The sequence below is a fragment of the Pinus tabuliformis genome, chromosome 2_1 (genome assembly GCF_031772625.1).
Source record: "Pinus tabuliformis cultivar Carrire ecotype Pingquan chromosome 2_1, CPIR1, whole genome shotgun sequence".
NCBI lineage: Eukaryota > Viridiplantae > Streptophyta > Pinopsida > Pinales > Pinaceae > Pinus > Pinus tabuliformis.
The window spans coordinates 887,191,130-887,263,218 of NC_142299.1; the positions used below are offsets into that span (position 1 = coordinate 887,191,130).

The following is a 72,089-nucleotide window of genomic DNA, read 5'->3' on the forward strand; positions in this document are numbered from 1 at the left end:
CATTTTACAGAGGAGATACAAGTCGGGACCTGGCAGGTGTGCTTTATGTAAAAATGATATAGAATCGATTCCCCACCTTTTCCTAAAATTCCCATTCACAAAGGAGGTTTGGATGGAATCAGGGAGGTTGATACAGAACAGGACAAATCAATGGTGGAAGGACTCTCTGAAAGGAAATATGTGAAATCTCCCTCTAATCATATCCTGGGGTATCTGGATGGCTCATAACAACAATATTTTCAAAGACCAGACTACCTCAGCAGGCCACATTGCTGTAGAATGCGCTGCTATTTATGAAAGCATCCCTGAGCCAACTCAGGATATAAACCCAAGAATAGTAAGAGAGGAACAGATTAGAGAAGGAACTCCTTGGGCCTATTTTGATGGGGCCTCAGACCAAAATAATAAATGTGGGGTAGGTTTGTTGATACACCTCAACGATCACAGAAGCCTTAAAGCCTCAGTAGGGTTGGGGAATGGCTCCAACAATTACGCAAAACTTCTTGCATTAAAATTACTACTCTGTTGGCTCACCCACCTGGGCATTCATTCAGTTCAGATTTTCAGGGATTCGATGAATATTATCAAATGGTTCAATGGTGAGAGCAGATGTCAGAATCATATTCTATCTCCTTTGTTAGAAGAAGCTAAATATTTAAAACGGTTTTTTAATGATATCACAATATGTCATATTTATAGGGAACACAATAGTGCAGCAGATCAGCTTTCTAAAGCGGGTCTACAACAGGATCTGGACAGTTGGAGGATAGAGGAAACTGAGCTCGATGAGATCCGTGTGTCGGATCAGCCTCCATTTTGAGACTATAGACTGGCAGCAGTCTCACGGCTTCGGCCTATGATGTTTTTATTTACTGTTATTATGTTTTAGTTTTTATTCTCAGCAACTCAAACTTAATTTTATGCTAAAAATGGTCTTTGAAAACAGCTAATGTTTTGGGTGATTATATACTTGTTTAACTGAAAGTTGATCATATTCCTGTTTGGGTTGTTTTCCTCTATGAGGAGGCCCAGGAATTGGTTCAAAGCTTCCTTATTGTATACAGACTCTTTCAGACATCAGCGCCTGCTGATTTTTTGAAATTTTTTGAAATACCGAAAGCTGATCACTATTTTGTTTAGGCTATTTTCCTCAATGAGGAGGCCCGATATAATGGTTTCAGCGCTTTTGATTTGCAAAATGAGATGGTAGAGTAAGAGGACACTCAAACTTACCGTTTCAAAACAACTCTATGCTTTTTATTAAAATCCATACAGTTTATTGAATTCTTAAATGCATATACCTTGTAACTTTTTATTGCCTTAATAAGAAGTTCGATTTTTTCTTTGGAAAAAAATCTTTTAAAACAAGTTAAAAAAATAATAAAAAATAATAATTAAAACAATTAAAAAAAACAAAAAACAACAACAACAACAACAACATTTAAAAGCAATTAAAAAAAAAAATAAAAAAAATAAATAAATAAACATTTAAAATTTAAAAACGAAAATAAAAAATTGAGGCCCCATGAACCCTGGGCGGGGCAAGCGCCATTCCAAGAATTGCCCTTGCCCCGCCCAGACCCGAGCCTCGCGGCCGAGCTCCCCACCAACCGAGGCCCGTGCCATGGGGCCTCAATTTTATTTTTTTTGTAATTCTTTTTAAATGTTTTTTTAATTTATTTAATTTTTTATTGTTTTTTTCTTATTTTTTAATATGTTTTTATTTAATACATTATTTTTTATTGTTTTTTAATTAATTTAAATTTAATTATTTTATTTTAATTTTTTGCTAATGTTTTTTTAATGTATTTATTTTTATTGTTTTGAGGCTTCTACGATTTGTATTATGTGTAGAGTTTTCTTCTGAAATCATCGCATCCATAATTGTTTGAATCGACATTTCGAGCCTTCCACCGTGGCTCATCATCATGATAGATCAATAAGTGTATAAAGACATATCTTAATGGAATGAATAAATAGATGTATAAGATAGTGATGGAACGTAATGATGGTAACCGACCATGTCTTAAGGAAGGTTAATTAATAATTAATAATAAAACTTAATAATTATTACAGTTAATAATTTTATTAGAATTAATTGAATTTTAGATGAAGATTGAAATAAAAATAATTTTAATTATAATTAATTTTAATTTAATTTAATTATAATTTAGAATTTTATTAAGAATATCCTTAATAAAATTTCAAATTAAAATTATTTATTTTAATCTTATTCCAAAATATTTTCAAAAATAATATTTTCAAAATTTTGGATTAATGTTAATATTAATATTATTAATTTAAAAAATAATAATAAAATTCTAAATTATAATTAAATTAATTTTAATTATAATTTCTAAAAAAATTAATTTTAATTATAATTTATAAAAAAAATTAATGATATTCTTAATAAAATTTCTAAATTAAAAATGATTAAAATTATTTATATTAATCTTAATCCAAAATATTTTCAAAATTTTGGATTCATATTAATATTAATATTAATATTATTAATTTAAAAAAAAATTAATAATATTCTTAATAAAATTCTAAATTATAATTAAATAAAATTAAAATTAATTATAATTAAAATTATTTTTATTTCAATCTTAATCTAAAATTCAATTAGTTCTAATAAAATTATTAATTGTAATAATTATTAAGTTTTATTATTAATTATTAATTAACCTTCCCTAAGACATGGTCGATTACCATCCTTCTCGTTCCATCACTATCTCATACTTCTATTTATTCATTCCATTGAGATTCGTCTTATACACTTGTTGATCTATCCTGATGATGGGCCATGGTGAAAAGCTCGAAACGTCAATTCAAACAATTATTTATTTTTTATTTTTATGTTTTTTTTTTGAATTTTTTTTAATGTTTTTTTTTCCAAGAAAATTGTTTTAATGGTTTTTTTTGTAATTTGCTTTTTTTCATTGTTTATTATTATTATTATTATTTTATTGTATTTTTTATTTTTATTTTGTTATCTTTTTAATTTTTATTTTTAGGAATTATTTTTAGTGTTTTTTTTTTTAATTATGCGTTTTGTTAATGTTTGCATATTTTTGTGGGGTAGATTATGTGAATGAGTTGTCGGAAAAAATACATGTTTGAAAAACCCTTAAAAAACAAACATCCTAGACAAAAGACAAGAAGAAGAAGAAGAATAAGACAACTTGAAAAATGGTTAAATAATCAACATTTAAAAAAAAAGTGTGCATACCTAAGACATACGACAATTCAAAGTGTCAAAAATATGCCTTAAAAAAATGTTGATGTTTTTCAAAATCTGCATGAAAATCACCAACATTTACATAAAATTATCCACATTTGATACATTAGAAAATTTAAGTGTCAAAAATAAGCCCTCTAAAAAAAATCAACACTTTTCAACATCAGCATGAAAATCACTAACATTTAAAAAAATGTTCATACTTGATACGTAAAAAAATTTAAAATGTCAAAAATATGCTCCAAAAAGAAAAAAGTTGTATTTTGAATCAACGCGTTTCAAAATCAGATGATTTTTTGCTACCTCAAAAAAATGGGTACTCAGTATAGTTCTCGTTTGATAGTTTACATTGTTTAAGTAGGAACATCACACAAGACCAATGTAACTAGAATGGGTTGATTCAAGGTGTGCAAAATCCCTAATAAAAGGGTTCCTTCTTATGAGTAAACTTGAGCCAAAACAAAGACAATGGAGGTCATAGAGAGACATAATAGAAGGTTTCAAGCTACAGTGAAAGAGACGCTAGAGAAAATTGAAAACTTGGTCAAAGAGAAACATGGTAACACCTTTGATTATAATGATGCTAAGCTCCTAGACTAGATTCCAAACATAGGGCTTTCTCACAATAGGGACACTAAAAATTTCAAGTTGTAAGAACTATATTAGCACAATTGCATGGGTAGTTTGAAGAATAAGGCATTCATTAGCAAGTTATATTAGAAAACTGGACTTCATGTAGTGAAAATACAAAGCACTAGTGAGCAATTTGGGTAATTGAAGATGTGGTGGAGGAGAAAAAACCAAATGATTAGACACTAGCATGAAGGCTTAGACAACCACTTCGTTGATTTACATTTATGTAGACTTAACTTCAAAGGGTGAAGACTAGTAACATCATTACTAGGCACATGTTCTATTTGTCTAGTTTTTGTGTTAATCATTAGAATGAGTGTTTAATTTTCTCATGTTTATTGAGTTGGCTAATACTTAGTAACTTCCTGTCTTGTAGACAACTTTTGTTATCTCTATAGTGTTGTATCAAGGCATTCTAGAATAGACAACCATGTTGGTAGCAAAGACAAATTTGATTAATAATTCTAAATATTATAGGTAGAACTATAAAAATTGTGATCTATAACATGGAAGTATGTTTTTTGTATATTATTATAAATGAATGAGTATCTAAATTACAAAAAAAAAAGGCTCACTATTCTTATGAAAATAAGTTGATCAAGTTTGTTTACCCCAGATGGGGTGGGAAGAGAGGCGTAAGGAGATGGGGGTGGCAACCCACCATCATCTCATGCATTAGATGAGGGTGACGTAGCTACCACCCTCCCTTAAGGTGATGTGAAGTGGCGTCTTAGGCTTTTGACACCCTCATGTAGTTATGTTCTAGTTTAATTTATCTACGTTGCTTCAACAATTGGTCTGTGGGAGATTTGTTTGTTAGAGGTTTGTTAAGAGTTGGCTGATGATGTTTGTTGGTATAGTGATATTATGCATGGTTTATTTTTCTTTGCTTTTACCGGGTTTTTCTATCTCCTTGATTTTCTTAGTTCTGGTTTTTGAAAGTTGGAATTTTGGTTCCTTATGTGAAATCTCTTTAGATAACTTATCCATAAGATTTTTCCTGGGAGGATTAGGCCTTCCTATCTTGGCTCCTCCTATCCTTTGGACACAATGGTTTTAGGATTGGGTTCTAGTCATAGAGAACAAGTCTTTGTGTTGCACCTGCAACTTATTTTCTTAGGGGACATGGGTACATATTCCTCTCAATTCTTAGTTCGGCTCTTATGGTTGGGAAGAATTCTTGTTAATTTTAAATGTAAGGGATCCCTGATGCACTAGGATCATTTTAGCAAATAGCTTCTCTACGCTCCTATTAGCTCAACTGGTTATATTTTGGACTCCTAGTTAGTTGTTTTGGGGAATTGTCCTTAATTTCGCATAGTCCTCTTTATTCTTTCCTTGATGCATAGGTAGCACACATGTTCATGTAGAGGATTAGGTGGGAGGGGTGTGCATAGTGGTATTCCTTCATAGCTGATAGAATAATTTTCTTTTTGCACTTAGAGAATTAGGAGTTGCAGCAAAGAGATTTAAGATCAAAAATCCCAACAATCTAACATAAGTAAAATCACCCTCACATCATCTACAAACTAATTGGATAGAGATTAATTCCTAGGAAACTTAATCAACATCCCTAAGAATTACAACACTAATACAATTGACAAACATTGCCCCATCTTAAGTTTAGATCTTGACAAATACATAACAACCTAATGAATAACTTCTAAGCACATATTGTGCACCTGTACTTCATCAGTCTATGCACCCTCGTTGACAATTTATGATTGCCAATTCAAGGACATTGAATTGACCAAACAACCTCCTCTTGATATTTTACATGCACAATAGAGTTCTCATCATGGTCTCTGTGTCCATGAATTTTGTGGTTAGTTTTGATTATCTTGATACAAGTTTTTTGTTAGTTATCGAAGCATACTCTCTAATTGGTATGCCTTGGTTTTTTTAGTTCAAATGTTGTCTTATAGGATATGCATGCTTATTATTGTTTTTGGGAACTAAAAATATCTTATTTTGCCATTGGTATAATTTCTCATGTGGTGGGCCAAGGTAGATAGTCGAATCATGTAATCTATAACATGTGTCATTAAAGAAAGGCTTCAACTTACTTAAAAAAAGAAATGTTCAAGTTTGTTAAATAGTTTGTGACTTAGTCCACATGGTGTAAAGCAATTGACCATAGAGTGTATTGTTAAGACACTCGTGTGAAGGCCACTAGTTCAAAACCTATGGGTATAGCTAATAAATTTGTTTATAGCTTGTAACTTGTGTTATTAAAATAAACTCATTAAAACATAGTTAATATTTATTTGTGACTTGTATAATCTAAAATAAATTGTTATTAATGATTAGTCTTTTTTAATATATAATATGACTTGTATTAATATTATTAATATACAAGCTAAAAATATAACCAAATAATATTATTAATTAAATTCCAACTTATTCATCAAATGTTTGAGTAAATATTTATGTGATTAATAATGCCTAACCCTACTAAATTTTATTAATGTAATAAAAAATTGTGTTAAATAACAATTCAATCTAAAGAAAAGTTTATCCAAATTAAAACACACTACCCATTTTCATTAAGTAAGATTAACCATATACATTACATTAATTTTGATATGGATTGGATCATTCTATTAATTTGTCATCCATCTTGATGCTTTCAAAGTTGAGAAATTGGAGGAATAAGTTCATAGGACCATTTTTACTAGTGGGTCCCAGTGTGGCAAATTAGGGTCTAAAACCTTTTAGAAATAGTTTAAGGAATCAAATGACCTTTTTTGGGTGTATAATTTTGTTGTTTGAGTGCAACAGCCTTAACTCTGTTCTAGACATAGATACTTTCCCAATATCGCTAGAATCACCTCACTCAGAGTCTATACGAAAAAGTTATGCCACCTGGAAGTTGACCTTTCTGTCTTGATCAACATGATTCGAGAGGATGCCACATTACGCCCCATTATTCATGGAAAAGGGGCTAGGCATGTCATCATGATGAAGAAAACTCTAGAATAGTCGAAATTGTAACACTAGGTAAGAGTTGAAGGAGTCAAACTTAGCCACCATTAGGCTATCAGGTTTTGTTATAATAGGGCCACTAAGAGGAAAGGGGTTCTATTATATGGGAGTGTCATTTGTTTCATAGATGAACAAAGTAACTAAGAGTGGATAGAGAGGGAGCCAGCAGAGAGGCTTTGTGCATTGTATCATCCCACAAACCACAAGTCTCGCTCCTTTGTACTTGCATCCATTTTCATTAGAGAAAGAGAAAGCAGAGCAACCTCACCTTCCAACTAGGTTTTCTCATGAAATGGTTTCCTGTGTCATATCTTGCATTCTTATGCTTGTGAGTAATTATATTTGTGTTTGATCTCTATTTTTCACATTTTCTATATTGCATACATAAAATAATAATTAATGAATCTAGAAATCTAAGGAAAAATTAACCTTCATAGTGTAGATTTTGGATTTACAATGATATTTTAGTAGATCTATTGTGACGAATTTTCCATCGAAGTATCCATGGCAGTTTACAAGTCAAATTTTGTAGATAAAATTATTATATTGTTTGGCTTTCCATCTTGTTAACTTTGACATTTTTGTTTTTTTTTATCAATTTACTTTATTATTTGACTTTATAGTTTTTTTATTTGTAGGTTCAACATAATCTAATGCATTTTGACATCAAAATTGGAAGTTAAAAAGGGGGGGAATAAGAGTTATAATAAGGATAAAAAGGAGAAGAGCTTCTAAAGCTTTTTTCACCTTATTAGTGTTTGACCAAGGTTGTGCAGGGACTATAGTAATCAATTGATTGTTAACTACATATTAATTTGTGGTTTCTTCATAAACAAAAATATGCACAAATATTTAACATAAGACAACAATATAATAAAATAAAAATATATTATCTCAAACGCCATTGAAGAAAAACATTTGAGGTCTTAATGCACACTTTACATTTTTAAATACCATTCTTTTATTACAAAAGTTGAGTTAACCTAAGTTTTCAATTGCAACGTTGATGTATATTACATTGAAAATCTTATATAAGTATCTCGAGTCGACATATATGTCTTGAAAATCTTGTATTATCCTAAATATCTCCTCTCGACATATATGTATATGTATGGATGTGTGTATGTATGTATGTATGGGTTGCAACAACCCCTGGTGTGCCTTGTGTCTAGGATCCAATCTAGCCATTCTACCAAGACCTCTATATTTGAGGAGTTTTGTGCGTGGATGTATCTCCCTCTACTCATGTAATTTCTTCCTGGATAGCACCTAGCATCATTTCCTGGTATCTCCTACCAAAATCCTCCAAATGATGATACATGTGTGTGTGCTCCCTTTGGGATCGTTCTTGATAGTATGTTGCCCCCCTTTCAACTTGTGACCATCCACAAATAATTGAGGTGAGAGATAGGTGATTGACAACCGAGATCAAAAATTGAAGAAAGCATATGGACTCTAGACAACAGGGGAGTTACCACACCAAGTATATCTTAGACTGTTGACCTATTCCAGATAGGGGATGGCTCATAAAGGCTTCCAACCAGCCCCACATAATAGAGGATGGTGCAAGAAACACCCAACATCTTCCTCTAGAGTATTAGATGCCACCATAAACTAGTCTTACAATAAATCCCCTTAGAAAACTAAAATTGAGAAAACCAAAATTGCAACATTGATACAATGGGTGGGAAATTTAAACAAACATGAGACAAAAGGGGGTCATGGTCACAAAAATCCACTGTAAAAACCAAGATAGATGGCAGGACTTCGGTGTCCCCACACGCCTCGAAACCAAATAAGACCCAATGCAACTTTCTTCCCTTTACCACTGAAAACACATATATAATTGATTCTAGATGGGGGATAACTCATGTAGGCATTCAGATAAGCCGACACAACGAAGGATGGAACGAGAAATTCCAAACATTGTTCCCTCCAAATCATTCAAAAACAACATAAAGGGGCCTTAGAATAAATCTTCAAAGAATATAGTAAATTCACCATCAAGGCAACGACCAAGAAAAACAAATTGAACCAGACATGAGATAATTGAGTGTTGTGGAATTAAAAATAGAGACAACCTCGAGGGCCTGATATTTCACCATCAAACACAAAGTGAGTGCCCAAATACTAGGGCCTCAACACACCATGAAACAACTTACACAACAACACAACTTTCCTTCCTTGCATGTTACAGACATTGACAACCCTGCAAATAGAGAAATGTAATTTACCAAAATCAAAACTAAGAAACAAATGGTTATTACCCACATGTTAGTGCTTTTACGTGTTATGGAAAGCAAAAGCAACCATGTTATACTAGAAAACCAATTGGTTTGCCTCTATCTTAACGCACTTGGACCCCAAACTAGCGCAATTGCACCACCACCAAACTAGAATTGCAACTCCTTTCACCTTCATTGTCGAAACTAGTCTCTCTCGGCGGATAAGTTACAAGACACAAGCAAATTTGTGCATGGAGTACACCATGAGGGAGGTCTTGCTAGCACCCTCCGCCACATGAGTTTTAGACTCAAAACGCGCGATACAACCACCACCTTCTCTCTTTTGTATTTCACTCAACCATATAATGTCCAATAAATGATATTGTCATGCAGACTATCAATATGCATTTAACTTTGCGGGGCTGTGTTGCCATGTCTCTCAATTCTTCAACTAGGTGGGAAGGTGACAACCCACTGCCCCTCCTCCCCCTATATATCTGGAGAGGTACCCCATCCGAAGCCAAATTAAAATATCATTACTTTAAATTTGAATTCATAAAAATTAAGAAGATTAAATTTTTTAACATAAAATTGTGATTTTTAAAAATTTTAAAATTTTAAATAAATTTAAATTTAAAATAAATGTTATATTATAAATGTGTTTTTTAATATTTATAATATTTAAATTTCAACAACATGTTAAAAAAAATAACTTTAAAATTTATTCAATATTTTTTATTCTCCTTCTTATTTATTAATCCTTGCCTAGCTAGGGACTATAGCAATCGCTTCATGGTCAAAGTGTGCTGACTATGCATTTTTGTTGTGGTGTTTTTGCAATTTTAAACAAAGTCTCCTAAAAATGCCTAATATTTCTATTTTTGCATAAATTCAAAAATGTTTTTCTAATTTCGTGTAAATCTTATTTCTAATTTTCGATCGGTTGAGGGAGCTCTGATAGGACATAATTCCCCTAGTGGAGGGCATTTTATTTTCGGTTTTATAAGTCCCTGAAAATTAAAAAAACAAAAAAAAAAACAAACAAACAAAACTAATTTTGTGAGTGGCCATTCCATTGACGCTGACGGATTGCAGGTACTTTACCTACGCTCGGAGTGGGTTGGTTGGTGCTCTAACACTGACACTTTCATGCTACTACTCTACCCAATAATGCCATAATTGATATGGTTGTAAATCCTTTACATAGGCATAGTGAGAAGATGAACAAATGTCTAATTAATATTTTTAAAGTTTGATTGATGTGGTTGGAAGTCCTTGCCATAGGCAGAGTGAGGAAATAAACAAATGTCCAATTAATATTTTTACATTTGATTGTGGTTTGATTGTGATCGTGCGTAGCTTCCTTATGCACAGATTCCTTGTGCGGAACTTTCACTAATTACTATGTTAGGTTGTATCAAACTATACAACTTTCCCTTCACTGATTACTATGTGGCCTCCTCTCAAAATTACTATACAACTTTCATTTCTCTGTTACTATTGAAATTTGTTGGAAATTATTATTACTATAGCAATACGATAAGTGGTAGGAAAAATAACAATGGAAAAAGTAGAGGGATGAAGCATTAGATTAGAGAGTTAAGTTGCCATTGTGATTGAGAGAACGATCCCAATTGTGGATTATGGTGTTGTGAGGATGAAGTACCAGGAGAGGGCAAGCCTCATCAAAAAATTGCGCTCCATTAATGTATTCTGGTAGAATTTTCAGAAAGTTGGCCACCACACTTTGATTAATCGCTTCCATGAAGGACTCTGGTGAAATGTCTACTGGGACTTCCGCCATGGAAATGTCAAGAGCTTTCATGAAATTACGGTATTCATCATATCTTGGAGATTTACCGTATTCAAGCAGAGAGACACAATGCTCATTCCCCATTCTACAAAAGTTCAAATCGCCATCCTTCAACCAACTATCCAACTAGCTTGAAAGTTGATTAGTTGCTTTAATAGCTTTCCCCTCTGACCTTGTAGATACTCTTGGAGGCATGTACTTTGCAGTCAAGAAAACACAACGATTATAACCATCACAAAATACAACATTACCTGGTTCTTGAGCCACATTCACAGAAGTAGTTGATTCCTTGAACTGCCTATCAATGGCAACTTGCAGGAACTACACCTTCTCAACAAAGCTAAGTTATTGACTGTCAGAATCAAGACACATTACCTTAGATATTGCAGAATTGTTAGACATGGGGTTGAATCCATTACAACAACAGAAACCATTCCTTCCTCTTCCATGTTGTGCGAAAGTTCATTATGCGGAGGATCTTATAGCTTTGTGTGGAACAATGTTGTGTGGAAGTTAATTATGTGGGGAATTTCTGTTTTCTAATCAAAGGAATTGTCTTTAGTGTGATTTTTTGGATTTTCGGGTGTCAGATTTAAGGTGAAATCTTGATTTGTGTTATTTAAACTGATTTTTTTATTGTATAAATAGATTCAGAGCCTTGAAAAACTCTAGAAAACTTAATTGTGAAAGGATTAGCATCAAACTTATAATTTCAATAAATCTTTTCTATTTAAAAAAAAATAAAACCTAAAAATTTTACCACAAAATTTTCCAAAAAATCTCACTAAATTCAATTTCTGGACATGGTTGGTGCACACCCTGCCATAAGGAATTACTTAATTTCATTAGTCAACTGCCACGAATTTTGGAAGCCTTAATTTCATTTGTCAAGTGCCACGAATTTTGGAGGCCTGGGCACGAAACTTTTCTTGAAAGCTTCTCGATAGTTTACTTTTTGGCATAATTTTCAATATTGGCCAGCGATCAAAATTCTATAAACTTTCCAAAATTCAATTATAATAAACAACAGGTATTCAATTCCTTGGAAAGCACATAACATTTTACTTTTTGACATAATTTTCTATATTGACCAGAGATCAAAATTTTATAAAATTTCCAAAAATAAATTGTAATAAAACTGCAGGGATTCAATTTCTTGGAAAGCACCTAACATTTGCGTAATTAGCTTACCTTCTCAGTAACAAAGATGATATAAAAATACAGTGATCGAGATATTCTTTCCTGTCACATGGTTCCATAAAATTTTCGTATAAAGAATACACTGAATATGTCGAGGGTAGTCAACTTTGTCAAGCTTTGTTAGCTTATTCATTGACCATCGTGATTGTATTTTTGGGTCATAATGAAAGGAGACTTTTTAATATAACTGATTTTGGAAGACTTGCACCTCCACAAATGTAAGTGCCATGCGAGGATTTTATTGTGCGGAAGGAAGTGTTGTGAGGAGGTGCGAGTAAGAATTATCATAATCAAAATTTTAACACAATGAAAGTCTCCGCATAATGGTTATCATAATGAATTTTACATGATATTCCATCTTAATTTAGTTTTTATTATTCTTATGCTTAATGTGAAAAATGGTTTTTTTTTTATGTTTTTTGTTTTAAATTTCAAAAATATAAATAAAATTATATATTTAAATTATTATATTGAGAGGTGTTTTTTAGTCAAGTATAGAGGAAATGTTGTAATATTATGTTATGACATCTTATTTGATCAAATAAAATAAAAATAAAAATAAAATAAAATAATACAATTAATAATTATATTTATTAATAAAAATAAAAATAGCTTTATCTTAATCATTTTTACTTGGTCAAAAATAATATTAAATTAAAAATTAAAAATAACTTTGTGTTAAAACAAAAATAACTTTAAATTAAAATAATAAGGCAAAGTTACTCGTTTTTGAGCTCCAAGTTTATGAGAACCCATGGTCTTGGCCCATGGTATTCATGTGGAATATAGGCTATTTAAAGAAGGAAATTAAACCAACATAGATTCATCTTAACTCTAGAATTACCAAGCTGGTAGATGGATCAAATCTCTTTTAGAGATTTGATCCCTCTCAGTGCTCGATAGATCCAAAGTTAAGATGGATGTATGTTTGTTAAAAACCTAATTGAACAACTTAAGTGAATCTAGCTTTAAACTATATATTCAAATTATTAAAGACGTAATTGAACAACTTAAGTGAATCTAGCTTTAAACTATATATTCAAATTATTAAAAACGTAATTGCACAATGTGAGTGAATGGTTGTGTGAGAATGCAAAGAAAACACATTTCTCGGCACTACTATTGGAATCAATCGATTCTCTAAAACTAATACCCCTCTTCGAAAATTTCATAGAACGTTTCATGTCAATTAAACTATCATTGATGCTTATGGGAAGAGCTTTGTGTCGAGAATCAATTGATTCTCTAAAACTAATACCCCTCTTTGAAAATTTCATAGAACGTTTCATGTCAATTAAATTATCATTGATGCTTATGGGAAGAGCTTTGTGTCGAAAGCTTTCACTGGGCGGAGAGCTTTGTGTAGAGAGTCTTTTGCTTGAAACTATCATTGATGCTTATGGGAAGAGCTTTGTGTCAAAGCTTTCACTATGTGGAGAGCTTTGTGTAGAGAGTCTTTTGCTTTCATTGTAAGAACACAGTCTTTAATCAATTAAATAGCTATAGCAGTAGAGGTAGAGACTATGTTGCATAACAACTATTAATCTTGTTATAATATATCATTTAATTAAAATTAAACTTTATATAACTAAACACGAAAGAGGTGCATAAGATAGAATAATGGTAATATATGAAAAATACAATAATTTTAAAAATGAATTTTAAAAAAATGTGTAAAAGTAATTAGATAGGTTAATAATATTACAAAATAAAAGCATATGTGAAACACAACAATAATGTAAATGGAAATACAATTCATGGATATTTATTTGAGTAATAGTTTTGTTTTTTTAATTAGTGTATTGAAATTAGTTTTTCTCTCAGCCTGAGGGCTAGAGTGAGGTCGTTGTACCAGATCAACTTTCAATATTCATAAGCACATAACTATTTGAATAACAAATTTATTAAGAATAAAAGGGCATTAAATTTTTTTAAAGTGTTTTTTAATATTTTTTCCAATTAAAAAATCATGTATAATATTTTTTCATGATATTTAAATTTAATATTTATAAGTATTTGATGATGATGATTTTTAGCTATAACTTAAAATTTTGTGTTAAAAATTTACATTTAGGTAAGGTTATATAATAAAAATTTACAAAAAACAAAAAAATCTCTTAGATTATAGGTATCATCTTGCATGTATTATTGAAATGTAAATAGCTCACATAACCAACCTACTACAAAGCTTACATGCATAGATACATATATCTTTTGAAAAAAAATTAAAATCCTACAACATTTATACTGTGTATCTTATACTAGAAATATGGATATGAGATATCAACATGACATATTTATTTATCCTCTTGAAGACAAAAAGGTACATTCATATGAGATATGCAATTAACAATGTGACTAACCGAATTGCCAAAAGAAATAGTTCCTAATTGTTGCTAGCTTAGGGTTAATTTAAAATCTTTTAGTTGTTTCCATAATCCATGAACAGTTCCATCGTAGTTGTCAAGGTGGACATTGTTTGATTGTGCTTGATCTATAATTGATATACTTCCTATTGTATGTGATTTTCCACCTCTTCCCAGTCCCACACCTTTTCCTTCCTAACCCGTTGTGAATTGTCCATTGGATTCCAAAGTTCCTATGATCTCCTTTGAGTTTGCTTAGAATCTTCAACACAAAGTCTGCCAGTTGTCACCTTTGCATGTTGTAATAGCCTTAAATCGACTAGTAAAATTCTTATAGTAGGTATTTTAAGATACTTCCAATAATTCAGATCTAGGGAAAATAATTTCCTTCCCTAGACCTCACTTATCCTTACCATCCTTGCGTTACAGTGAATTCATTTCTTGTTGTCAACCAACACCCATAGTTTTTCGAATAAACCACTCATATTTATTTTAAGCTTCACAATACCCAAGTGTAAAATCCTCATCCATTGATATGCCTGAAATCATAGCCTAGGACAATGGATAATGAAATCTCGTCATACCTTCGAGTTCCACCATTTCCGCAAATGGGGGCCACATTATTCGCAACCTTCAATGATGTTGAAGCGAGCCAATTAATCCCTAGAACCACCACCAACTATGAAAACATGACATCACCCTAATATGCTAGTTCTTGTCATCCCATATATGTGACAAGGAAGACTCATGTCAGTGCCCTTCTTGTTGCACAATACGCCCACAAACATCACAAGGAAAATTTCACTAACTTCTCATCATACCTCACCACCACGAAGTGGATGATTGTCCTACTCCTGAGCCATATGAAGAGTTTAAGATGCTTGTCCTTGTCTTTCCACCTCATATGTGGCTTTTTAATTTGGAGTATGCATCCCTTATGCTCCTGCCACCCATCCACCACAGCTAATTTGCTCTTTAGTGAGCAATGATCCCACTTCTAATTCAACTCCCCTAATTGGCATATTGATTGATTGCTTTGTCTCAAGATATGATAAGTAGTGTGTTATATTAAAAAAAAAGGCAAAGCTTAAATCTGCTTAAAATTGACTTTAATTTCATCTCCAACAGGTTGGCCCCTTTATAAAGGTGATCGATTATAATACTAGAATCACCAAAAATATTTCTTTTAATGGTTCCTCAAGCTTGAACCTAAAACAAACCTTGCAATAGATTGTATGGTTCAACTTGATTATTGGTGACCTTCCCCTTGTGCCCGCCATTGCTGATGATGATCATGATAATTAACGTTTATTGAAATCAGAGTTGTTTATATGACTCTAAAAAAAATAAGAGAATACTTTGGTTAGAGTCGGTTTATAAGACTTCAAAAATATATGAGAATACTAAGATTTTTTTAAATCTTGTTTATGTATTAAAAAACCATTAATAAAACCCCGATGGGGGTGGGTGAATGGAGGGTACAGATCTTGGCTCGTGGCGGGCAGGTTAATGGTATATGACATGTACATTAAAGTGGAGGGCCAACCACGATAAGTGGTGCCAAAAAGGTCAAATCCTAGAGAAGGTGAAGGCTCGATATATATTCTTGATGCATAATAATTTCATTTGTTTCTAGTTTCTATGCATGGACGATAGGGAAGGCAATTTTACTAATGTTGAGTATGCACAGACTTTCCACCTGTGCATGCTCATATTTTTGGGAAGCTTTTCCCCAAATGGTGTTGGTGTAATTTTCCTAGTGTTGTGCTTACTCGAGTGATTATTAGGGTGGTGTGGGATCCAGGGGAGAGGGTTTGTGGATGCACAAAGTGCCCTTTTGAAATGTGGGGTGGAGCTCCTGTTGCACAATTTCAATTTGCAGAGCTCAGGATTTGGTGAATCCTTCAAACCCTCAGTGGAAACGTGATAAGATTGGTGCTTCATGTTTGGTTTAATTCTTACTTTGATTTTGTGTTAGGAACATGGTTGGTATGCTCAATTATGATCCTTTCCCAGGAGCGTGTAGTTCTGCGACGAAGTTTTCAATCGAGGTTTCGGAGGACCATAATTGGGTGGCATTTTTGCCTCAAAGGTTCCACGAGGAATCCCTATTCTGGTGTCAGTGTTAATTTGACCCACCATAAGGACCAACACCAATTCTGCTGCATTGGATGTGCTAGTAGGCATTGTAATTATAGTGTGGCTTCACTTTCTCTAGAGGGATGGAGTAGAGGGAACTATGGGAGTGGGTCGTTTGCTCCCTTTACTTTTAAATCCCCTTCTTGGTGTCTTGAAGACCTAGTGGTTATGTTAGGTCAACACGGTCGATCTCGACAAGGAGTAGGACCTCGAGACTAGCTAGGGGAGAGAGTTGGTCGGGCAGGGGCAGTGAATGAGGATGTGGTTGGTGGCGCGGATGTGGTGGGAGAAGTTACCTATGATCGGGCCCAGTCGGTAAGTCAAGTAGAGCAACTACCACATGGATTCTCTAGCTGAGCAACTGTGAAACATATCAACCACCTTAGAAGACATTTGGCAACAACAATACGAAGGCAGGAATTAGGTTATTACATTCCTAAACAACGTCCAATACAATTAGTGGGACATTCTAGACCTTTTGGTATCTTTGTTCCAGATCTAGCCTTGAGCTAGTGAATGTTTGGACGAGATGGAGGCATGCCTCACACAAAAATTTCATGCTCATAAGTATCCTGGTCCTCCTACAGCCCCGAGTGCAACTCATGCACTAGATCTTCACCCTTGAACTATGTTGTCTATTGGTTGTTTTCTTGTTCTTCATGTGTTTTGGTCTATTTGGGTTTTTTTCCTTAGGGATCATCATTGTAAAAAATGGCACTTTTTACTTAGTTTTTGTACCGCTCTCCAGGCTAACAAATCTAGTTGGAGTGAAGTCGAGAGAGTAGTGGGCTTCATGTTTATCTGTTGTAGCTTTTTGATGAATTAATGAAAAGATTTTGGCTAACAAAAAAAATCATTAATAAAAACATTTCAAGACCACTTTAATTTTGATGATTTAAAAGGTTAAGAAAGTCGGTTTTGTGATAGAAATTTTGAAATTGAGATCCAATTTGTGTCTACTTGAGGTATTGTTGGTGAAAGTACTTTTCATCTTCAAACCTCTGAAGGTCACAAAGATGACAACTTCTAGCATCCCATCATGCCTTGGGATTGTCCAACTTCGAGTTTAGCTATGAGAAAGTGCTTTTCATCTCCAACCCTCTTAAGGGCACAAAGATGAAAGATTGTAGCATCCCACCATGCTTTGGGATTGTCTAACTCCAAGTTTAGCTATGTAATTGGTAAGAATTAATTTGTATTTTAGCAATGCAAATTTTACTTCTTTAAGCTCATAAAAACAAAACTAGTCGATACTTTTGATCTTTTATATTAGGGTGGACCACTTCTTTGTAATATTTTAATTTCATTTTATCTTTCAATATTTTACTCTACAACTTTTCTATAATTTTTTTTGTTAATTTCAAATTATATATTGCCTCAAAATGAGTTCATACAAAACCATATATCATTGTTTACACTGATTCCAGTCACAATTTGGCACAAGTGAAACCAACACTTTTGACAATAGACAACAGTATATGTCTATCAAAATGCCAACAACTATAACTACTAATTCCATGACAATTGAAATAAATTGAAATACTAAAAGTAAAATTCATGCGCTGAGTAGCTAAATATAATATCAAGTATATGATGAAGTTATTGGGGTTGGACCTTGGGCACTGGTTCCTGTTGGTGTTAGAGGTTTTAGGCGACATTGGAGATGGCCTTCTATGTGAGCAAGTTGAGCATCCAAATTAGCAAGACAAGAATGTTGATGGCATTGAACACGTTGAATTTCATTCAGGAAGGATGTAATGTTGTTGTGGTCTTCGTGTTTTTCATTCAAGTTCTTGCCCAAAATGTCTTCATTTGCTAATGGAGGGTAACAAAGTTCAAATATTGGCTCCATCTTCCCCTGGTATTTCTAGGATCGGGAACCCAATTGGCTACCTTAGCTTGAATTTTAGAGTTTGAGTAGGCTTGGTGTCATTAGTGGTTAAGGCTTCGAGTTGACAAATTTCCTCTTGGATTTTCTGGAGGAGTGAAAAATGGTTGTTGGATTTTGTGCTTGGGATTGGGCTTGCAGTAATCCTTAAGGGCTTTTGCCACTAGATCCCCAACGACAATGCATCCTCTATTGAGGCATGCTGTGTCAGGTTGCTAGGAACCAAAATGAGGACACCTCCCAAAAAATAGAGCAACCAGGGAGACTGTAAAACATGGAATAGAGTAAAAGTAAAGCCCAAGAAAACCCGAGTTGTAAGGGGAGTCTGGAGCGGATTCTTATGAGATTGAGCAGCAGATGGAAAAAGAGGAAAGGACTTCAAGTAGGGTCCAACAACCACAAAGAACCAAGAATACCAAAACCAGTGCTCACCACCACTGCACTTTGGACACTATATATTAGTAGCCACCAAACAAAATCTAAACAATTGAAAGAGTCGACAAAACGAGAGAGATTGAACATATGATGAATTACACAGTATTGGTTGGCCCACCGAGCTTGAACTTGCATCACAACGAGGACAAATTGTTGCTTATTTCCACCCTCCCTTGCTCGAATTGCCATTGTAGCTGTCACCAATATCCCAGAGGTCACCTCCACTGTTGTCTTTGACCTTCTCCCCTCACAAATGCTCAATGGTTGTTGCATGCATTGGAGGTTAACATCCATGGAGTTAGGACCTCCTTGAATTACCACGCGCACCAAGCCTTTGCCATGGGAATATGTTAGGTCCCTATAATGCTAGTGTAGCCCCCTTATTGTTACTAAAAGTAAAAGACATGCGTTGAGTAGCTAAATATAACATCAAGTATATGATGAAGTTACTGGGGTTGGACCTTGGGCACCGGTTCCTGTTGGTTTTAGAGGTTTTAGGCGACATTGGAGATGGCCTTCTATGTGAGCAAGTCGAGCATCCAAATTAGCAAGACAAGAATGTTGATGGCATTGAACACGTTGAATTTTATTCAGGAAGGATGTAATGTTGTTGTGGTCTTCGTGTTTTTCATTCAAGTTCTTGCCCAAAATGTCTTCATTTGCTAATGGAGGGTAACAAAGTTCAAATATTGGCTCCATCTTCCCCTGGTATTTCTAGGATCGGGAACCCAATTGGCTACCTTAGCTTGAATTTTAGAGTTTGAGTAGGCTTGGTGATCATTAGTGGTTAAGGCTTCGAGTTGACAAATTTCCTCTTGGATTTTCCGAAGGAGTGAAAAATGGTTGTTTGATTTTGTGCTTGGGATTGGGCTTGCAGTAATCCTTAAGGGATTTTGTCACTATATCCCCAACGACAATGCATCCTCTATTGAGGCATGCTGTGTCGGGTTGCTAGGAACCAAAATGAGGACACCTCCCAAAAAATAGAGCAACCAGGGAGACTGTAAAACATGGAATAGAGTAAAAGTAAAGCCCAAGAAAACCCAAGTTGTAAGGGGAGTCTGGAGCGGATTCTAATGAGATTGAGCAGCAGATGGAAAGAGAGGAAAGGACTTCAAGTAGGGTCCAACAACCACAAAGAACCAAGAATACCAAAACCAGTTCTCACCACCATTGCACTTTAGACACTATATACTAGTAGCCACCAAACAAAAGCTAAACAATTGAAAGAGTCGACAAAACGAAAGAGATTGAACATATGATGAATTACCTAGTATTGGTTGGCCCACCGAGCTTGAACTTGCATCACAACGAGGACAAATTTTTTCTTATTGTCACCCTCCCTTGCTCAAATTTCCATTGTAGTTGTCACCAATATCCTAGAGGTCACCTCCACTGTTGTCTTTGACCTTCTCCCCTCACAAATGCTCAATGGTTGCTACATGCATTGGAGGTTAACATCCATGGAGTTAGGACCTCCTTGAATTACCACGCACACCAAGCCTTTGCCACGGGAATATGTTAGGTCCCTATACTGCTAGTGTAGCCCCCTTATTGTTACTAAAATTAAAAGACATGCGTTGAGTAGCTAAATATAACATCAAGTATATGATGAAGTTACTGGGGCTGGACCTTGGGCACTGGTTCCTATTGGTTTTAGAGGTTTTAGGCGACATTGGAGATGGCCTTCCATGTGAGCAAGTTGAGCATCCAAATTAGCAAGACAAGAATATTGATGGCATTGAACACGTTGAATTTCATTCAGGAAGGATGTAATGTTGTTGTGGTCTTCGTGTTTTTCATTCAAGTTCTTGCCCAAAATGTCTTCATTCGCTAATGGAGGGTAACAAAGTTCAAATATTGGCTCCATCTTCCCCTGGTATTTCTAGGATCGGGGACCCAATTAGCTACCTTAGCTTGAATTTTAGAGTTTGAGTAGGCTTGGTGGTCATTAGTGCTTAAGGGTTTGAGTTGACAAATTTCCTCTTGGATTTTCTGGAGGAGTGAAAAATGGTTGTTGGATTTTGTGCTTGGGATTGGGCTTGCAGTAATCCTTAAGGGCTTTTGCCACTAGATCCCCAACGACAATGCATCCTCTATTGAGGCATGCTATGTCGGGTTGCTAGGAACCAAAATGAGGACACCTCCCAAAAAATAGAGCAACTAGGGAGACTGTAAAACATGGAATAGAGTAAAAGTAAAGCCCAAGAAAACTCGAGTTGTAAGGGGAGTCTGGAGCGGATTCTTATGAGATTGAACAGCAGATGGAAAGAGAGGAAAGGACTTCAAGTAGGGTCCAACAACCACAAAGAACCAAGAATACCAAAACCAGTGCTCACCACCACTGCACTTTGGACACTATATACTAGTAGCCAGCAAACAAAAGCTAAACAATCGAAAGAGTTGACAAAATGAGAGAGATTGAACATATGATGAATTACCCAGTATTGGTTGGCCCACCGAGCTTGAACTTGCATCACAACGAGGACAAATTGTTGCTTATTGCCACCCTTCCTTGCTCGAATTGCCATTGTATCTGTCACCAATATCCAAGAGGTCACCTCCACTATTGTCTTTGACCTTCTCCCCTCACAAATGCTCAATGGTTGTTGCATGCATTGGAGGTTAACATCCATGGAGTTAGGACCTCCTTGAATTACCACGCGCACCAAGCCTTTGCCATGGGAATATGTTAGGTCCCTATAATGCTAGTGTAGCCCCCTTATTGTTATTGTTAGTGTAGCCCCTGATTGTTATTGTTGTGCCCATGTAGTCCCCATATTGTTATTGTTATGCCCCATAGAAACCCACTATTGTTATTGTTGTGCCCTTGTATTATTACTGTTATGTAGGATCTGATTATATTGTGATCCCTTAGACTCCTATATATACCAAGGAGGTTTTTTCATTTGTATCATCCAATAATTCTTCATTTATGTGATGTAAAGGAGGTTACCCCCTTGAAGAGCCTAATTTTCAAGCCGTTGATCTATCTTTTCTTATGTTTTGTGATCTAGTTACATAACATTTATAACAATAGTGGGCTTCTATGGGGCATAACAATAACAATATGGGGGCTACATGGGCACAACAATAACAATAGGGGGCTACACTAACAATAACAATAAGGGGCTTACACTAGCATTATAGGGACCTAAAAGATTATGTTGTCCTATGCAATAGAATTGAAACACATAACTTGTCACACAACATTGAGCTACGATAGTCAGGTTCAAGCCCCACAAATCTTGCTCCACAAGGGAATTGTCCCACTTGCGGCGAGGGGGTGTCATAAACACAACAGTTAAACACGAAGCCAATATCTCCAAGCCAAGAGCACTTAGACAAAGAATAGTCTGCCATATGATTGTGAAATGAATGAATAGTGGTTTGCATGTGTGAATGCATGGGGTGGGTTGGCCACACACCCCCACTCTTAAATGGGATGGGAAGCGACAGGGTAGTGGGCTCCCCCCTCCTCCATTGATGCGAATTCCAACACCCTAATATGAGAATTTTTGTTTTTTTTTTGTTAGGTATTGTGAGTTCTGAGACGATTAACACGCCTAACCTATGGCCTATGTAGCCGTGACCCAGGGACATCTAAGCTATCAAAATTACCAACAATATTTATTTTAGTGGTTCCTCAAGCTTGAACCTAAAACAAACCTTGCAATAGATTATATGGTTCAACTTGATTATTGGTGACTTGTCCCAAGCTCCCCTTGTGCCTGCCATTGCTGATGATGATCATGATAATTAACGTTTATTGAAATCAGAGTTGTTTATATGACTCTAAAAAAATAAGAGAATACTTCGGTTAGAGTTGGTTTATAAGACTTCAAAAAAAATGTGAGAATACTTAGATTTTTTTAAAATCTTGTTTATGTATTAAAAACCATTAATAAAACCCCGATGGGGGTGGGTGAACGGAGGGTACAGATCCTGGCTCGCGGTGGGCAGGTTAATGGTATATGACACGTACATTAAAGTGGAGGGGCAACCACGACAAGTGGCGCCGAAAAGGTCAAATCAGGTCAAATCCTAGAGAAGGTGAAGGCCCGATATATACTCTTGATGCATAATAGTTTCATTTGTTCCTGGTTTCTTCACATGGACGATAGGGAAGGCAATTTTACTAATGTTGAGTATGCATAGACTTTCCACCTGTGCATGCTCATATTTGTGGGAAACTTTTCCCCAGATGGTGTTGGTGTAATTTTCCTAGTGTTGTGCTTGCTTGAGTGATTATTAAAGTGGTGTCGGATCCAGGGGAGAGGGTTTGTGGACGCACAAAGTGCCCTTTTGAAATGTGGGGTGGAGCTCCTATTGCACAATTTCAATTTGCAGAGCTCAGGCTTTGGCAAGTCCTTCGAACCTTCGGTGGAGACGTGATAATCTTGGTACTTCATGTTTGGTTTAATTCTTACTTTGATTTTGCGTTAGGAACATGGTTGGTATGCTCAGTTATGATCCTTTCCTGGGAGCATGCATTTCTGCGATGAAGTTTTGAATCGAGGTTTAGGAGGACCGTAATTGGGTGGAATTTTTGCCTCAGAGGTTCCACTGGAAATCCCTCTTTTGGTGTTAGTGTTAATTTGACCCACCGTAAGGACCAACACCAATTCTGGTGCATTGGATGTGCCAGTAGGCATTGTAATTATAGTGTGACTTCACTTTATCTAGAGAGATGGAGTAGAGGGATCTATGGGAGTGGTTCGTTTGCTCCCTTTACTTTGAAATCCCCTTCTTGGTGTCTTGGAGACCTAGTGGTTATGTTAGGTCAACACGGTTGAGCCCGACGAGGAGCAGGACCTCGAGACTAGCTAGGGGAGAGAGTTGGTCGGGAAAGGACAACGAATGAGGATGTGGCTTGTGGCGCGAATGTGGTGGGAGAAGTTACCTAGGATCGGGCCTAGTTGTTGAGTCAAGTAGAGAAACTACCCACGATGGATTCTTTAGCTGAGCAACTGTGAAACATCTCAACCACCTTAGAAGACATTTGGAAACAACGATACGAAGGTAGGAATTAGGTTATTACATTCCTAAACAACATCCAATAGAATCAGTGGGACATTCTAGACCTTGTGGTATCTTTGTGCCAGAGCTAGCCTTGAGCTAGTGAATGTTTGGACGAGATGGAGGCGTGCCTCACACAAAAATTTCATCCTCATAGGGATGACGGTCCTCATACGGCCCCAAGTGCAGCTCATGCACCAGATCTTCACCCTTGATCTGCGTTGTCTATTGGTTGTTTTCTTGTTCTTCATGTGTTTTGGTCTATTTGGGTTTTTGCCTTTAGGGCATGTAAAAAATGGCACTTTTTACTTAGTTTTTGTACCGCTTTCCAGGCTAACAAATCCAGTTGGAGTGAAGTCGAGAGAGTATTGGGCTTCATGTTTATTTGTTGTAGCTTTTTGATGAATTAATGAAAATATTTTCGCTAACAAAAAAAATCATTAATAAAAACATTTCAAGGCCACTTTAATTTTGATGACTTAAAAGCTTAAGAAAGTCAGTTTTGTGATAGAAATTTTGAAATTGAGATCCAATTTGGGTCTACTTGAGGTAGCATCCCACCATGCTTTGGGATTGTCTAACTCCAAGTTTAGCTATGTAATTGGTAAGAATTAATTTGTATTTTAGCAATGCAAATTTTCTTCTTTAAGCTCATCAAAACAAAACTAGTCGGTACTTTTGATCTTTTATATTAGGATGGACCACTTCTTTGTAATATTTTAATTTCATTTTATCTTTCAATATTTTACTCTACAACTTTTCTTTATTTATTTTTGTTAATTTGGAATTATATATTGCCTCAGAATGACTTCATACAAAACCATATATCATTGTTTAAGCTAAGTCCAGTCGCAATTTGGCACAAGGGAAACCAATACTTTTGACGATAGACAATAGTATACGTCTATCAGAATGCCAACAACTATAACTGCTAATTCCATGACAACTGAAATAAATTGAACTACTAAAAGTAAAAGGCATGTGTTGAGTAGCTAAATATAACATCAAGTATATGATGAAGTTACTAGGGTTGGACCTTGGGCATTGGTTCTTGTTGTGTTAGAGGTTTTAGGCGACATTGGAGATGGACTTCCATGTGAGCAAGTCGAGCATCCGAATTAGCAAGACAAGAATGTTGATGGCATCGAACACATTGAATTTCATTCAAGAAGGATGTAATGTTGTTGTGGTCTTCCGGTTTTTCCTTCAAGTTCTTGCCCAAAATGTCTTCATTTTCTAATGGAGGGTAACAAAGTTCAAATATTGGCTCCATCTTCCCCTAGTATTTCTAGGATCGGGAACCCAATTGGCTACTTTAGCTTGAATTTCAGAGTTTGAGTAGGCTTGGTGGTCATTAGTGCTTAAGGGTTCGAGTTGACAAATTTCCTCTTGGATTTTCTAGAGGAGTGAAAAATGGTTGTTGGATTTTGTGCTTGGGATTGGGCTTGTAGTCATCCTTAAGGGCATTTGCCACTAGATCACCAATGACAATGCATCCTCTGTCGAGGCATGCTGTGTCGGGTTGTTAGGAACCAAAATGAGGACACCTCCCAAAAAATAGAGCAACCAGGGAGACTGTAAAACATGGACTAGAGTAAAAGTAAAGCCCAAGAAAACTCGAGTTGTAAGGGGAGTTTGGAGAGGATTCTTATGAGATTGAGTAGTAGATGGAAAGAGAGGAAAGGACTTCAAGTAGGGTCCAACAACCACAAAGAACCAAGAATACCAAAACCAATGCTCACCACCACTGCACTTTGGACACTATATACTAGTAGCCACCAAACAAAAGCTAAACAATTGAAGAGTCGACAAAACGATAGAGATTGAACATAGGATGAATTACCCAGTATTGGTCAGCCCACCGAGCTTGAAATTGCATCACAACGAGGACAAATTGTTGCTTATGACCACCTTCCCTTGCTCGAATTGCCATTATAGCTATCACCAACATCCTAGAGATCACCTCCATTGTTGTCTTTGACCTTCTCCCCTCACAAATGCTCGATGGCTGGTGCATGCATTGGAGGTTAACATCCAAGGAGTTAGGACCTCTTTGAATTACCACACGCAGAAAGCCTTTGCCATGGGAATATGTTAGGTCCCTAGAATGCTAGTGTAGCCCCCTTATTGTTATTGTTAGTGTAGCCCCCGATTGTTATTGTTGTGCCCATGTAGTCCCCATATTGTTATTGTTATGCCCCATAGAAACCCACTATTGTTATTGTTGTGCCCTTGTATTATTACTGTTATGTAGGACATGATTATATTGTGATCCCTTAGACTCCTATATATACCAAGGAGGTTTTGTCATTTGTATCATCCAAGAATTGTTCATTTATGTGATGTAAAGGAGGTTACCCCCTTGAAGAGCCTAATTTTCAAGCCGTCGATCTATCTTTTCTTCTATTTTGTGATCTGGGTGCATAAAATTTATAGCAATAGTGGGCTTCTATGGGGCATAACAATAATAATATAGGGGCTACATGGGCACAACAATAACAATAGGGGGCTACACTAACAATAACAATAAGGGGGGTACACTAGCATTATAGGGACCTAAAAGGATATGTTGTCCTCTGCAATAGAGTTGAAACACATAACTTGTCACACAACACTGAGTTGCGATAGTCAGGTTCAAGCCCCACAAATCTTGCTCCACAAGGGAATTGTCCCACTTGCGGCAGGGGGGTGTCATAAACACAACAATTAAACACGAAGCCAATATCTCCAAGCCAAGAGCACTTAGACAAAGAATAGTCTGCCAAATATGATTGTGAAATGAATGAATAGTGGTTTTCATGTATGAATGAATGGGGTGGGTTCGCCACACACCCCCACTCTTAAATGGGATGGGAAGTGATAGGGTGGCGAGCTCCCCCTCTTCCATCGATGTGAATTCCAACACCCTAATCTGAGAATTTTTATTTTATTTTGTTTGTTTGTTTGTTAGGTATTGTGAGTTCTCAGGTGATTAACACGCCTAACCTATGGCTTGTGTAGCCATGACCCAAGGACAACTAAGCTATCAAAATCACCAAAAATATTTATTTTCGTGGTTCCTCAAGCTTGAACCTAAAACAAACCTTGCAATAGATTGTATGGTTCAACTTGATTAATGGTGATCTATCCCAAGCTCCCCTTGTGCCTGCCATTGCTGATGATGATCATGATAATTAACATTTATTGAAATCAGAGTTGTTTATATGACTCTAAAAAAATAAGAGGATACTTCGGTTAGAGTTGATTTATAAGACTTAAAAAAAAAATGAGAAAACTTAGATTTTTTTAAAATCTTGTTTATGTATTAAATAACCATTAATAAAACTCCGATGGGGGTGGGTGAACGGAGGGTACAGATCCTAGCTCGCGGTGGGCAGGTTAATGGAATATGACACGTACATTAAACGGAGTGGCAACCACGACAAGTGGCGCCGAAAAGGTCAAATCCTAGAGAAGGTGAAGGCTCGATATATACTCTTGATGCATAATAGTTTCATTTATTTCTGGTTTCTTCACATGGACGATAGGGAAGGCGATTTTACTAATGTTGAGTATGCATAGACTTTCCACTTGTGCATGCTCATATTTTTGGGAAGCTTTTCCGGGCTGGTGTTGGTGTAATTTTCCTAGTGTTGTGCTTGCTCGAGTGATTATTAGGTGTGGTGTGGGATCCAGGGGAGAGGGTTTGTGGACGCACAAAATGCCCTTTTGAAATGTGGGGTGGAGCTCCTGTTGCACAATTTCAATTTGCAGAGCTCAGGATTTGACGAATCCTTCGAACCCTCGGTGGAGACATGATAATCTTGGTACTTCATGTTTGGTTTAATTCTTACTTTGATTGTGTGTTAGGAACATGGTTGGTATGCTCAGTTATGATCCTTTCCCGAGAGTGTGCAGTTCTGCGACGAAGTTTTGAATCGAGGTTTAGGAGGACCATAATTGGATGGCATTTTTGCCTCAGAGGTTCCACAAGGAATCCCTCTTCAGGTGTCAGTGTTAATTTGACCCACCGTAAGGACCAACACCAATTATGGTGCATTGGATGTGCCAGTAGGCATTGTAATTATAGTGTGACTTCACTTTCTCTAGAGGGATGGAGTAGAGGGATCTATGGGAGTGGTTCGTTTGCTCCCTTTACTTTGAAATCCCCTTCTTGGTGTCTTGAAGACCCAGAGGTTATGTTAGGTCAACACGGTCGAGCCCGACGAGGAGCAGGACCTCGAGACTAGCTAGAGGAGAGAGTTGGTTGGGCATGGGCAACGAATGAGGATGTGGCTGGTGGCATGGATGTGGTGGGAGAAGTGACCGAGGATCGGGCCTAGTCGTTGAGTCAAGTAGAGCAACTACCCACGATGGATTCTCTAGCTGAGCAACTGTGAAACATCTCAACCACCTTAGAAGACATTTGGCAACAATGATACGAAGGCAGGAATTAGGTTATTACATTCCTAAACAACATCCAATACAATTAGTGGGACATTTTAGACCTTGTGGTATCTTTGTGCTAGAGCTAGCCTTGAGCTAGTGAATGTTTGGACGAGATGGAGGCGTGCCTCACACAAAAATTTCATGCTCATAGGGATCATGGTCTTCCTATGGCGGCGAGTGTAGCTCATGCACCAGATCTTCACCCTTGACCTATGTTGTCTATTGGTTGTTTTCTTGTTCTTCATGTGTTTTGGTCTATTTGGGTTTTTGCCTTTATGGATCATGTAAAAAATGGCACTTTTTACTTAGTTTTTGTACCGCTTTCCAGGCTAACAAATCCAGTTGGAGTGAAGGCGAGAGAGTACTGGGCTTCATGTTTATCTATTGTAGCTTTTTGATGAATTAATGAAAAGATTTTCACTGACAAAAAAAATCATTAATAAAAACATTTCAAGACCACTTTAATTTTGATGACTTAAGAGGTTAAGAAAGTCGATTTTGTGATAGAAATTTTGAAATTGAGATCCAATTTGGGTCTACTTGAGGTATTGTTGGTGAAAGTACTTTTCATCTTCAAACCTCTTAAGGTCATAAAGATGACAAATTCTAGCATCCCATCATGCCTTGGGATTGTCCAACTTCGAGTTTAGCTATGAGAAAGTGCTTTTCATCTCCAACCCTCTTAAGGGCACAAAGATTAAAGATTGTAGCATCCCACCATGCTTTGGGATTGTCTAACTCCAAGTTTAGCTATGTAATTGGTAAGAATTAATTTGTATTTTAGCAATGCAAATTTTCTTCTTTAAGCTCATCAAAACAAAACTAGTCGATACTTTTGATCTTTTATATTAGGGTGGACCACTTCTTTGTAATATTTTAATTTCATTTTATCTTTCAATATTTTACTCTACAACTTTTCTTCAATTTTTTTTTGTTCATTTGGAATTATATGTTGCCTCAAAATGGCTTCATACAAAACCATATATCATTGTTTAAGTTGAGTCCAGCCACAATTTGGCACAAGGGAAACCAATACTTTTGACGATAGACAATAGTATACGTCTATCAGAATGCCAACAACTATAACTGCTAATTCCATGACAACTGAAATAAATTGAACTACTAAAAGTAAAAGACATGCGCCGAGTAGCTAAATATAACATCAAGTATATGATGAAGTTACTGGGGCTGAACCTTGGGCATTGGTCCCTGTTGGTTTTAGAGGTTTTAGGCGACATTGGAGATGGCCTTCTATGTGAGCAAGTCGAGCATCCAAATTAGCAAGACAATAATCTTGATGGCATTGAACATGTTGAATTTCATTCAGGAAGGATGTAACGTTGTTGTGGTCTTCATGTTTTTCCTTCAAGTTCTTGCCCAAAATGTCTTCATTTGCTAATAGAGGGTAACAAAGTTAAAATATTGGCTCCATCTTCCCCTAGTATTTCTAGGATAGGGAACCCAATTGGCTACTTTAGCTTGAATTTCAGAGTTTGAGTAGGCTTGGTGGTCATTAGTGGTTAAGGCTTCGAGTTGACAAATTTCCTCTTGGATTTTCTGGAGGAGTGAAAAATGGTTTTTGGATTTTGTGCTTGGGATTGGGTTTGCAGTCATCCTTAAGGGCTTTTGCCACTAGATCCCCAATGACAATGTATCCTCTGTCGAGGAATGATGTGTCGGGTTGCTAGGAACCAAAATGAGGACACCTCCCAAAAAATAGAGCAACTGGGGAGACTGTGAAACATGGAATAGAGTAAAAGTAAAGCCTAAGAAAACCCGAGTTGTCAGGGGAGTCTGAAGCGCATTCTTATGAGATTGAGCAGCAGGTGGAAAGAGAGGAAAGGACTTCAAGTAGGGTCCAACAACCACAAAGAATCAAGAATACCAAAACCAGTGCTCACCACCATTGCACTTTGGACACTATATACTAGTAGCCACTAAACAAAAGCTAAACAATTGAAAGAGTGGACAAAACGAGAGAGATTGAACATATGATGAATTACCCAGTATTGGTCAACCCACCGAGCTTGAACTTGCATCACAATGAGGAAAAATTGTTGCTTATCGCCACCCTCCCTTGCTCGAATTGCCATTGTAGCTGTCACCAACATCCCAGAGGTCACCTCCATTGTTGTCTTTGACCTTCTCCCCTCACAAATGCTCAATGCCTGCTGCATGCATTGGAGGTTAACATCCATGGAGTTAGGACCTCCTTGAATTACCACACACACAAAGCCTTTGCCATGGGAATATGTTAGGTCCCTATAATGCCAGTGTAGCCCCCTTATTGTTATTGTTAGTGTAGCCCTTGATTGTTATTGTTGTGCCCATGTAGCCCCCATATTGTTATTGTTATGCCCCATAGAAACCCACTATTGTTATTGTTGTGCCCTTGCATTATTACTGTTATGTAGGATCTGATTATATTGTGATCCCTTAGACTCCTATATATACCAAGGAGGTTTTGTCATTTGTATCATCTAAGAATTGTTTGTTTATGTGATGTAAAGGGGGTTACCCCTTGAAGAGCCTAATTTTCAAGCCGTTGATCTATCTTTTCTTCTATTTTGTGATTTGGTTGCATAACATTTATAACAATAGTGGGCTTCTATGGGGCATAACAATAACAATATGGGGGCTACATGGGCACAACAATAACAATAGGGGGCTACACTAATAATAACAATTAGGGGGGTACACTAGCATTATAGGGACCTAAAAGAATATGTTGTCCTCTGCAATAGAGTTGAAACACATAACTTGTCACACAACACTGAGCTGCGATACTCAGGTTCGAGCCCCACAAAGCTTGCTCCATAAGGGAATTGTCCCACTTGCGATGGGGGGATGTCACAGACACAATAGTTAAACACGAAGCCAATATCTCCAAGCCAAGAGCACTTAGACGGAGAATAGTCTGCCATATGATTGTGAAATGAATGAATAACGGTTTGCATGTGTGAATGCATGGAGTGGGTTGGCCACACACCCCCTCTCTTAAATGGGATGGGAAGCGACAGGGTAGCGAGCTCCCCCCTCCTCCATTGATGCGAATTCCAACACCCTAAACTGAGAATTTTTATTTTTATTTTGTTTGTTTGGTTGTTAGGTATTGTGAGTTCTTAGATGATTGACACGCCTAACCTATGACTTGTGTAGCCATAACCCAGGGACATCTAAGCTATCAAAATCACCTGAAAATCACTCCCAATCTAGGGCACAACAACCCTTAGCATAATTAGATTTTTACCCACAAAAATTCGAATGAATAAAACCGTCTATTTTACGTTTCATGCGCAAAATTTTCTTTAAATTTAAATATAATAATATTAAATATTTTTAATATTATTAACCAAAAAAATAAACATCTTCATTTTTGTAAGACGTTTATTAAATTGTCAATGGTTTTAACTAAAATATTTTTGATTCTATCTCTATTTCTATTTTATTGAATTGTCAATGATTTTAACTAAACTTTTATATAAAACATCTGTAAAACATTCTTTAAAACATTTATACAACATTCTCCAATGTATATAAAAACTATTTATTAAAAAATTTAATCAATTTATATCGATTTAAAATTATGCGAAAATATTTCAAGATTTGAATTCATTTAAAATCTGGAAACCCTACCTCTTTTTTCTTTTTTTTTTTTAACCTGTGCACAAGGCCTGAACAATAGAATCGAATCTATGTTAAATTTTTAACGAAAGAAAATCCTTTTATTGCATGATTAAGAGACTCCGACACCCATAAAATTTTAGCCAAAGAAAATGGTTTTATTACAGGATTAACAGAGCCCAATAAACCATAATACATTGATACACGTGTGAACATTTTAGAGTTATTTTAAAATCGGATGAACCATTAACACTGTAGCTTCTCATGGTAATACTATTCATTACATTGTTGATGCAGGCTTCTTGCGTATATGAAGCCAAATGGAAGTGACTTGTGACCCCCAACTCCATGGAAGCTCTGTAAAGTTGAAGTTGTAAAGAAGTTTGCAGTTCTGGCAAAAAAATAAACAATTTAGCTTGATAGAACGTGCACTCATGGTTGAAGCTTTGCTAAAATCCGAAGGAAAGAAGAACGAAAGGGGGAAGCCCATGGGGGTTGCAAAAAGTTGAAGGGATAGCAAAGTCAAAGAGAATATACTCTCTGGATTGCCATTGCATTCAATGATTTGAGGGAACGAATCAAGGTTGCCAAATTCATACCCGACCAGCTCTCTGCCATCAACCTGCTTGCACTTTCTCATCTAAAAGGTTTTATTTTGATGCTTAATTCTGTCCTTCAGAGCCATACCCGCCTCTTCAGTATATGACCGAATTCTATAAGCTCTGGGAAGGGAAGGGATTCGAACACTGGTTGCATGATGGCCACCGCTGAGTTTGGGGGTCCTACAACGCAGCGGAGTTCCAAGGGCTGGAATCTCTGCCCTATGCCCTGGCTGAACAATGGAGGAAGCAGCAGCAGCGTTACTAATGGTAATAATAGCAACAGGGGGTCAGTTGATCGAGACCCTAACAGCAATCGGCACCCACAAAATACAAAACAGAGATCTTTGGGGGCGATTGCCAAGGCCTCCTTTCTTGTCAGGCGACGCCTGCGGTTCGATCCCGACCGGAAACTCTATTTCATATGTAAGTGCCCGCGGAGCTTTTGCTTTTTATGTAAGCTGGATTGAATTTGTCATCGTTTCTGAGATTTGAGTTACTGGATGTGATGTAGATGAGCCGGGGAAGCAGGTCTCCAGCGCTGTGAGGATTAAAAACGTGAGCAGATCTTACGTCGCATTCAAGGTAGGCGTTCATTTTTTTTGTCAGCAATTTATTGAAAAGGTTTTTGGAAGGCTGAGTGGTGAAATGGGGTTTTTGCTTTGGGAAGTTACATATGGACTGTTTGGTTCTTTCCATGAAACAGTTTGGTTTATTTGTTTGTGGAGTGTGGTCTACTAATTGTGAGTGGGTAGATAGATTGTATTAGGACAATACCCATAGACTCGAGTATTGTTTGATGTTAAAGCTGAAGGACCAAACATAACTCCGTGGTTATTAGGCAGCGGGATTCACACCGTGTGTATGGAGGTCCAGTCGGTTATTGTTTGATCTGTTTGTTAAAAAGCGTTGGTCAAATTGGTTATGGGTGGTTTTTATGAGGTCAATTCCCATGGATTTTGTGCAGTTGTAGACAAAATAGTTTTGGGTATTTGGTGGCAGGTTTAGTCTTTGCTAGTATGTTTTAAGAAAACTTCCATGGAGTCTGTGATGACTTATCAAATAGTTTTAGAATGTTTGGCCTGAGTGTTAGTGGATAACTTGTGTTAGATCAGTTCCTGTCGTATCTACAATGGGCGTCCCGAATAATTTGGTATTTTCTAGCAGGTTTGGTTTGGTTGTTTGATTGGATCGATTCTCATGGTTTACAGCGACAATTTTTAGAATGATTAGTTTCACTATCAGTGGGTGGCTTAGATATCAAGCCAAGTTACATGGAGATGAGAATCCTTCCAGGGAATCATCTGTGATCGTAAATCCCAATCTACAGCCATCACCCGAAGGTGGGACACTGTTTGCAGTTTTTGATCTGGAGGGGAACGAGGCCACATGACCTGATTTAATGACGATTATAGTTCTATCGCCTTTTGGGCACCCTTGCAGGGGTGAATCAGTCACTTTTGGGTGATTTGAACCCTGGAGGGGGCTAAGACATTAACCCTCAGTAGTCTGGTTAACCTCTCATGGCTAAGCCAATTCGCATGGAGTTTACAATGTTGGAGTCAAAATAGTCGAAGATCTGTGAGACTGTGACCACTATCAGTTTTGGTCTAGTTGTAACATGTTAGTGTAGCATGTTTCATGTCAACTTCCGTGGAATCTACATGACATTATTTAGCATATTTGTTAGAGTGGTTGGCAGTGGGTTGTTTTAGTTTGATTCCAGGATTCTAGAATGGTGCAAAGAATATTTTGTGTTTCTGTTTGGCAGCTTTGGTCTATTTGCTAATAGGTGTGATGATTTAGCTGGTTCCAGTGGAGTCTGAAGTGATGCACGTTATAATTTGGCCTATTTGTTAGAAGGTCTGCTCTAATGTTTTTTGGGTAGTCCTGTTGGCAAGTTTGGTCTGCAGGTTATTGGGTGGCATGTATTAGGTCATAGTACGTAATGGAGTCTGCAATGATTGACAATTCTTTTAACTGTTAGCAGATCTGATCCCTCTGTTAATGAATGGTGTGTTAGTTCCATAAGCATTGACTCATTGTTGCTGGCTACAATATTTTTGTCACCTATGTTGTGATTGTTTAATAGAATTATTTAGGTTTGGTTGTTGGAGGACGGTGAGATCAATTCCCATGGAGCCATCACATGTACAGATTACATTTAGGTCCTAATGGTAGTTGTTACCGTGTATGGGGTCATGTTTCAATGAGTCATTAGCTGAGCTCATGCATTAGGGTCTGGATCGAAAGATGCAATTATAATAGTGTACCTAGTTATTTTAACAAGCCTCAGTCGCTTAGAGTTCAGCTTATACTGCTCCCCTTTTTCTAAACTAGAGGATTACATGAGCTCTTTCTATAATAATTTTCATTTGATTCTTAACCAATGGTGTTTGTTAAGTCAATTTTCCTTTGTTCTTGCATGTAGATATGATATACTGGACATGATTAATACAAGGTTCCATTTACCATGTCTGTTGCCATTGAGTTGCCTTGTGCATTTGATAATCCTGGAGACAATGAGGACAATGCAAAAGCAGTGTACTGGAATACTTGAACTGGCCTCGATCTCCAAGTAGTTTTGTACTATTGTTCCCATTCCTGGCAGGATAGTAGATTTGGTCTAATTGTTAGTGGGTATTTCTGGTTTGGCCTGTTTGTTAGGTATTGCTCAGTTCTAATTTTAGCTGATGTTGTTGATTTTGTGGAGTTGTAACAAAATGTTTCTCTCATGCAGTCATCACACTATTATATGGCCTAATTGTTAGTATGAAACATTTAGAAAGACAGTTTCAAAGAAGTTGTTGCGTGTACACAAATCATTGGCATTGAAACAAAATTAAGACAAGGCAAATGTAACCAGATTATCCAATGGGGATCAGAAACTCAAGATCAGGACTTACCATGTTTTCCATTATTTGCAAAGCTGGATTTATGGCTTGAAAAGTTATCTATGCTTTGAAGTAACTTGTTATGAATTGTTTGAAATTGTGGTTTCAGTTCCAGACAAATGCTCCTAAAAGTTGTTTTATGCGGCCTCCTAATGGCATTCTTGCTCCAAAAGAGTCAATTTTAGCAACAGGTAAGGGCTTCATCTCTTTTCTCCTTTTCTAGACTGAAAGTAATTATAGTGACAGCAATAAGACAAAAGGATTTACTACATAATATTCAGTGTAAGCCATGTAGAAAAGAAATAAGAAATGCTGCAAATAATTTGTGATTGCAGCTTATATGTGAAACTCCAAAGGCCTCAATCAAATTTATAACAAAATAAATTTTAAAGTTTTCAAATGTATGAGAGACAAGATTTATGGTTTAACTAATTAAGACTTTAATCTCTTTTTAATGATTATGCTTGACCTCATAAAGTTGTGAGATGTGTAATTCATTAGGCATGGGTTTTAAATTTTTATTTCATGTAAATTTCAATAGAATAAATAATAGTATATGAGATGCCTAATTAATTTTCAGTGCAACCTCACATGAACTGCCAGTGTCTTGGGGAAACCTTGGTGGGTGGTCTGAATTTGCGACTGTCTTCGCCACTAAACCACTACCCCACAGGGACTCACATGATCTGAGATGAATATCTTGCTTGCTCTGGAGGTAAAATTTTATTAAGTGAAGTGGTTATAAGGCTCCAATGGCCATCAGCTATTTTCATAGTAAACAAAACATGACATATATAAATCTGTGATCAGTCTGCAATTACTATGAGAAAAAGTTGGAGATGCCACATCAGCATCAAGGAACAGATCTTTAACCCATGGTCCCATAATGGTAGGTGCTAACTGCTAGGCAATGGGCACATCATGGGAATGACCTAGGTTCAGCATGATGGTTCTGTCTGCACAGTTGCCTGTGACAGGCTCTGTGAAGTGACTGCTGTGCTTTCCATGTCAAAAACCACTGCTTTTCTGCATAGGTTCTAAATCTTGCATGCCTGAGCATGTTGCAGGTGCCATTTCAGGCGTGCAAAATTGTCAAGGTCATCAAGACTGGTGCTTGGATGTTCCATTACCAAGCTAAGCTCTATACAAACAGTCATTGACCACTCTTCTGTATATTTAAGTTTTAACATTTGTTACCGGAAGACACCTTGCGGACTCAGAACATCTGGATCAGTGCATTGGTTTATAGCCACTTTGAAGTTGGTAAAGGTAACATCTTCCGCAATCACAAGGGCTAGCTGGTGCAGGCAGTATTCCGATGTGACCTGTTCCATTTCTGCCTCCAACCACTTGAAGTAGGTAGCCAATAGTATATCCATCTCTCCCAGCTTCCAGCCTCTTGTCTTCCCTGCTGAATGCACATTCCATGTCACTTGACCTGACTAATAGCATTAGTTTTAAATTTCTTCTTCTGTTTTTCTCGAGGATTAACCATCAAAGCAACAGACATGTTTTGAGTCTGCTTAAAAGGATTTGGACTAAATTAGCAATTAAATTGTTGAACTGCTGAGTAACTGCCACCCGGCATGGAATCTCCTCCCCTTGAGCATAGATCATACTGCCTTCTGTTTCAATACCTTCTTTGATTGGATTGGTTAGTGGCACAATCAACAGTAAATGATTTTCTACCTTGACCCAACCTCAGCTTTGTTCTCATTCTTTCCTGGGCTACATTACAGTGGTTGTTCCAACCCGTGTTTCTAAGCTTGGTCTGCTTGGACTTGGAATCGGCTGAACTGAGTTGATCCCAAATCAAGTCCACTTGACCTTCTGCTTAGTTCAGGGACTGGTTTGGTACCAAACTGGCCTAGTCAATGCATGACTCAGTGGTTCAGTACCAAACCGGTCCAACACGGGCTACTTAGTTTTCAAGGGAAAAATCAAAGTTAAAAAAAATTAATACCCAAACCCTAATTCATAGCACCCTAAAACCTAATTATGCACATTTTGAAATATTCACCCTTACATGGTATACACATGAACAGACTCTGCATATTTTGTCTTTTTTGCTTTTTTGGGATCTTTAAAATGATTTTATTTTTCATTAAAATTTAAATATTTTATGTATTGTTTTAGCAAACCAAGTCATTAAATTCAATTTGGTTTGAGTCATAGCCAAGTCTAAGTCCAAGTCTGAGTTGACTGTCGGCTGAGTCCTAGTTTTAAAACATTGGTTCCTACTATAATTTAAATCTTTGATTTGCCGAATTTTGAATGGTGCTTGTAGCCAGATGCAGCTAAGATAATTATGTAAGCAATTTATCACCAAACCTCTCCCCTTGGCCATGCATCTTATTTTTGATAACTTCATTTTGCAGTTCATTCTGAACACTTTAGTAAGGAATCCTTTATGTTTAGAGATCTTCTGTAACGTACACAACTGCTCATAGAAGTATGACATGCTTAGCTAAGTTTTACATGCATAGTAGAATTGTTAGAAAAGAAAAGGTAAACACCCCAGAAAAATCATAAAATTTGTTCATTTTCAAAAACTGACAAAAAGGTAGTCAAAGGCAAAAAATTGTTCATTTTCAGAAATTGAGCTTTGTAATTTTTTTTTGGTTCTCAATTTGGAGCTGCTACAAGTTTTATCTCCAGTTAGTTATTTAAGACATCTACGTGACATAATTTTCTTACTTTGATCAGTGACACAAGATATATTTATACTGAAATATTAGTTACAATCAAGGTTGGTGGATAAATGACAAATTCTGTCTTGGGATAGTTAACAAAATTTCTAGGGAAAATGATGAGATTATAACATATTTTCAGTGGAGAAAACAAGGAAATTAGGCCTACTTCTGAGAAAGCAATGTAATCCAGAAAAATGTCATGTTCTAAAGGTGAATTTGTTGTAGAAAAATATGTGTAAAGAAGTAAATACTCGACATTCCTGAAGAAATACAGAATTTCTCTTGTTTGACTTTCAAGCAATTATGTTTATCTAGAAGTGTATTTTATTCTATTTTGTTGATACCTAATGTGGCTAGCCTTCTTTATGTATATGTTAACATCTCATATTTCCCATTACTATTGTGTGTTTTGTATGCATGCAAGCTTGGTTTCCTTTCTTTCTTCTCATTTTTGAATAAATTTTATTAAAGGCGTGATGGGTTAAGTCACTTGCCTATGTTCCATATGGCTGCTGCTTGTGAACATTGGTTGCACATTTAATGTCTCTATTGCAGTATGGGCCAAAGGAAAGCATACAAGTTGCTACTATCCTATGATGAAGCATAATCACAAACAAGCTAGTCTAATGCAACATTGATTATTCAATCTAAGCTGACCAGATTTTTTTTACTCGTTGATGTATGTCTGCTTGAAATACATGTAGTCCTGTACAAGTAATCTAGACAGTCCTGTAAGATCTTTTAACACACAGAGATGTCACACAGTTATGAAGTTTGTCGAGCAACCAGAGCATCCTAATGAGAAAAAGACAAAAGACAAATTTAGGATTGTTAGTTTGAAAGTCAAAGAAGGGGTTGAATTCACTTCAGAACTAGTAAGACTCATGCATTTTTCTTTTGCTCAATGAATTCAAGTTTTATTATCTAAGCTTTATGATTCAAATTATAGTTTATAATTTTTTCACTGTGTGTGAAAATCAATAAACAATTTTCCTTGTCTTGTGACATCAAAATCCCTTGCAATCCACCCAACTGAAGTTTGACGAGCATAAGGAATTAGTGGCAGTGGAAAGAGTTTTGCAAGTAGTGTTTCTGGATCCTCAACGCCCTTGCCAGGTAAAATGACACCAGACAATAACCAACATGCTTTTAGTTCATCTCATGATAAATCCTCATCATTTTTTGGTTTGATTTTAGCTTGTTTGATTTTAGGAAAGTTCCAATGATTTCCTGTAGAAACCTATGACCATCTGCAGAGGGGAAAATATTTTGGCTTATATTGTAGTATCTCTGTCTAATCTTAACCATAACTCCTAAAGAACTCCAACTATATTTTTTTAACTTCCACGATAAATCTTGTTTACTTGTGAAGGATTTAGATAACTTGAAGAAACGTCTTGCAGAAGCTGAAGCTCTCAACCAAGCACGGAAAAAGCCTCAGGATGACAATGCTCCAAAATCAACAGCTTCAGCAGAAGGAGTTCTAGATCAATGGGTAAGGACAAATTTTATTGTTGATATTACCTAGGCAGTTGACTTTGGTTGACAAATGCACGGATCTTGAAGACTGCAATTGCTTTTGTGTTGTAGGAGCGAAGGGAGAAATATCTAGCCAGGCAACAAGTAGAAGATTCTGTATGATACTATGAAATTGGTGGCTTTTAGCAGCTTCGGGGCAGATACAATGATAAGCTTTAAACTAGTTGCAGGGTTACATCCTGATCAGATATCAAATGTAAACTGAGGCTCTTTGAGGGAAAACTTTGAATGTAATACAGTTCACTGTTGCCACCCAAGGCTTACATTGATTAGGGTCACAGCTGTTACTGGTACATAGTCTTCAGCATGCATTGCTTTTTGCAGTCTGCTGATTCTCGCAATTTGCTGATTTTAGCAGGCATAAACTTTTACTCAGTCCATGTTGGACAGAGCGACAGAAATTGTCTATAGTTTAGTTAGGGGTTGGAATCAGGGGTTGAATTTTATTTTGTGTCTCTGGAAAATCTTTTGTAATTTTGACCAACCACCTGACCTGTGTGGCAGGATTGGTTGTTTTGTATCTTGTTCGCCAATCGATTTTAATTCATTTGGATTTATTTTGAGTCTTTGAATGGAGGGTTTGTTTACATGGTTTAGTTCATTTCGCATAGTGCGGTTGCTGAGCTGTTAACAGAAAAGAGCACATTTACATGTCTCATTTCACTAATGATGTGGCTAAGACATATTATCAAAAGAACGAATTACATTGAATGCGTATGATTCCTTGATTCTGTCAGGCTATGGTCTAGTGGTTGACATGGGTTGTCACCACAATAATTACCAGAGTTCAAACCCTAGTGGGCACAGTGCGCTGGTTATGTGTAGTAGTAGGCTGAGTTAATGTGGATTTTACCTTGATAATGCAAAGTTGGGGTTCATAGCTCCCCACACATTAAAACATGTGTGTATCCTTACCGAAAAGGAATATGTTTATTCATTGCGCTAGAGTCTTTTGATAGTAGCACACCTTGTATATTGCATGATATTTGAGATACTTTTCTGGCTATGTTTCTCATGTATTTGTGCCCTTTGATTTAATCTGCTATCCAGCCTCCTTTTTTGTTCTGTCTTTGTTTGTCCAGATTCCCATTTCTAGTTTTCTGCTTTTTGTTCTGCACACAATGATTATAAATTCAGATACATTTCATGTTTAGTTTAGTTATAGAAAGTAATCCATTAAACCATCAAGGAATACTGACAGAACCAGGGATTAGGAATATTGTCCATCTTCATGTCTGCCTTGCTTTTGCTGGCAATGACGGCTGCCTCCCAATGTTTATTTGGAGGGTGGTTAAACATACCACATTCCTGTGGGATTTGAAACCTGGTGGGGGGATTATCACCCCCCTCCTTGATGAATCCCTAGTGGTTAGTAATCCATTTCTAGATGTTGCAATTTATTAGTTTGTCAAATTATGTGATTTTGGGGAAAATGCCTTTTATGAGATAAATCTGTCATGATTTGCACATGCTCTCTTTTCCAGTTGACAACAAATATGAATCTGCACATAACAAGCTTTTGTATGTTATTATTGTAGCGTGACTGATTGTTCAAAACAACTTTTGTATCATGTAGCTTCTGTATGAATGCTACACGATACCTTCCCTCCCTCTCCTTTCTGCATGAAATATCTTTCTTTCCATTACCACATATCAAGATATTATTCGAAGGCACTACTAGGTGGCAAGACAACTGAGCACATACTAGAGTCCAGACATGGAATCTAAATGATGGCACCCTGGAAATTGACCGTGGCTCCCAAGTATGAGATTCAAATGATAGTCTGGTTATCAACAAACCACAAGTGGAATAAAGTAGGTGCAGTTGTCAACTACTACAAAGGTGGAATTCACGAGGTGCGTCTAAAGAGTTGACCACTTTACTAGACGAGGAACTCATGCCGAACCATACTGTATCTTAATAGACTAGTTAATGATGCAGGACTTTTATTGGATTCTATATCTATTTCTCGACTTATCCAATACAGTGATGGGATGCAAACAGTTCCAAGAACGCCCATTACTTGAATATGAACAGCTAAAGTCTATTTCCCAATTTTATGTACTTTTAATCTTTATTCCTAGTGGATATTGATGGAATTCCTTCTAACTTTTGGCCAGATATTAAGTTGTTGACTTAAAATGTCACTTCACCTCAGCTTTGAGCAATCTGGTGGATTGGCTTTAGTTTGAGTCAAACCTTGGCTACCGTTTTCTTTATCTTTAATATATTCGATTTGAGGTTTTGTGGGGTTGTTTGGACCCATTCACAGGGTGTACGACACACTGCTTTCACTGTATGGCGTGCTTGGTTTGACAAAAAAAAAGGCAAAAGGGCAGGTACTTTGTGTCAATTTTCAAAGGACGACATTGTTGGCGCCACTAATTGGTACCGTATGCGAGTGGATATGGAGAACAAAGTTTAGTTTCCATGTCACGGGAGCCAAATTATTTGGGTGGGTCCTACTACGCACATGAAAAGCTTCTTGGGTAGCTTTCAACCACCTAACATGAAGGGTTCCTTTTAAACATGAAGCCCATTTGGGGTTCCACACAGGAAATTTCCAGAGGAAGGCGCAAATGCAGCTGCATGGCCCAATGAATGAAATATCCCTATGCGTGGCCCAATGAATAAAATATCCCTATGACACTATATGATAAGGACATTCACCAAAACTTATTTTTTTTAGGTTTACATTAAATTTAAAATTTAATTAATATTGGTTTAATTGGTTGGTAAAGTGTTGAAGTTGTTATTTTTGCACCCAGGTTCAAAGTTTTTCAAAAATTTCCTTTTGTGGGTCCTTTGAATTTTGAGGTGACACTACTCATGTATGCTAAGTTGTTGTTGAGCATGTATGCTAAGTTGTTGAGCTGTTGGGGTATTTTCATTGAAACTATGGCGCGGGGCATCTTTGCAAAATTATTGGTAGTGAAATGTGAGGAATTTTCCCTTGAATATTTTCCCATAATTTTCTCATCTATTTAACACTACACCTTGAAGAATGACTTTTAAAGACCAATAATGTCTACAAACATGCGGAATCACCAAGAGAAAATTAGGTATAAACTTAGTTTAGAGGTGAGAAAGACAACCTAGGATTTAGAGGTGAGAAAGACAACCTAGGATTTATATAGGGGGCTTCCACAAAAAAGATAGAAATGGGGCCCTTACATAAGGATCAAAACTTGGCTTAAGACATGTAATCCATGATATACAAGTAAAGGGAGGTTGAGAACAAAATCAAAGGATAATGGTACTTAAAAACAGCTTTGACCAATAAAGCTTTGGAAAACCTAAATGCATTTTACTTTCACATTAGAAGAACATCAAATAAGATTGCAAACTAATTGTTGAATCGAACATTTAGGAGGAAAATAAAGTCTATATTCAAGACCCCAATAAAGAAACCTTTGAACATGAGTGATGGGAAGCCTTGTTAGGAGAAGTACTAGCAAGTCTTGAATACTAAGATAATGGGGGTCATCAAACTCTAAGACCATAGTTGCAACTGCAACCTTAGGAAAAGTGGTATTTTCAAATACATTGGAGATGAACATTGGTTGTATTTAAGAGGATCTCTACTGCCTTATCCAAGTCTAAAAAAAATTGCACCCTAACATCACTTTACGCAAATGGAAATATAGAGACGAAGCTTTGTCTTTTTGTTGCCTCCTATGATGCCTATGTTTAGAACTACCTATTTGTAGTTAATGTGTTGAGGCCTCAACAAATCCCCAATTTTTTCTCTAAAAATAAAGGCGCCCTCATTTAAATTATGAAAATATTGACTTGGTTTGCATTTGGTTTCCTATTTTGAGCGATTCTTTGGTTTCATAATTTTCCATATCTGATGCTTTCATGATCTTCTCATCGATACATTTTCAATGATATAAAAATTGTGGCATTTCGACTCCCGTATCAAAAGTTATGGCCCTTCAAAGTTTTGTATTTTTACTTTGTTTTTTTTGAGGTGGCATGATGAAGTGGTAGCGTACATTGCTTGCTGAGGTGGCAATGTTAAATGGACTTACACATGGCACTTCCAAGCCATTGCTATGTATCACTTCATCTTGGCCATATCAACACCCCTAAAACGCCATTTCTCCTTGCCACATGGAAACTCCATGTAGATATCATGTCAACATTGTTTGCCACATCATCTCGACGGTGCAAGGGCGATGGTCATGAAGTCGTGGGCCAGAGGAGCCGGGAACCTTAGGCTAAAGGGGGTCGGGAACCTTGGATCAGGGGAGCCGCAAGGAGATCAATTAGTTTTTGTTTTTATTTTTATTTTTAGTTACTTTATTATTTTATTTTTGCGAATCCTCGTCCCGGGGTCCTGTTCATTTTTCAACTTCAAATTCATTTGATGTAAGGGACCGAGGTTGTGATGACGTTGAAGGTCCAATGGCGATAGTTTTTATTAATTATATTATTTTATTGCTTGATCACATCATCTCGAGTTCGTGCCAAGTTTGGGTTTTTGCTAACCTCCATTTCTCGATGTGGGTGCGATGATGTGGAAGGGTTCATTGTTATTATTTGTTTTATTAACATTTAATCCACCTTACACTCCACGTAGGCTTCACAAATTCACTCACACGAGGGTTTGACTTGTTATCACACAAACTCTAGAACTTGGGCTATGATTTATATTGTTTTGCCTAGGGTTTCGATTATATTTATTACTTAACTTTAACCTTTCATGTCGAGTCAAAATATATCTATTACACACACCTCCACTATACCTACCATTATGTTGACACAAACCATGATGTACCCACTTTTGCCATGCATGTCATATAAACATTTTTGCTTTTTAGATCAATGGCCCTGATGCATCCATGAAATTGATGAACGATTGTGGAGTCACAACTTTCAAAGGTCATATCTTGAGTTCTAGGACATTTAATCAGGCACAAGAGGGTTCATTGGAAAGCACAGATTGAGGAGAACAATATGGGAATTATTACTTGGTCAAATGTATAAGTTAAATGCTCCCAAAGTTGAGTAGACAATGGGTTACGAAATTGCACCAAAATGAGATTGCTGAATTTACTTTTAGAATAAAATCATATGCCAAAACATTTTGTTGTTTGAATTTCATCAAAATGCTATCTAATGGTTAGAAATGCAATAGTAAATGAAGCATGTGATAGCATTGAACAATTTTGACACAGATTTAGGATTTGTTTCTAATTTATAGAAATTGGGTTTTTTTTTTTCTCGAAAAATTAGATTTGTATGATTTTTAGATCTTAATTTTAATAATAGCTTACATTTTTAATATGGTTTTTAATATTAATTTTTGTGGAGATTTTCCAGAGATTTTGAAGATCTAAGACTAGAAACGAAAACAAATTCCTTTATGTTTTGAAGGCTTTTACTTGTTGGTGACTCATGATTTGTGGATCAGAACTTCAGACTTAAGGATTTGATCTTCCAGCTTATGGAAAATGAGAGAATGAATCTTCATTTCCATTTTTCAATTATTTGTTGAATTGCCATTAAACAAGCTTCTATTTTCAATCAATTAGTATTGTTACTCACCACTTCATGGGTGATATCCCTAGGAGAAATTTTTTTCCATGATGAACCTCAGCTGGCAGCCAACAACCCCTTGCAGCCTCTTAACTCCTTGTGCCATTTCTCTGCTGCCTAAGCCAACCATGTGGTCCCTCACCCATTTGTATTGATCATATGTTTGAAGGTGGGCCTCTCAAATCAAAAGGTATGTCTTGTCATTTGGTAATTGAGTATTGGGTTTACTTATCATGCATCCTTCTGGGTATGGATTGATGGGGGGATTTGGCGGAAAGGTTGGGCTTAGTTTGTGCTCTTGTCCCCTTGATCTATTTTAGAGGTTAACCTTGGATCTTAGTCCCGCAGGATCTCCTTTATTGACCATTTGGTTATAGGGTGGTATTACTTGTTAAACCCCAACTTTGGGTGCGTGGTCCCGCTCCTTTATCCACATATATTACTCCATTTCCACTCGCTACACCCCATTCATCATTTCTCCCACTTGAGTCCACATTTCCATTCCGGGTCCACATAGGGCCAACCTCTCTATCCCTTGCCCCCAACTTGGGTCAGGCCTAGAATGATGCTCCGGAGGTTGAAACAGTTAAAAAAAAAACATAATTGGCCACATTTAATAGGAAATTGTACCACAAAATACAAAAGATGGTTGAGACAAAATAATTAGCATGTGGGGAAAATCCAATATATGAGCTCTACCCCAATCCATGGTCATCACCCTAGTTCCATAGGCCCTAGATGAGCCTCTTTTATCATTCAGGGACCCATGATTGTCCCAACCCTTGGAGGGCAATGAACCACCCTACCTAGAAGGGGGTAATCACTGCTATATCTTACACATCATGCTCTTGTCCTTTGAGCCATGAGCAGTTAATTAAAGAAAATTCATAAAACAAAAAATGCATATAAAGAATGGTGGAAAAAGCAAGGTCGGAACATCTCATGTACCACGATTTATCCCTCCTACACATTACATACCGAGGTGTTGGCTTCCCCTTATTTAGCTACCCCTATGCCCCAATATGTGGCATATGATTGCCCTTCTCATTCCCTACTCCATTCCACTTATTTATCACTTGCCAACCCCATTAGAGGGATGTATCTTGGACACACTATCCCCTTCAAGCGCTGAAACGACCTAATAAGGTACTTGGTTAACCCCCTTTGGAGCTTGGAGACACTAGCACATGCCAAAGCCCACTATGGAAGGGCATGTCATTATGAGGTGCCCACTTTGTTATCCATAATTTGTAAAATCTTTTACATGATTATTTTAATGACTGGTTGGACTGGAAGCCTAGGGGACACATTAGATCTTATGCAGGATTACATGTGGTTTCCATTTTGGTTTGGTCTCCCTATACAGGATCCTAACCCGTAGAGGTCTACATTGGCACATATAAGGTGTGCATAGAGAGCCATTGGCCTCCACAACTAGCAGACATCACTCCATGAATCTTCATCAATGTTCAAAGACTACTAGTGATCCACTCGTGGGATGATGGTGATATGCTTGGTACATTATGCCCAACAGGCCCCCACAGGAGCCCCACACTCTTGGCAGGTGTCCCAAGACTTGTATGACGTCATGGAAGCATTCATTCTACCACTCAAACCCTTGCAGAGGATTTATAGGCATCTTCGATTCATATGGAGACCCATGGGGTCATTTATGTACCCTCAGATCCACTGGGAGCACCACAGGTCTAATATTTGGAGAACAAGGGGCCACCCTCTTGTCCATCATATTCCAAGGAATTTATTCCTCAATATGGCACTTCAGGACATTATTAAGCCTTTGGAGGGCCCCACGACATGTACATATAATTATTTGGCCCCTTGTGAGGCTTATTTTTCCACTTGTGAGCTAGTTTGGTGGGTTTGTCACCAATAGGGGTTTTATTTGCACATTATTTTATCATTAGAGGCTAATGTATGCCCATTGGCTAATTCAAACTCCTTGGGAGGCTATATATTGATGTTAGATACATTCATTTGGATGATCACTTGACTTGGAATCCTCTAATCATAGAGAACCTCACATTTTTTTCCTTGGAGGATATTTTTGGAGATGGATGAATTTTGATGTATGGATTTGGGCTATTTTCTTGTCTTGGAGCTTTGACTTGCAAACGAAATGCTGGTTGGATATACTCTATAACGTTGTAAGTAAATTTTAATGTTGTTATTCTTATCGCTGCATACAGCTAAAATTAGGGCTAGTTGCTGCATAATTGAAATGTGGAATCAAGTATGTTTTAGCTAATTTAATGTATGAGCCATTGCTATATGAAAGAAATGTCCTACAGATTATTTGTCTCGATAAAATTGTATCATTTGCTTTGAAGTATAAATGCTTGAAGATCACTTTTCTTTTCTCTCTCAACATTGGACGAAGCTAACTTTCCAAGTCTCCTTGATCAAGAAACCAAGTTCTTACTCATCATCATCCTTGACTCCATATCCCCAAGTGAATTAGGCATTGATTCCTAAAAGAGGTGGCCATCTCCTTCACCTTTTTCACCTTTATCACTTTTTCCTAGGTCTAGCCCTCAAAGGTCACCTAGGGCATCAATTTCCCGGGAAATGACCCAAGGAAAAACTTCGATCTCCTGCGTTGGTGGGTTCCCTCCCTCTCCTCCAAATTTGAGGAAATTCTAACAATGAAATCTCCGAGAATCCCAAGCCCTAGCTCTAGGATCTAATTTTTCCTAGGCATCCCCAAGGATAGGCCTCAATAGGGTCAATCCAACATTTTTGAAGTAAATATTCATGTTTGGTCCTTTCCCTTCACCTTGTCCAGGATAGGAACATCATTGGCTGTTGCATTCCATCCCCGAGCCTGGGTTGGGTCCACTTGGCCCTGTGTGGTCCCACTTCTCAATTAAGATTATTTGTCAAGGACTATTTGGGAATCCAAATTTCCAAAGGATTATAGGGATTGAGAATCTCATCTATAAGTCTATTCCTTCTCCCTCAACCCTCCAATCTTCACCCCTTACTCCTGGAGGACCAAGTCCCTTACTTAAAGAGAAAGCAAGTTCCATTCTTCACTCCATCCTTGGGAAAGGGTTTCTAGGGTCAGTTTCCACTTATCCATTGACATATACTTTACAAGTGATCCCTACACTACCAAGACTCCTCTTGTCGGTGAAAGTCCATAAAGAGCATGGAGACTTAACTATGGTGATAGTGGGCTAAGCCTCCACGATTGCTCTTAAACTAGCAGTTGCCCTCTTAGGAACCCCTTTTAGGTCCCCTACTAGTTTGAGTGGTAACATTTCTAGTCCCATTGCCAGGGACACGAAACGTGTGTTTTGTTCCCTATACGACATATTGACATATCATTATTGGCGACTCCATTGGAAGAACAAAGCCCTAGTTCTTCATTGAACTTCAAAGTCAATGCTTGTAGGGTGAAGCAAGCATTTGTTAAGGCAATTTCATTCACCTTGGCGACTCCCATGTCATTAAGGACCCAACAACATGTTGACCACATATTTTCCCGCCATAGATATGACAGGGACTCCAAGATGCCCTTCATCGAAATCCATGAAGAATATGCCAATGTTCGATGGGGATCCACATTCTGCAACCAACCACGTGGTAAGGTTCATAAGGTACCTTTCAAAGAAAAATATAACTCAACCTTGTGACCAAATGGAATTGTTTGTCCTATCCATTGCCCCAAATATTGATTGGCTTGAATCATGTAAACCTAAAAGCATTCCTTCTCTTCCGATGTTGATTACGCAGTTCTTGTTGCATGAAGGGTCGAGTTTCCAATCTCATGAAGACATATCCCAAATGTTAGATATGGCCCTTCAAGAGGAGGAAGTTATTGAATATGGTTTTATGTTTGAAGAAGGGCCTCTTATTGATGCATACTTTAATAATAATGCCAAGAGAGAGACTCATGAATTGGAAAGCATATCCTCTAAAGATGATGAGGAAGATCTCAACCTCGAGAGCCCTCAAACATTGCAAGAATGGATGATGGAATATGAAAAGTCTTGCAGGAAATTGATGGCCACATATGACTCTCAAGATATTTTTTCCCACTATTGTGAGCAATTGGAAAGGTTCTGTAACACGAAGAGTAATATAAAGAGAATCCTACCGATGACCACCTTCTTGAGGCATTTATTCAAAATCATGTAGTAAATACCTTCGAGATCATTCTTAGAGAACAAATGAAGGAGGAAAAATCCTCCCTGTGTAAAGAAGGGAATGAATGACATTCTAACCAACACCAAATATGTAGTGAAGAATTTGAGGATTCTGAGGAAGATCATGATTGTCAAATAAACGGAGAATCTACAAGTGACTTTGGGGTTGTTGATTGGGGAATTAGTTATTATTATAGAAATGATGACCCCATCATTCCTCAAGACCATAAGAATGAGCATAGGGAAGAAGAAAATGCTTCGCCCCTTCCGAATAACAATGTTGGTCCTTGTGAAGCCCTTCCTAGTGATTGGAAAGGTATTTTCTTTATGTTCCAAGATTATTCAATAAAAGAAGAGCCTTCCAAGATTGTGGGAAATTATGATGACTAATATAGAAGAAATTGTAGAAGATGCTTCCCTAGGCCATGCAACCGATAAAGGATTTTTCTCCATGTTTGAGCGTTCTTCCCCTACCCTGTAAAAAGATCTTTATGATGATGTTCATTCCCCTAGTCTTGATGAAGAGTTGATTTCCCTTATGAAGAACCAGGAATCATGGTTTTTCCCCAAGTACAACAATGGGTCCACTTCTTGTTTTCCCAACAACCAAAACAGTATAATCCTAAATATATCTGAATTTTTCACTCCTTCTTACCCTAAGGATGATAGGTCCGAGATAACTCTTCATCAAAGATTCACGTACATGATCGTTGACATTTCTATCTCTTGGTTAGAAGACCAAATTCAATCTTCTCGGTTGATGTCTTTCCCTTTTTCTAGGGTTCCTTGCTCTATAATATGGGTTTCCTATTTTCCCTCCTCCAACCCCCGTAACTCCTCACATCATTATTCCCATTTATATTGTCAAGTCCATTGCAAAATTAATCATGGAAGCATGCATTCTTGTATTGATCAATTGACATGTTGGTTGCATTGGGTCTATGATTAGACCTAGCACTTGACATTGTACCCGGTCCCTTATGTAAGTTGACCCTCGCCCTCCCTTCAGGGAGGCGAGCGGGTTCGTACCTCACCCCCTCGTCTCATCCTGCTACTTTTCTCCTGCTACTAGTGCCTTAGGCGCCCTTGTATCTACTCCTGGTACCTTTGGTTCTGACGCCTATGCTTATATGTATTATGCTCTGCTGCTGGATTGCTGGTATCGGCGAGGGTCTTTTGGGGTGGGTCCTCGATTGAGAGGTGGGAAACTTGGAACAAGTAGAGATGGCCATATCAATCATATAGTATAATGAAAATAGATGGACACATTGAATTATGAGTCTTTGTGTTCATGGCCAGGACATAGAGATGCTGAGACCCTTCATCTTTCAAGAAAGGCGTTCCCCTGATTCCCCTGCATTCCCTAGATTCCCCGATACAAACGCTTTCCCCCATTCATTTGCATACCCATTCTTCATCGAGATCTAGTACAATGAGTTCACTATTTCATAGGTCATTGTTTATACTGGGTCTACCTCATATGCATGGTAGAGTAGGGTGCATCACATGCTGATTTATGCATTAGAACTAACCACATATGATGTTTCTCATGATAGATTAGACTGCATATTTTATTTCTTGTTGGTTTGTGGGCTGACATTAAGCATGGGTGATCATAAGACACCGTGAAAAACATGTTGCCCAGTGGCTTTTATCTTTGACATGTGCAAATAGCAAGTCTACGGTGAGCAAGAGATCACTGAAGTTCTTGTGACCTCCCATTCGAGCAGCCTCGTCCACTTCTTCAAGAGATCACGTCCCAGTTGGAGCTAGATGTGATGTCCCCAAGAGAAATTTTTCTCCATGATGAACCTCAAATGGAAGCCAACAACCCCTTGTAGCCTCCTACTAGCTCGTTGTGCCATTTCTCTGCTACTTGACCCAACCATGTGGTCCCTCACCCCACTGTATTGATCGTATGTTTGAAGGTGGGCCTCTCGAATCTAAAGGTATGTCTTGTCATTTGGTAATTGAGTATTGGGTTTACTTATCATGGGTACTTCTCAGTATGGATTGATTGGGGGATTTGGCAGAAAGGTTGGGCTTAGTTTGTGCTCTTGTCCCCTTCTTTTAGATGTTACCTTTGGATCTTAGTCCCTTGGGATGTCCTTTATTGACCATTTAGTTCTAGGGTGCTATTACTTGGGAAACCCCGACATTGGGTGTGTGGTCCCGCTCCTTTATCCGCATATATTACTCATTTTCCACTTGCTATACACCATCCATCATTTCTCCCACCTGGGTCCATATTTCCATTCCGGGTCCACATAGGGCTAGCCTCACTATCCCCTTGCCCTCACCTTGGGCTAGCCCTGGAATGATGTCCCGAAGGTTGAAGCAGTTAAAAAAAAGAAAGCATCACTGGCCACATTTAACATGAAATTGTATGCTGGGACAAAATAATTAGCATGTGGGAAAAATCCAATACATGAACTCTACCCCAATCCATAGTCATCACCCTGGTTCCATAGGCCCTAGATGAGCCTCCTTTACCATTAATAACCCATGATTGTTCCAACCCCTGGAGGGAAATGAACTGCTCTACCTAAAAGGGGGTAATCACTGCTATATCTTACACATCATGCACTTGTCCTTTGAGCTTTGAGCAATTAATTAAAGAAAATTCATAAAAGGAAAAATACATATAAAGAAAAGCGGAAAAATCAAGGCCGGGGCACCTCATGTACCACGATTTCTCCCTCCTACACATTACATACCCACGTGTGGGCTTCCCCTTATCTAGATACCCCTATGCCCCAATATGTGGCCCATGATTGCCCCTCTCATTCCCTACTCCATTCTAGTTATTTATCACTTTCCACCCCCATTAGAGGGATGTACCTTGGACATACTATCCCATTTAAGGGATGAAACCACCTAATAAGGTACTTGATTAACCCCTTAGTTGGAGTTTGGAGACACTAGCACATGCCAAAACCCACTACGGAATGACATGCCATTATGAAGTGCCCACTTTGCTATCCATGGTTTGTAAACTCTTTTACACGATTATTTTAATGACTGGTTGTACTAGAAGCCTAGGGGACACATTGGATCTCCTGCAAGATTACATGTGGTTTCCATTTGGGTTTGGTCTCTGCTAACCTCCAGAGGTTTACACTAGCACATATAGGATGTGCATAGAGAGTCATTGGCCTCCATAACAGCAGACAACACCACGAATCTTCATCAATACTGAGAGACTACTAGCGATCCACTTGTGGGATGATGGTGATATGCTTGGTACATTATGCCCAGCAGGTCCCCATAAGAGCCCCACACTCTTGGAAGGTGTCCCAGGACTTGTATGATGTCATGGAAGCATTCATTCCACTACTCAGACCCTTGCAGAGGATCTACAAGTATCTCCGATTCATATGGAGACCTTTGGGGTCATTTATGTGCCCTCAGACCCACTGGGAGCACTATAGGTCTACTACTTAGAGAACAAGGGGCCACCCTTGTCCATCATATTCCGAGGAAGTCATTCCTCAGTATGCCACTTCAGGATATTATTAGGCCTTTGGAGGGCCCCATGACATGTACATATTATTATTTGGTCCCTTATGAGGCTTATTTTTCACACTTGTGAACTAGTTTGGTGGGTTTGTCACCAATAGGGGTTTTATTTGGACATTATTTTATCATTAGGGGCTAATGTAGACCCATTGGCTAATTCGAACTCCTTAGGAGGCTATATATTGATGTTAGATACATTCATTTGGATGATCACTTGACTTGGGATCTCTCTAATCATAGAGAACTTCACATTTTTTCCTTGGAGGATATTTTTGGAGATGGATGAATTTTGATGTATTGATTTGGGATATTTTTCTTATCTTGGAGCTTTGTCTTGCAAATGAAATGCTGATTGGATATACTCTATAACGTTGTAAGTAATTTTTAACGTTGTTATTCTTACATATTGCTAAAATTAGGGCTAGTTGTTGCATACTTGAAATGTGGAATTAAGCATGTTTTAGCTAATTTAATGTATGGGCCAATGTTATCTGAATGAAATGTCCTAGAGATTATTTGTCTCGATAAGCTTGCATCATTTGTTTTGATGTATAAATGCTTGAAGGTCATTTTTCTTTTCTTTCTCTCAACATTGGATGAAGCTAACTTTCCATGCCTCCCTGATAAAGAAACCAAGTTCTTACTCATCATCATCCTTAACTCCATATCCCTAAGTGAATTAGGCACTAATCCCTAAAAGGGTGGTCATCTCCTTCACCTTTTTCACCTTTTACCACTTTTTACCACGTCTAGCCCTCAAAGGTCACCTAGGGCATCAATTTCCCAAGAATTGACTCAAGGAAAAATTCGATATCATACAGGCTATTGCGCTAGTGGGTCCCCTCCCTCTCCTCCAAATTTGAGGCAATTCTAATGGTGGAATCTCCGAGAATCCCAAGCCCTAACTCTACGATCGAATTTTGCCTAGGCATCCCCAAGGCTAGACCTCAACAGGATCAATTCAACATTTTTGAAGTAAATATTCTTGTTTGGTCCTTTCCCTTCACCTTGTCCAGGATAGGAACATCATTGGTTACTACATTCTATCCCGAGCCCAGGCTGGGTCCACTTGGCCCCGTGGTCCGACTTCTCAATAAAGATTATTTGTCAAGGACCATTTGGGAATCCAAGTTTCCCAAGGATTATAGGGATTGAGAACCTCGTCTATAAGCCTAGTCCTTCTCCTTCAACCCTCAAATCCTCACTCCTTCCCCTAGAGGGCCAAGTCCCTTGCTTAAAGAGCAAGTAAGGTCCAATTTTTACTCCATCCTTGGGAAAGGGTTTCTAGTGTCACTTTCCACCTATCCATTGACATATACTTTACAAGTGATCCCTACACTACCGAGACTCCTCCCATCAGTGAAATTCAGTAAAGAGCAGGAAGACTTCGCTGTGGTGACAGTGGCCTAAGCCTCCACCGTTTCCCTTAACCTAGCAGTTGCCCTCTTAGGAACCCCTTTTAGGTCCCTTGTTGGTTTGAGTGGTAACATGTATTATTATTTAAGAGAAACCTGGGAATGAAGCCAAGGGACGTTTGATTTCCAAAATGAGGAACTTTTGCACCATTATAGAGTAATTTCTTCGAGGAAATTGGCAACCTGAAGGACCAGATCAGAAAGGAGATGTTGGAGATCAAAGAAGTTCATATTGCCATGAGATTTATTTAAATATTTTGTACTTTGAAGCCTGTAACTAGATCTTCAATTCTATGCATTGTTGTCTAAATTCGGAGGCTGGTTGATGATTTGTTAAACTTATTCAACTTTTGATTTATTTATGATTTGATCAATATATATTTTTTGATTTGGCACTGTGGTTAATTTCATGCTTATTTAAAATCAATGGAAAGTTGCATTTTCATGGTTGGTCAGATTTAAATTAGAATTGAATATTGGATTCAAGAGAACTTGTGTGTGTTGGCTGATAACTGTGTAGCAGTTTCATTGCATGCTTGTTTTGGCTTCAATTGTTGTTGCATCGTATGAACTTTTTCTATGATACACTAGTATTTTTTTTCCTCTGAAAAATGTGTAACTTTACTAAACGCGATATAAAATTACATTCTATTAATGCATGTCAAACATGTATTTGGATGATAAAGAGATCTTTAAGGATCTTACCCATAGTGTAGCATGATAGCCGTCATACAAAAAGTGTCAAAAATGAATGTATGTTGTTGTTTGTGTTGTAAAAAAAAACTGTATATGTGCCAATATACAGTAAAACCAATAATAAATAGCATGTGAACTCTCTGCTGATGATGAGCTATATATGAGCAGAGATCATAAGTAAAAAATAAAAACATTATTTTATGTTGTTCCCTTCGATGAAGGGATGTTGTGGAACTCGTAAGAAAGGTCATTTTGTGTTTTCATAATCAACTATGTCCCACGAACGATCATAATGCCCTCCTTAGAGAGGGAGTCTACAGTGGTGTTGTGATCCCTGTAAACATGTGAGGCAGAGAAATGTGTGAGAAGATTTCAAGTGGGTTATTTTATCCACCAAGGGTAGAATTCTTCGATTATGACATCTAAATGAGCAATTTATCCGATTGATAACTAGTTGAGAATCCTCAAAAACTTGAAGAGAGAGGATGCCTTTTTCAATAGTGAAAATCAACAAAAGTTTGAGGGCCACGAGTTCAGAAAAACTGTTGGTTCCCTCTCCTAAACCCATTTTGATATGGAAGTAATGGTTTTCTTCTATGTACAGAACCACACCCCCGCCACAAACTTTTGGTTCTCCCTGTGAAGCACCATAAAAAAGGCCCAAGGTCTGGTTTTGTCGATTTGGAGGTCGGGGATAGTTTTGTTGTGGCATGAGACCTTGGGTTTGGGTAGTAGATCTAAGATAGAAAGTGATTGAGCTTCAGTAACATTCGATGGGATCAGACGATCATTGAAAATGACCTTGTTTTTGGCAAGCTATATGCCCCAAAAAGCTAGGAGAGGCAAGACTATATATTCCTTGACCTCTTTATTAGTATACTAAAGTTACTAGGTCTCCATCAGAGTCCCCCCCCGTCCATTGGAAAATCGTAACTTGGATGCAAGAACCTGCCATAAGACTTGTGTGTATGAGCATTTGATCAAAAGGTGGGATGTGGATTCATCATAATTTTTGCAGAGGCTGCACCATCTAGTCCCTTCCCTTTTTTGTCTTCTATGTAAGATGTCCCAGGCTAGTATCTTATTTTCCATAACACACTACATAAATAATTTGGTTTTGGCTAGGCATTTGAGCTTCCAGAGACGCTGCCACTAGTCCACTTGAATTTCTAAAATTTGTTTTGTGATGAGGAAAGAGTAACCCAATTTAGGAGTGTAGATCCCAGAGAGAGAGTATATCCATACCACTTCATCAGGTTCATCAGTCAGGCGAATGTGGGCATTCATTAAAGCTCATGTATAGGTAGACCAATGTTCTCTAAAGTCGTGAGGGAGATCCAATTGTCACTTGATTACTATAGTTGTCCTCTAAGCAGTTTTTATAGGGGCAATGACTTGATTAAGTGTGAAGAAGACCCTGTCATGTTGAATTCGCTCCCATCATTAAAGCTCATGTATAGGCAGACCAATGTTCTCTAAAGTCATGAGGGAGATCCAATTGTCGCTTGATTACTATAGTTGTCCTCTAAGCATGTTTTATAGGGGCAATGACTTGATTAAGTGTGAAGAAGACCCTGTCATGTTGAATACGTTCCCATACTCAGTCAAGAGTCGTCCCCAACCTTATAGGCTAAACCATCATCAATAAGAGGAAAGGACGTGATAACGACTCGTCAGATGATGGAGACATTATGCCTATTCTTGTTATGGCTTCTGATCCAAACTTCAATAAAGAGGGGTTAGATATATTTCCTATATACCATGGAAGTCCATAAACTCTGGGTTGAGAACAGGCGCCATCCTAACTTTACAGTCAGAGATTGAGAGAAGAAAGGGAGGTGTTTTAGACCCCAACCCCCCAGGCCTTGGGAGTGGCAATTTTGTCTTATTTGACCCATGGAAAAGCATATTGTTTCGTAGAACCAACCCATAGAAAGTTGTCGCAAAACTTCCTGATCTTATTTAGAATTCCCTTTGGGTTCTAGGATAGAAACATCGAGTAGGCTAGATTTAATAAGTACCAAGTGTCATGCTCTAGGACTTCAACCTCTTTAATTTTGGATAAAATCCATAACCATTCAGAATTTGTATAAGAGTTTGGTTTTAGGGGGAACCTCTAATATTTGAGTCCATTCTCCACATTAGCCAAAACAAAAGGGAATAAATCTTAATAAAACCTTAGCTTGTCATCAAATAAACCAAAGAGATTTAGCGAAGATTTGTGGTAATTTGTGAACATGTTTGTAGCCGATTCAAAAAGGGATATACCATCCATAATGGTCCTTGCATCCCTTCTTAAGCCATTATTGAAAATAATAATATTGTCAACAAAGAGAAGATGGGTGATATGTAGGGTAGGGGCTACATTGATTCCTTGTAGACCACCTGTTTTGCGAGCTTTCCCAAGGGATCTGTTGAGTCCATCTGCAACTAATAATAAAAGGTGGGATGAGAGAGGGCATCCTTGTCTAGGTCCCCATTCCACCTAAAAAAAGAAGTTGAGCCATTGATAAGTACAAAAAAAAGTGGAAATGCAGCTCATAACACAGTTAACAAAATCCAACCTGAATACCAGATGAGTAAGTAGAAGCCAAATGTACAGCCATCTTACCCAGAGAAAATTTGTTGAGAGATCAATTTTTAGGATTGTACCGTTCAATCATTGTTGTTTGAGGATGTAAAGTCCTTCCATCTCAACACCAATAGCTTCATGAATTTGTCTCCCTTTCATGAAAGCAATCTGTTCCTTTAAGATTGCATTAGAGAAATTTTGAGGCAAAAAATGAGTCTCAATACAAAAATGTACAATAAAGATCAACTTTATAAGAACCAATAAGATTCAATATGATGATGTCAACCATGGGGATGATTCACCATTTTTGTAGTAAAATGATAAAAAAATAAAAAATCTATTTTTTCAACTCATCTCCCTAAGATTTTACTCAAATTTTGAGTGGGAGCACTTGTTGGATGCAGAATTTAGTTTTGCATCCAAAGAGTACCCATGTTGCACACTTTCGATGGAACCTACTTTTCATGTAGTAGGGTCCATAAAAAATATGCAACATTAGTACTCCTTGAATGCAAAATTAAATTATGCATCCAACAAGTGCTCCCGCTCGAATTTTGAGTAAAATCATAAGGAGATAAGTTGAAAATACGAGTTGAAAAAATATTTTTTCCTTTTTTCCCTTCAAAACTTGATCAGGTAATCTAATCTTATTTTATTATTTCCATTATTGTTTTATAATTTTCCTTACGAGGCCCATTTTAGACCTCAAAATTTATCTAATGAATTGGATAGAATGGGTCTAAGTCTTTGTGCAATGATTTTGTGATGACCTTTTTTTCAACAAGAAAAAAACTAACAATTTTGTATATTTATATAAAAGTGTTTACATCAACAAAAATTTGTATATTGCAAATATTCTCTTTCATCCACAGATAACACTATCATCCACCCATCTACCACATATCAAAATAAAGACAAATCACCATACATATCAACAATCAGAAACTGATAACCGAGATACCAAAATATACTACCAAGATTTTCCAAAAAGCGACAAACGATAAGAGTCACACCCCAAAGGAATCAATAAAAATGAAACTAGATAGTAGCTACCAAACCCCCAACAACAAATTCTTCTACAAAAATAGACCCCAACTGTGCCTCCAAACCTTTTTTAGAAGGGGCATCCGCCTGCCCATTTAATTATTTGAAAATATGTTCTATGTTGATCTAGTTGAAAGAGTTGTACAATTTTTTGACCCTCGGCTTCCAATGGCCTAGTGAAGCTATGTCCAAATAGTATTTTCCCTTAATCCATTCAACCACCACTTTAGAGTCTCCAAAGATCTATAGAGATTCCAAGCCAAGGTATTTTGGAAAAAATAAAACCCCCCATAAAGAAAATATTTCAACTTTTGTATTAGATCCCCTTCCACATCGCTGATTAGCATAAAAAGATGTAAATGGTCCAAAATTATCACCCCACCACATCCACAAATAAATGATTTGGCAGCCCCATCAAAGTATGCCTTTGGGAATACTCCCATCATCGATGATGTAATGAGAAATTTGGATTTTACAGGTGTTTTACTAAGCCCCAATTCCAAGAAGTATCTCAAAATATTAGACACTGTAAATTTGAGGACCAAATCTCTATTTTAAAAAATTACATAGTTCCTAGTGCGCCAAATACCCCACACATTGTATATGGGAAGAGTGGCAAATATAGGGCAATGTGAATACCAATCCTTTAAGTAGTATTCTAAATCCCTTCCATTCCAATAAGTATGTATCTTTAGTTCCACTGAAACAAATTCCAAACATCCAAAGTAAAAGTGTACTTCAAAAATAAGTGCATAATGTTCTCCACCTCTTTCTACAAATTGAAAAAATCCTAACACCAATAAAGCCTCTTTCGTAGATATTTTCCCAAGTAAGTATTTTATTCCTCAAGCATAGCCACCCGAATATCTTCAAATTCAATGTAATCTCCCACCTCCATAATTTGACATGCCACCAAACTGAATTAGAGTCAATCATAGAAGATGCAATGTATCTATATGCATCTTTAGCATATATCATGCCCTCTATCGTACTGCAATAATGGCCTTGTAAATGCAATTTCATAGTGATATAGGGTAGAAATAATCAAAAGTGGAGGGAGTGTCCACTTTAGGAATTAAAGTTATGAATGTGGGGTTGAAAGAGGCGTAAATATGGGTCAATGTTTTGGAAATTTCCTTAATATCTCGAAGAAGGTCCTTGCCCAAGATATCAAAGAATCCCATAAAATATTCAACAGACCACGTGTCTGGTCCCAAAATTGCATGAAGCTAGCATAAATGCGCTTGTAGTGTCTATTGAGCAATAGAAAGCAAATAGCTTAGTACTGAAAGTAACAATAGAAATGTTGGAAAATGCTTTGAATCCAAGGCCTTTGTTAATGACTCAGTTGACACGTGGTGGTTAACATCTTTGCCGGGGATAGAGTTTTTTTCTGTCCTTGGTTTATTTGACATTCATCATTCAACTTTCATCTTTCTATCATTCATTTAAGCCGGCAACGACAACATTTTTTGGCGCCGTTGTCGGGGACATTTTATTCTCAGCGTTTCAACGACATTTCGTCATCATTCTTCTCATTTCTCATCTTTTCATTTGGGCCGACAATGACAACATTTTTTAGCACCGTTGCCGGGGATAGAGTTTTTCTGTCCTTGGTCCTCACGACATTCATCTTTTCAATCATCTCATCTTTTCCGCCATTCATTAGCCTGTCAAATGGCCAACATTTTTTGGCGTCATTTGATCTTTTCATCGCCCTATCTTTCGTCATATCATTTAATCGTACCTTTAGCACCTGGACTTCTCAGTTCGTTTCTTGTTTGGGTGGCGACTCCATTTCTTTTCATTTATTTTTCCCAGACAAGAAGCCTCCCTTATATCTGGTTGTTTGTTGCCTTTTGGATCCTAGAGTTAGATTCATGTTCAAGTGGCGACTCCACTTCTTTCATCTCTTGATTTTCTTGAGCAGAGATCTCTCTCTATCATCCATTTGGTCCCTCATTATTCATCATGGATTATTCGTTTACCCTGTGTCATTTTACTGATGTTCTCCATGATATTCTGGAAGTGGCCATTTCTAAATTGTCTTTGTTCTCGGGTGGTGATTCAGTCGCTGTTAGAAAGCATCTATGCAGGTTTTCTCATATAATGTTCATATATTGTAGACCTCCTCAGTATGATCATGAAGATGTCAAAATGCATCTATTTGTCTTTTCTTTAGAGGGTGATGCTTTGAATTGGTTTAATAATTGTCCTGAAGACTCTTTCACTTCTTTACAAGACATTGTCAATGCTTTTAAAGATAGATATGGTTATCAAGATAGCTCGTCTTATGCCCCTAAAATTGTGCAACAGAATGAAAGTTATCTTATGAAGGGTCCAGCTGTCAATGAAAGATTTCAAGACAATTCTTCATATCAGAATGTGCCATCCACCTGTACCATTGCAGATCAAATCCATGATAGTGGAAAAGCAGGGACAAATTGTAAAATCAGTGTCGACAATGAAAGGGAAAATTAGAAGCAAATTATAGAAGAACTAATGCGGCTGCTAAAAAATATGGAGATCAATTAAGAAAAAATTGTAACTTATTATGCCAATGATATGAGAACTTTATACACCCACTTGGAAAAGCGAGATAAGGAAATGGAAACCATGAAAGCTAATCATGATAGGGAAATTAATTCTATGCAAAACAAGTTATTAACTATGGATGAAGAAATGACGATAATGACATTCGATTATAATAGTCAGTTGGCTACCATGCAAGCAAATCATAAGAAATAGATAAACTCTATGCAGCATTGCTTGACGACCATAAAGGAAAAGAACGATAAAGTAATAAAAGATATGGAAGAAGACCATGCTAGGAAAATCAGTGCTATGAAGGTTGAACACTCTAGCCAGAGGGATGCCATTACAATATAGGTAGAAATATTTCAACAGTGGTCAGAGGATGAAAGAAACCAGGAAACGTCAACAGATCAGAAGCCTCCTTATTTGCTGCAACAAGCTCCATCTTATTATGAGGAGGTCATTGGTTCCATTGAAAAGTGGTTAATTGAAGATGGCCTAGATAAAATTAAAAACGATAAGGATTAGATGCAAAATGAAGAAAGACATGTCACGCATATCTTACATACTTCATCTGAGAGTTTTGAAGCAAGATGTTCAACAAAGAAAAAATGCAAGAGAAAGATAATGAGAAGACGATTTGATACATTAGATAGCCTTGAGCAACTGGATTTTCAGATAGGAAAAAGTCCTACGTTTTGTAGAATTGGACATGGCACATCCGAGAAGCAGCTGACAGATTTTCCTGAAAGCAGGCAAATGCTCAGTATTCACTATATTGAACGCATCTGATGCCATGGGGCATCCTCTATATCTATAACCCTGCTCCTTGTCTTTTCAGCATTTCATTTCTGTTTTAGGATTAGATTTAGCTTTTCATGTTACTAGATAGTTAATAAATGAAGAGCTTATATCTTTCCTGTGCTTAATGTTATATGATGATTTTTGGATGGACGCTACTTATGTTTTGTTGTGTGTTGCGTGGATGTAGATTCTAGATTCTCACATTCCTCCAATGCAGCAACGTGTCCCCAAGTAGAGCCAGATGTTGACCACCACGTGTCAACTACCCGTAGCAGTACACCCCCTTTTTTCGCAAAGGGGATATCGCTTGATCAACGTGTCCGTGCCATTTGACTATCATCATTAGCCTATTCATGTTATTTTGTAAACACAATCTGCATGTGTAAATTGTAAATAATCTTCGCAGATCTGTGTCATGTATGTAATTGCCTAGGTAAACCTAATCTTCTAGTGATGATCTACGTTCCGGAAGGTTTTTTGTCTCACTGACCCATGGTCGGCAGAGTTTTCCTTCAGCCTAACCCCAAAGCCGGAATGGATTTTGTCATTAGAATCTTAGGGGAGTCCTAGTGTGCTAGGTCGAGTCTATGTAAAAGTGATTTGGGAATAATCCTAACTATTTGGTTAGGTTATTTTATTACAAATTGCTTGATCTGCTAGATTATGTTTGTGTCGCAGAACTGGGTAGTTTGTGAGGGTCTATATCAAATGGGTTTTCCTCCTCAAGATGTAAAAATGTAAAAATCATGATGTAAAGTATTTTGAGGGTTAGAAAAATGTTTTATCCCCTCATAAGTCCTAGGTCCTAGGTATTTTTAAATTTTCCAAAGGCTAAATTCGAGGGTCCTTTAAAAAATTAAATTTTAAGAGGTCCAGGGACTAAGGTTAAATGATTATTTTGCTAAATTTTATGTCCTTGGTCCCTAAGGTTAAGCCAAAGTCAAAATTTTGAGGAAATTAATTCAAAAATTAAAATTTTGAATTAATTAAATTGCATTTAAATGATAATTTCGAATTTCCTCATTATTTTAATTTTGACGGATGAGATTAAAAGATATTTTGATCTTCATCGACGGTCGAGATCGCTTTGACAAGGATCACTCGAACTAGCCGTTGGGAATTTTTTCTTTAAATAGGGTGTCAGGGGTCATTTGAGATCATTCGATCTGTGAGTCTTGTGCTAAAGAAAGCTCCCTTGTAGTCATTTTTCATGTGTAATAAAGAAATACTTTGGGGTTGAAATCTTGCTGGTGTTACTCTTCTGGAAACGCTGTAAGATGTTTTATTTCTGTGCATAAATTTAATTTCAGCCATTGATGATAGCTTGATGAAGAGTGATTTTAAACACAGGTATCTTGTTTAGTCACTAGGGTTTGAATGGTAGTTAAATTTCTGAATATGATGGCAGGTATCTCCATTTGATCTGGATTTTAGTATCGTTTTCTCCCTCTTTGTTAATGGTTGAAGTAAGTTGTGCAGGAAAATCTTGATTTCGAGATCATCGGGCGTTTGGGGAAGTTCTCGGCTGAACCAACCAACTCCCGAAGAAGCATTTTCTGAAGAGCCCAGCTAGTTTTGATCCTGAGCTTATCATTAGAATTTTTCTGGTGAATGCATGAAGGGTTTTCTGAAGCACCTCATACTAAATTTAAAATTCTAAAAAATATTTCTGTGGCATACTGACAAATCTAGCTATTTAGAGCCTTTAAACTTTGAATATTGTAATTATTTAGCTGGTTTTAGGGTTTTTAGTTTTGTTTCTTGCATATTTTGTTTTTGGGTGTTTGTTTTTGTCATTACAGGTTGCAGATCTAAAGGTGTAATTTTGTTTTGAACCCAGATCTAGGCCTTGGAGGGTAAGATCTGGCCTCAGCATCATTTTTGCAGGGATACTCTTCAATGAATTTTCAAATTTTCTGAAGAAATTCAATGGTTTGTCCAAGCTATCTGTCTGCTGGGGTTTCATTTTCACAGGAAAATTTTCGAAATTTTTTTAGGCAGGCTGTGTAAAGCTCCTAGATTGTTGCCTAGTCTCCGTGTTGCCATCTCTCAGCTCTCTCCTCCGTTTTCATTACCATTTCTCCCTCACGCTGTTGCCCATCATCCCAACAGCGTCTACCTCTGTTCAGGACTTCATGCACGGCTGCCATAACCTGCTGCCACCTGCCATCGCTGCCTCAGTTTTTCCCTATTCACGTTGCCTCCTTTCCAAATCTCTCCACGCTGCCATACTCCTCAACAACTCCCCTATCCACTTGATGCCTCCTGCGTAAGCTTATCCCTCCCCATCCGCAGTCTTAACTTAATCCGCTGTCCCTCCATGGCTGCATACTCTTCATTCACGCCGCATCTACCATCCAACCTGCATCAGAAATAAAAGCCATCAAACACGTTAAGTTTTTTGTCGATTTCCTCCACGGCCTCTTCGAAACCCTCACGCTGACCTGTGCGCGTCCATTCGCAGCTCCTCACGCTTTTATCACCATCGAGCTCTTCACTCTGCTCCTCACGCATTTTCTCCACCTCCACCAAAACCCTTCCGAATTCATTCAAGCTTCCCACTCCTCATCAACCTGCATATTCTTCGTTCCATCCTTTACTCAACGCTGCCGCAGTCACGTTCTTCCCCCTCAGTTCCTATCGCAGCTCATCAGACCCTCATTCTTTCGCTCTTTGATGTCGTTCCTCCCTCCGCCGTCAACCTGCACACAAGCAACAGTGAGAAATACGCTCATATTTTGGTTTATTTCCTTTATGCATTTAGGATTTGGTTTTTCGATTTTTTGTTTTCTTTTTTTTAGTTAGGTTTCATGGTGTTAGCCTAGGATAGTTAGAATAGATTTAGATTTATTTTATTTTATGAATTCTAAAAAAACATAAAACTTTTAATTTTGTTAATAAAACCACTTTGATTTTATTTTATAAAAATAAATAATAATAATAATAATAAAAATATATAAAAATTCCTAAAAGATCATGAAAATAAAATAAAATAAAAATAATTCGATTTTTCATTTTGTTATATATTTGATATGATTAGGTGCTAGTTTTAATTAGAATATTATTTATTCTTTACTTTTAGTTTAATTTAACTTAGGTTTTTGGTCTTAGAATTAGGTATATTTAAGTTTAGTTTAGTTTTATTTTTTTGATGTTAAAACAAATCAAAAATCATAAAAAATATATAATAAAAAATAAAATATAAAAACAAATGATCATAAAAATAAAAAATCTCAAAAGCAATAAAATATTTTATAATTTAGTTTATATTTTAATAAAAAATAAAAAACAAAAATATTTGATTTTTTTTTTTTTTTTTAAAGATTAATTAAAAATTGGAAATTTCTTTTGATGTCTTTTTTCTATTATGGTATCAGTATTCATCATTTTACTATAGTTAAATGTACTTAAATTTTTATCTGGAGTTTAACTATTGGAAAATGATAAATTTCCTAGATTTGGAATTTCAAGCATAATCATTTTAAATTCTAGGTGCCTAGCTTTTAAATTTTGTGGTTATTTTAAGCATTCCTATCTTTTGAAAATTTAATTGCTGGAGCTTTGCTAAGTCATTGATCGTTATTGCTTGATTGATTTAGTGCTTATCGTATGCTAGACATTTCAGTAAATATCTTCAAGCAATTGCTAAAAGGTTTGTTTATATCTATATTTCCTAAGCATCAAATCAATTATTCGATTTTCACTTCATCTAGCAAAGGCACTGGTCTTAAGTATTTAAAGGGCTAATCAATTTTTTAAAAATCAATCAAGTGCTTGATTCCCTCGTTGTGTCTCCCAAGCCAGCTGATTTCCAGTTGGTCTTCCTTTATCCCATAGGGTCTACCCCCCTTAGCCTAGGGAGACGACTTAAACTGAGAGATTGGGGATCAGGGTGATAGCCCCCGGTCTGAGCATTGTCATGGTGCTTTGACACTCTATGCGACAACCGACTCCATTCGCAATACAAACTCAACAATATGAAATTCCCATTGCTAGCACATCTCACGGATTTATTGGAGCTCTGCAACTGGTTAATGTAATCAAATGTCATATTATTGGTAATATATGCCAGAGGTTAGAAATCATTGAAAATGTATGGAAAGTGGTGTTTGTTCCGCTACAATTAGCACAGGAAATCAATTCATTTTTCGATTTCATAAGAAGTAATATTAACGAAGACAAACATTTTGTTAACAATGACTTACTTGCTTTTAGTCAAAGGCTTGAATTGTTGTATTATATGGACAATAAAAACATAGAACTTCCAAATGCTAATTGAATGAAGCAAATCAAAGCTGGATGATCCAGAAGAATCATTATACTAGAAAACATTATTTCTGAATGTGAGAGCACAGAGAATAGGAGAAGTGTTTCGTTTCTAAAGGCGATGCAACATTTTTGAGATCTAAACGACCCATGCATTATACAAAATTCTAAATTGATTACAAAATATACGCTAACATTTGAATTGGATAATAGAAATAGTCAATGGCAGAACAATTGATGATAGAACTGATTTTACTTCAAAATAAATTGGCAAATGGCTAGTTGGCTTTGTCATTATTAATGATGGGAAATTTGTCTTAACTGCTTAGTTACAAGAAGAGGTGGTGGAGATTGAAAAAAAATTATTCAATCAACGTGCTAGGCTAGATATTACAATGGGAACAATGAAAGAATTCTTTCAAACTAAGTTGAAGACATTGGTTCAAGAGGCCATGCATTCAGAAAGCAACTGATAGTGAAATAATTATCGTATATGCAGGGATTTTTTGCATAAGTGGGGGGAGGGGGTAAACAAATCTCCAATTGATATTATTAAGGAGTATGTGTAGGAGAATTGGGGCTCTTTTGCAGACGGGGGTGCTAAATAAATTGTTTTGTTTTGTTTTTTGTTTTTTAAAATTTGTGTGAAGAAGTGTTGTGCGATAAAACGAATGTGCAAAAGGCTTTGTGCAGGGTTTATTAAAATAATAATTATATAATTCTCTTTTTTAATTATTATTTAGGAACCTTTTTTGCAACTACTGAAGTAGCTGTGTGGAAGGAGCTATGCGAAGGTGGTTGTGCAGTATTGTCTATTCGGAGGTAGCATGTGCATAATTTCAAATGTCAATGACTGATCGCAGGGTGTTATTGAGTGCAAAAGGAGTTGTGCAGAGGTGGTTATGCATGTGTGGATATTATGTGAAAGTTTTGTGCAAAGTTTATTAATATAATAAATATACAAATTCCTTTTTAATTCTTATTTAGGGATGTATTGCACAACATACGATCATTAATTAATATCATTTGAATGTCAATGACTGAGGGCATTATTGAGTGCAAAAGTAGTTGTGTGGAGGTGGTTGTGCATTTAAAATGTTAATGACTAACAAAAGGGCGTTGTTGAGTCTGGAAGTAGTTGTGCAGAAGTGGTTTTGCATGTGCGGAGGCTATGCAAAGAGCAAATGCGTGTGTGAATAAAGGATTTGTGTAATTTCTACGAAATGAAGTAAGTATGGAGGCATGTTTTAATTGTAATGTGTTTCATAGAAAATTTTAGGGGCACAACCACCTCCGCACAACCACCTTCGCATAAATTCATCCACACAACAACTTTCGCGCAAACATCTCCCCTTAATAGTATTATATTATGAAAAAATGTCGATGCTAATAGTTATGTTAATTGGTTAGTAAATATATTTAGATTAGTAAATACATTTGGTTAATAATAAATGATTAATTGGTTAGTAATATTTTTTTTTACTAACTATATTTAGATTTAGATTTGTATCTTGTCATACTTAATTATTTTTCTCATAGTAATAAACACAGTTTTATATTATGAAAACTTGTCGATGTTAATAGTTATGTTAATTAGTTAGTAAATATATTTGGTTAGTAATAAATGGTTAATTTGTTAGTAATAATTTTTTTTACTAAATGTATTTATATTTAGATTTGTATATTCTCATACTTAATTTAGATTTAGATTTATTTAGTTCAACATCACACCCTTTTGGGGGTGCCTCTCAAACTAGTTTCCCCTTGAGATGTAATAATACATTTGTGGTAAAACATGATAAAAACATGCAAAAGATTTGCAGTAGTGTATAATAAGAACCTAGAGCAATGATTTTTCTTTTCCAAAACATGAAAAATTAGTATATTATAGTTTAACTAAATATTTTTCCTATTATTATATATGTTTCTGTACATTATCAAGGGATCACCAATATTTTATGATGTTTTCTAATTTTTTAAAAGATTAGCCAAGAATATGCAGTACTTTATAACCTAGAGAAAAATTTGCCAAGATTTAACAAAAAATTATAATTTAGTGAATGATTCGTTAAAGTTTTTTATATGCATATTACATTATTGGAAAAATAGGTTATATATTTTTCTATATGCCATCGGGATTCACCCATTTATTATACATATAAATTTGAGGGGGTTTCTTAATTTTCTCTTGATGTGTTTTCAAATCTTTTGGAGTTAGTGCATATGCAATTTGATATTGGTAGATTGTGCGGAGCGTGCGGATTTGTACAATGAAACTTGAAAGCTTGGTTGGGACTTTGGCACAAGAACAATACTTATTTTATTAATAATAGATTTTGTGGAGTGTGCTTTGTAATATGCATATGGGTGGACTATATTTCTACACAGGAAAACACTAATCGAAGAAACAAAAACAATTACATTGTGACAAAATAATCTTGCTCTGAATAATATAAAAAATTTAACACTAAAAAGTATTCCGAAAATCACAATACAAGCAAACTAATTATGCTTTTCCATGTTGCGACTTCATTTAAGCACACAATAATGGAAATGAGTCTCAAACTTGTTGGTTAAGGAATAGTATGAGAAATTGATTCACATAAGCACTTTTTGGTCTTCATCTCCATTTTTCCGCACATACGCCATCATCTACTCCGCATATGTGAAGGAGAAAGAGGGTGCATAGGGAACTTTATTAGGCAATGACAAAATTAATGTTAAAAGTTATATTTGTGCGGAGTACGAAGTATGTGTGGGAAAGCAGTTGCGTAGAGATTTGATTTTAAAGCTATAATTCTTTGCGAAGGATGGAGTATGTGTGGGGGAACATAATGATTAATATTGTTAATTTTCATTGTGAGGGGTTTTTATTGTAGGTTTGTGTGGGAGAATGGGTGGTGCATAGGGAAATAATTGTTAAACTATTAATGCTAATATGTGAGGTTTTTTTGAACAATGGATTTGTTGTGAAGTGTGGCACATGTGCATTTGTGTTATATTGGAAGCATATATGTTTTGTATTTTTAATTAAGGTTTATTTCTTCCCGTTAGTTGTGGAGCTAAGTAACAAATCACTATTACTTTTACAAATTTCCACAATGGTAATGAAATTATTAAAACTATAGCTTTAGCGTTTCATTTAATTGATGAAATTAATCATATTTACCAATTAATCGTTTATTAACAATGTAAACTTTGAAACGAGCACTGATACGATTACCCGTTTCATTGAGGTAGCAAAAAAGTCAACTGATTTTGAAAAGTGGTGATGCAGAATACATTCTCTTTTTTCGGAGCATATTTTTGACACTTTAAATTTTCTTATGTATCAAATATAAATATTTGTTTTTAAACGTTAGTGATTTTCATGTCTATTTTGAAATGTGTTGATGTAGCATCATTTTTTTTTAGAGGACTTATTTTTAACACTTTAAATTTTTGAATGTATTAAGTGTGGATATATTTTTTTTAAATGTTACATTTTTTTGACATTTAAATTTTTTATGTCGATTTTTTTTTGAAATCATGATTACTTAACAAATTTTCTAGTTGTCTTATTTTTCTTTTTTTAAATGTTGATTCCTTTAAAAATCAAATATAAATATATATATAAAAATGACAAAAAATGTAAAAAAATAAAAATAAAAATTATCTCATACACCATTAAAAAAATTTGAAAAAAAAAAAACTATATAAAATTAAGTAAAAATAAAAAAATTTAAAAAGCACTAACAAAAAGAAATTAAAAAATTAAAAACAAAGTAGAACCAAAAAAAAAAAAAATTAACAATTTTTTTTTTTTAATTTTAAAACTACTAAAATTAAGATTCAAAACATTAAAAAAATAAAAACAAAAATATACTCTAATAATAATAATAATAATAATATATATATATATATTTTTTATTTTTTTTTCGAATTAAAAATAAAAATAAAAAAACATTTAAAATATATATATAATTTTATTTAAAAAACTATTTTTTTTTTTTTTATAAAACTGTATATTTTTTTTAAATATATATATGATTTAAAAAAATAAATTATATGCATTTTTTTTAAATAAACATTTTTTTTTAAATATATATTTTTAATTAAAAAAATAATAATTTTAAGTCTTGCCTTCTCATCGCCTAGCCACCCGTGGGGGCGCTACCCTGGCTGATCGAGCTGTAGGCAGCTCCGCCACCTAGGGCCATGCCTTCACGGGCGACCAAGTGGCGACAAGGCGGGGCTTAAATTTTTACTTTTATTTTTAAATTAAAATATATATTATTAAAAAAAATAAATGTTTATTTAAATATAAAAATAAAAAATGTGGATAAATTTTATTTATTTTTAATAAAAAAATATTAAAAAAAATTTATATGCTTAATTATTATTATTATTATTTTTAAACAAAAATGCGCACAATTTATTTATTTATTTAATATATATATATATATATATATATTTTTTTTTAAATGCCTATTTTTTTTTTTAAATAAAAAATATATATATTTTTAAAATTTAATTGTTTTTTTGAGTATTTTTTTTGTTTTTTGTTTTTTAAGGTTTTTTTTATTATATGTTTTTAATCTTAATTTTATTAGTTTTTAACATTTTTTTATTGTTAATTTTCTATTTTTTTTAATCTACTTTTTTTTTTACTTAATTTTTTTGTTTTTTAATTAATTAATTATATTTTATTTTGCCTTTTTTTATGGTTTATGAGATAATTTTATTTTATTTTTTATTTTTTTTTGAAAATATGTTTTTTCCTTATTATTTATTTCTTTAATTCTTTTTTTAGTTTTTTAATTCTTATCATTTTTTTTCTTCGTCTTTTTTATATATTTGATTTTTTTTGTTTTTTTTTCATTGTTTTTATTTTTAATTTTATGTTTTCATTATTCTTTTGAAATTTTAATGTTTTTCGGAGTCATGATAAAATCTTTTACGCAATTATTTTAAAATGTTGAAAATTTACCTTCGAAAAAAAAGTGTCATTCGAGCATCAACAATCTTTTTCACCATTATTTCAAAATGTTGAAAATTTACCTTCAAAAAATAAAGTGTTATCCCAACATCAACACTTTTAATTTTGAGGGTGTTTTTTGCACAATTTTTGCACAAAAAATTGGTTTTCATTACCATTTTTAAAACATGTTGAAAATTTACCCTAGAAAAAAAATGTTATTCTAGCATCAACACTTCTCGTTTGTAGCACTGTTTTTCATGGTTTTTTGGAGCTTTTTGGCTAGAGTTCCCATTTTGAGTTTATAGTTCCCGTTTCAAAGTTTACATTGTTTATTTCAAACCATGTAAAAAATTAAGCATTTAGGAGCATGTGTCGTTGATCATTTTCTTTATTTTTTAAAGGAAGGCATTAAACTTAAACATTCGTAGTCAAAATCCCCTGACTTCAACTATTCTATTATTATTATTATTATCATTATTATTACTACAATTTTTCTATCTACCAGTGCAACCCTATTAAGTATCTAATACATATGTTTAATATTTATATGCTAACATCACAATACTAGCCACTAAATTTGGTTGTGTTCTCTGTAGAAGCATTAGCTAGGCTTTCGTAATGCAATCTTTCTAGCATACACATTACGAATGCATGTCAAACTAGTTTTCAGAGGAGTTAGTTACAAATAGAATCCTCATCTAGGTTGTACGGTATTGTTCTGGTAGTTGCACACTGTGAGCGACTATCATTTAGAATGAAAGTGCAAAACATGTAGCATTACTGACAAGTTAACAATGCACTATTAGTTCTATATGTGAGTACTAAGAATGTTTATACAATATA

General features: G+C 36.2%; 1 protein-coding gene across 1 annotated transcript; it reads left to right on the forward strand.

Moving 5' to 3' along the window:
* Positions 1 to 32,147: 32,147 nt before the first annotated feature.
* LOC149203492 (vesicle-associated protein 4-1-like) lies at positions 32,148 to 40,293 on the forward strand. Its single transcript, XM_089403461.1, has 6 exons — positions 32,148 to 33,021; positions 33,110 to 33,180; positions 35,599 to 35,680; positions 38,948 to 39,057; positions 39,221 to 39,298; positions 39,555 to 40,293. The coding sequence occupies exons 1-6, from the start codon at positions 32,751 to 32,753 to the stop codon at positions 39,708 to 39,710; spliced, it is 768 nt and encodes a 255-aa protein (XP_089259587.1). The 5' UTR covers positions 32,148 to 32,750; the 3' UTR covers positions 39,711 to 40,293.
* The last annotated feature ends 31,796 nt before the right edge of the window (positions 40,294 to 72,089 follow it).

Bases quoted from the DNA above. Each gene is read 5' to 3' on its own strand.
- LOC149203492 (XM_089403461.1), top strand. From the start codon at position 32,751: ATGATGGCCACCGCTGAGTTTGGGGGTCCTACAACGCAGCGGAGTTCC. The intron at 33,022-33,109 runs GTAAGTGCCCGC...GATGTGATGTAG, and splicing joins CCGGAAACTCTATTTCATAT to ATGAGCCGGGGAAGCAGGTC. The intron at 33,181-35,598 runs GTAGGCGTTCAT...TTGTGGTTTCAG, and splicing joins GATCTTACGTCGCATTCAAG to TTCCAGACAAATGCTCCTAA.